We start from the raw sequence: 70,084 nt of genomic DNA, 5'->3' as shown, positions 1-70,084 counted from the left end.
AGAAATACAGTTTTCACATTGCAATACATGTTCAAAAAAAGTCATTGCCTTTTACAATGCAACGCTCATGTTACTTTTGTTATGATTCTTTTCTCATTTGTTAAAATACATTTTATTACTTAATCTGTTAGCTCTTAATTGATAATCACTAAATTGAACACAGTGGCCTCCATCATTCTTAAGTGGAAGAAGTTTGGAACCACCAAAACGCTTCCTAGAGCTGGCCATCCGGCCAAACTGAACAATCGGGAGAGAAGGTCATTGGTCAGGGAGGTGACCAAGGACCTGATGGTCACTCTGACAGAGCTCTGGGGTTATCATCTTATCTACCAACATAGACAGGGCTCTAACTCCTCTAGCTCCACAATGAAATAGGGTGCAGGCCAGGCAGCAGGCTGTTAGCCCGCCTGCCAGCATAGTGGAGTCTGCCACTAGCACAGTCAGTGTAGTCAGCTCAGCTATCACCATTGAGACAGTGTCTGTGACTCAACCTAGGTTGGGCAAAACTAAACATGGCGGTGTTCGCCTAAGCAATCTCACTAGGATAAAGACCACCTCCATTCCTGTCATTATTGAAAGAGATCATGATACCTCACATCTCACATAGAGGATACATAGAGAGGAACATATATTATATTATCTCAAAATAGGGCTACTTAATGTTAGATCCCTTACTTCAAAGGCAATTATAGTCAATGAACTAATCACTGATCATAATCTTGATGTGATCGGCCTGACTGAAAACATGGCTTAAGCCTGATGAATTTACTGTGTTAAATGAGGCCTCACCTCCTGGCTACACTAGTGACCATATCCCCCGTGCATCCCGCAAAGGCGGAGGTGTTGCTAACATTTACAATAGCAAATTTCAATTTACAAAAAACAAAATGACGTTTTCGTCCTTTGAGCTATGCAGCCTACTCAATCACATTTTATAGCTACTGTTTACAGGCCTCCTGGGCCATATAGAGCGTTCCTCACTGAGTTCCCTGAATTCCTATTGGCAGATAATATTCTAATCTTTGGTGACTTTAATATTCGCATGGAAAAGTCCACAGACCCACTCCAAAAGGCTTTCGGAGCCATCATCGACTCAGTGGGTTTTGTCCAACATGTCTCTGGACCCACTCACTGTCACAGTCATACTCTGGACCTAGTTTTGTCCCATGGAATAAATGTTGTGGATCTTAATGTTTTTCCTCATAATCCTGGACTATCGGACCACCATTTTATTACGTTTGCAATTGCAACAAATAATCTGCTCAGACCCCAACCAAGGAACATCAAAAGTCGTGTTATAAATTCACAGACAACACAAAGATTCTTTGATGTCCTTCCAGATTCTCTCTGTCTACCCAAGGACGCCAGAGGACAAAAATCAGTTAACCACCTAACTGAGGAACTCAATTTAACCTTGCGCAATACCCTAGATGCAGTTGCACCCCTAAAAACTAAAAACATTTCTCATAAGAAACTAGCTCCCTGGTACACAGAAAATACCCGAGCTCTGAAGCAAGCTTCCAGAAAATTGGAACGGAAATGGCGCCACACCAAACTGGAAGTCTTCCGACTAGCTTGGAAAGTCAGTACTGAAGAGCCCTTACTGCTGCTCGATCATCCTATTTTTCTAACTTAATTGAGGAAAATAAGAACAATCCAAAATTCCTTTTTGATACTGTCGCAAAGCTAACTAAAAAGCAGCATTCCCCAAGAGAGGATGACTTTCACTTTAGCAGTGATAAATTCATGAACTTCTTTGAGGAAAATATTATGATTATTAGAAAGCAAATTACGGACTCCTCTTTAAATCTGCGTATTCCTTCAAAGCTCAGTTGTCCTGAGTCTGCATAACTCTGCCAGGACCTAGGATCAAGAGAGACGCTCAAGTGTTTTAGTACTATATCTCTTGACACAATGATGAAAATAATCATGGCCTCTAAACTTTCAAGTTGCATACTGGACCCTATTCCAACTAAACTACTAAGAGCTGCTTCCTGTGCTTGGCCCTCCTATGTTGAATATAATAAACGGCTCTCTATCCACCGGATGTGTACCAAACTCACTAAAAGTGGCAGTAATAAAGCCTCTCTTGAAAAAGCCAAACCTTGACCCAGAATATATAAAAAACTATCGGCCTATATCGAATCTTCCATTCCTCTCAAAAATTTTAGAAAAGGCTGTTGCGCAGCAAATCACTGCCTTCCTGAAGACAAACAATGTAAATGAAATGCTTCAGTCTGGTTTTAGACCCCATCATAGCACTGAGACGGCACTTGTGAAGGTGGTAAATGATATTTTAATGGCATCGGACCGAGGATCTGCATCTGTCCTCGTGCTCCTAGACCTTAGTGCTGCTTTTGATACCATCGATCACCACATTCTTTTGGAGAGATTGGAAACCCAAATTGGTCTACACGGACAAGTTCTGGCCTGGTTTAGATCTTATCTGTCGGAAAGATATCAGTTTGTCTCTGTAAATGGTTTGTCCTCTGACAAATCAACTGTAAATTTCGGTGTTCCTCAAGGTTCCGTTTTAGGACCACTATTGTTTTCACTATATATTTTACCTCTTTGGGATGTTATTCGAAAACATAATGTTAACTTTCACTGCTATGCGGATGACACACAGCTGTACATTTCAATGAAACATGGTGAAGCCCCAAAATTGCCTTTGCTAGAAGCATGTTTCAGACGTAAGGAAGTGGATGGCTGCAAACTTTCTACTTTTAAACTCGGACAAAACAGAGATGCTTGTTCTAGGTCCCAAGAAACAAAGAGATCTTCTGTTGAATCTGACAATTAATCTTAATGGTTGTACAGTCGTCTCAAATAAAACTGTGAAGGACCTCGGCGTTACCCTGGACCCTGATCTCTCTTTTGAAAAACATATCAAGACCATTTCAAGGACAGCTTTTTTTCCATCTACGTAACATTGCAAAAATCAGAAACTTTCTGTCCAAAAATGACACAGAAAAATGAATCCATGCTTTTGTCACTTCTAGGTTAGACTACTGCAATGTTCTACTTTCCGGCTACCCGGATAAAGCACTAAATAAACTTCAGTTAGTGCTAAATACGGCTGCTAGAATCCTGACTAGAACCAAAAAATGTGATCATATTACTCCAGTGCTAGCCTCCCTACACTGGCTTCCTGTCAAAGAAAGGGCTGATTTCAAGGTTTTACTGCTAACCTACAAAGCGTTACATGGGCTTGCTCCTACTTATCTCTCTGATTTGGTCATGCCGTACATGCTAAAACGTACGCTACGGTCACAAGACGCAGGCCTCCTAATTGTCCCTAGAATTTCTAAGCAAACAGCTGGAGGCAGGGCTTTCTCCTACAGAGCTCCATTTTTATGGAACGGTCTGCCTACCCATGTCAGAGACGCAAACTCGGTCTCAACCTTTAAGTCTTTACTGAAGACTCATCTCTTCAGTGGGTCATATGATTGAGTGTAGTCTGGCCCAGGAGTGGGAGGGTGAACGGAAAGGCTCTGGAGCAACAAACCGCCCTTGCTGTCTCTGCCTGGCCGGTTCCCCTCTTTCCACTGGGATTCTCTGCCTCTAGCCCAATTACAGGGGCTGAGTCACTGGCTTACTGGGGCTCTCTCATGCTGTCCCTGGAAGGGGTGCGTCCCCTGAGTGGGTTGATTCACTGTTGTCCTTCTTTCTTTCTTTCTTTCTCTCTCTCGGAGGACCTGAGCCCTAGGACCATGCCCCAGGACTACCTGACATGATGACTCCTTGCTGTCCCCAGTCCACCTGGCCATGCTGCTGCTCCAGTTTAATCTGTTCTGCCTTACTATTATTCGACCATGCTGGTCATTTATGAACATTTGAACATCTTGGCCATGTTCTGTTATAATCTCCACCCGGCACAGCCAGAAGAGGACTGGCCACCCCACATATGCTCTCTCTAATTCTCTCTTTCTTTCTCTCTCTCGGAGGACCTGAGCCCTAGGACCGTGCCCCAGGACTACCTGACATGATGACTCCTTGCTGTCCCCGGTCCACCTGACTGTGCTGCTGCTCCAGTTTCAACTGTTCTGCCTTGTTATTATTCGACCATGCTGGTCATTTATGAACATTTGAACATCTTGGCCATGTTCTGTTATAATCTCCACCCGGCACAGCCAGAAGAGGATTGGCCACCCCACATAGCCTGGTTCCTCTCTAGGTTTCTTCCTAGGTTTTGGCCTTTCTAGGGAGTTTTTCCTAGCCACCGTGCTTCTACACCTGCATTGCTTGCTGTTTGGGGTTTTAGGCTGGGTTTCTGTACAGCACTTTGAGATATCAGCTGATGTACGAAGGGCTATATAAATACATTTGATTTGATTTGTTGTGGTCATCCTGTCTGGGTTGGCGCCCCCCCCCCTTGGGTTGTGCCATGGCGGGGATCTTTGTGGGCTATACTCAGCCTTGTCTCAGGATGGTAAGTTGGTGGTTGAAGATAACCCTCTAGTGGTGTGGGGGCTGTGCTTTGGCAAAGTGGGTGGGGTTATATCCTTCCTGTTTGGCCCTGTCCGGGGGTGTCCTCGGATGGGGCCACAGTGTCTCCTGACCCCTCCTGTCTCAGCCTCCAGTATTTATGCTGCAGTAGTTTATGTGTCGGGGGCTAGGGTCAGTTTATTGTATCTGGAGTACTTCTCCTGTCCTATTCGGTGTCCTGTGTGAATCTAAGTGTGCGTTCTCTAATTCTCTCCTTCTCTCTTCTTTCTCTCTCTCGGAGGACCTGAGCCCTAGGACCATGCCCCAGGACTACCTGACATGATAACTCCTTGCTGTCCCCAGTCCACCTGGCCGTGCTGTTGCTCCAGTTTCAACTGTTCTGCCTTATTATTATTCGACCATGCTGGTCATTTATGAACATTTGAACATCTTGGCCATGTTCTGTTATAATCTCCACCCGGCACAGCCAGAAGAGGACTGGCCACCCCACATAGCCTGGTTCCTCTCTAGGTTTCTTCCTAGGTTTTGGCCTTTCTAGGGAGTTTTTCCTAGCCACCGTGCTTCTACACCTGTATTGCTTGCTGTTTGGGGTTTTAGGCTGGGTTTCTGTACAGCACTTTGAGATATCAGCTGATGTACGAAGGGCTAGATAAATAAATTTGATTTGATTTGGTGTCCCTCTGTGGAGATGGGAGAACCTTCCAGAAGGACAACAATCTCTGCAGCACTCCATCAATCAGGCCTTTATGGTAGAGTGGCCAGACGTAAGCCACTCTGTAAAAGGCACATGACAGCCCGCTTGGAAAAGGGCCAAAAGGCACCTAAAGACTCTCAGACCATGAGAAACAAGATTCTCTGGTCTGATAAAACCAAGATTGAACTCTTTGGCCTGAATGCCAAGCTTCACGTCTGGAGGAAATCTGGTACTAGGGAGTTTTTCCTAGCCACCGTGCTTTTACACCTGCATTGTTTGCTGTTTGGGGTTTTAGGCTGGGTTTCTGTACAGCACTTTGAGATATCAGCTGATGTACGAAGGGCTATATAAATAAATTTGATTTGATTTGATTTGATTTGGTACTATCCCTACGGTGAAGCATGGTGGTGGTGGCAGCATTATGCTGTTGGGATGTTTTCCAGTTGCAGGGACTGGGAGACTAGTCAGGAAGCAAAAATTAATGGAGCAGAGAGATCCTTAATGAAAACCTGCTCCAGAGCGATCAGGACCTCAGACTGGGGAGAAGGTTCACCTTCCAACAAGACAAAGACCCCAAGCACACAGCCAAGACAACGCAAGAGTGGCTTCGGGACAAGTCTCTGAATGCCCAACCAGAGCCCGGAATTGATCCCAATCGAACATCTCTTGAGAGACCTGAAAATAGCTGTGCAGCAACGCTCCCTATCCAACCTGACAGAGCTTGAGAGGATCTGCAGTGAAGAATGGGAGAAACTCTCCAAATACAGGTGTGCCAAGCTTGTAGTGTAATACTCAAGAATACTCAAGGCTGTAATTGCTGCCAAACATGTTTCAACAAAGTACTGAGTAAAAGGTATGAATACTTATGTAAATGTGATATTTAAATTGTTTTTTTATAAATCAGCAAACATGTTTTAAAAATCTGCTTTTGCTTTATCATTCTGGGATCTTGTGTTTTAGATTGACGGGGGAGGAAACGATTTAATCCATTTAAAATGATGCTGTAACCTAACAAAATGTGGAAAAAGTCAAGGGGTCTGAATACTTTCTGAAGTCACTGTATATACAGTGCCGAAAGACAGATTAACCATCATGGCTTGATCAGCTTAACCAGCATAGCTACCACAGCATTCTACAGCGATACACCACCCCATCTGGTTTGTGCTTAGTGGGACTATCATTTGTTTTTCAACAGGACAATGACCCAACACACCTCCAGGCTGTGTAAGGGCTATATGACCAAGAAGGAGAGTGATTGAGTGCTGCATCAGCTGACCTGGTCTCCACAATCACCTGACCTCAACCCAATTGAGATAGTTTGGGATGAGTTGGACCGCAGAATGAAGGAAAGCAGCCAAGTGCTCAGCATATGTGGGAACTCCAAGACTGTTGAAAAGCATTCCAGGTGAAGCTGGTTGAGTGAATTCCAAGAGTGTGCAAAGCTGTCATCAAGGCAAAGGGTGGCTACTTTGAAGAATATAAAATATGTTTTGATTTGTTAAACCATTTTTTGGTAACAAAATTATGCTATATATAGTAATGTGCTTATTATGGTGATAACTATTATGAATTTAATTCACAGTAAGTTTTAAAAAGTCTGATATTGACAAGATCAGATATGCACTTCATGTAACAATGCACCCCTTATACAGTAAACATGTATCCTAAAGGAAGTTGCTGGGGTGGGATTCACACTAAAAGCGTCTGCTATGTAAGTGGCATATATTATGGAATTACAGGACTGTATTGGCCAATGCAATTTTATAGTAAAGCAGTGTGAATCACACCCCAGGAGCTTCATTTTGGATACATGTTTACTGTATTGGGGATGCATTGTTACATACAGTACATCTCTGACCTTGTCAATATCAGATTTATTTTAATTTACTGTGAAGTAAAATGACAATAATCCTCATAATAGAACATTACAGTATATATATCACACTTTATATGTTTCTACTTTACAGACCTACATTTTCATTATGTACTTCTCAAAATCTTTAGTAGACAAACCGGTTTAAAATAGGGTCACCAAGCGGTTAAGTAATAGTAACGTTTATTTTAACAAATGAGAAGAGAATCATCAAAAGTAAAATGAGCATTGCATTGTAAAAGGTAATCATTTTATATGAAAATATATTGCAATGTAAAACATGTATTTCTAGACGAAACACTGATTAATTGATGATTGGACTCTTTTTTTCTCCAATTTTCACCTAAATTTCATACCCAAATCGAACTGCCTATTGCTCAGAACCTGAAGCAAAGATATGCATATTCTTGATACCATTTGAAAGGAAACACTTTGAAATTTGTGGAAATATGAAATGAATTTAGGAGAATATAACACATTCGATCTGGTAAAAGATAATGCAAGAGAAAGGCCATAATATACTTTTCCAGGTTAGGTGCCATTTAGATTCTGGCCACTAGTGTATGTGCAACTTTTTAGACTTTTTAGACTGATTCAATGAACCATTGCATTTCTGTTCAAAATGTTATATCAAGACTGCCCAAATGTGCCTAATTGATTTATGACTACATGTTCAAGTTCATAACTGTGCACTCTCCTCAAACAATAGCATGGTATTATTTCACTGTAATAGCTACTGTAAATTGGACAGTGCAGTTAGATTAACAAGAATTTGAACTTTCTGCCCATATCAGATATGTATATGTCCTGGGAAATGTTCTTGTTACTTACAACCTCATGCTAGTCACATTAGCCTATGGTAGCTCAACTGGACACTGATCCCATAGAGGTTAAATTAGGTGAAAAAAGTGGTTGTATGATTTTGTGTTGTACTTAGTCAAAAGAAGAAAAAAAAATAAAAAAATAAACAATTGAAAAATAAATAGGATATTCTAGTATTAAGAGCTCCCACCTCAACTATATATTTTCCACATGCAGTACTCAGGACATCAGTTCCGCCTCAAGATGGCAGTATCCTTTCTAGAATGACCTGAATACTGAAGCTACATCCCAGTAGTAACTTGCTACTGCACACACAAACTTGCTGCCATTCATTCTGCTGAATCCACCACAGCGGAAGCCGGCCCAGCCATCAAATCAAATACATTGTTATTGGTCCAGTACACATGGTTAGCTATAGACGCTAAGCAGACCATGCTGAACATTCAAGTACAGTACTATATTTTTTACCCACTTAAGCAAATGCATAAACACACCACCATTATGCTTCTTGATGCTTTCTTACGTACTCTGAAATGTGTGCACTTTGACTCTTAACTTTAATTCCACCATTTTTGCTAAGGTCTTGTACTCTGCCGTGTCCACTTACACAGTTGTGGGTGTGTGTGTGTGTGCGCACGTCTGATTCCCTCAGGGTGTCCTGTGGGGTGAACGGAGTCACGTGACGGCTCCCTCCACTCCCCTCACTTCAGGCCCTGCTCAGCCTGCCCCCCCCCCCCCACACACACACATCTAATCCTCCACTAATGACAGTTAAGCAGACTAAGAGTCCACTGTGTGAGTTGCATATTCCCACAAATGGTGTGTGTGGGTGCTCTCTCGTGTGTTATCCATGTGGTTATAAATGTTTCCTAGCTCAGCCTGTGATGAGAAGGCATACTGTCGGGAAAGTGTCCAAATCTCCACTTATTCTTCATCTTCACTGAGATAATGTCTATTTGTGCATGTTTGAGTATAATGAATCTAGTATTTTTGGTGAATACTTGAAGCTAACAATCTATTTTCAAACAACAAAACATCATGAATGGAGAACACCTACATTATACATGACTACAGTGAAGTGCAGAATGTCTTTAAGTTTGACACAATGAATAAATGTGTTCGGTATCTCCGACACAGTAGGATGTGGTGTTATTTTCCAGGTTTAGGCCCACGGTAGACAACAGCCTGGGAGCTGTTGTCTACCGTCTCTGGTGACCACTTTGTGTGTGTGTCGTCTTCGTTATGACCTGAGGTAGTTGGGCACCCTGCTGTTTTCACAATGAACACACACAGAAGACATGTGTTCTTTCTTATGTTGATCAGGGACAGTGACCCTTGACCCCTGAACCCTGCCACCCTCTGCATCTACCCCCACTCTGCCCAACTCCCACCAGGAAGTATTTTGGGGGACGGGGGGGCTTGGAGCCTCGCCGCTGGCCATTCCCCTCCCTAGAGGAGAGGACTGAGGTGCATTTAAACCACTGCGGCAAAAACCCCACCAAAACTCTGCAGTCATTAATATGCAAAAATGCAAATGAGGAGGTAATTAAGAGCCTGAGCTCTCTGGAGGCTCTTTGATTGCTAATTAATTCTAATCTGCAAAGAAAGGGGGAGGGGATGCAAAAAAGGATGGAAGAATATAGAGATATAATGAAAGAGGGTCCAATACCTGAATTTCTTACCTTCATAACTTTAGAAATCAAAGTTATTACCTGGGTTCATACGCTTAAAAATGACCCTAGTCATTTCAGCCAATAACAAAATGGTATATATAGGTCACAAACATTTTGGGAGAATAGCAATATGTACTTGATTCTTTTCAAAATAAAGAAATATAGTCTAGGCATTATTGTTATATTTTGCTGATGTAATTTTTACCTAAAGAGAGATCATGTTTTGAACAGAAAGGGTTGTGGTAAACAATAGAGTATCAGTGTAACGAGAGAACGTTAGACATACTGAAGCAGATTAGAACACACGGATAAACACACTTATGGCCTGATGTGTGTCAGGGAGAAAACAGAAAAAGGTCAGGTATCTTGACAGAATGTGTTCTACTGCTGCAGCAGCTGTGTTGTGGAGTAGAGGAGATGTCATTTCATCACGTTTGCAAGCAATAACACCCCCCTCTTCTATGCTCTTGCTCAGACACATGCACACACGAACACACACACACGCAGGCACTCACTCACACAGACACACACACACTGCTGTTATTGTTGTTCCAGTGCTCCCAAGACACCAACAATCTCTGTCTCCCTCCCCCACTCACTCCAATCTATCTCCCTTTCTCTCCTTCTTTTCCTCCTCCTGTCCTGGATCTGCCTGACATGCCTGCTCCAATTGATTTAGAGTCAATTCAAACCTTGATCTGATTGTAATCATATGAATTTGTCCTCCCACACTTCCTACTCAGTATGTGACTATTACATTATATTTACAAAATGTCAAGCGACCAAAGATTGGGAAGTTTTGATATTGCCAGGGACCTCTCTCTCTCTCTCTCTCTCTCTCTCTCTCTCTCTCTCTCTCTCTCTCTCTCTCTCTCTCTCTCTCTGTGTGTCTCTCTCTCTGTGTCTCTGTGTCTCTGTCTCTTTCTCTGTCTTTTGTTGCACTACCACATTTTTGCTCTCCTTCTCACTCATGGGACCGCAAGTCTGTTCCGTGGTGGGGGTTCTAATGTGCCTGCCTGACAGTGTTCTGTTCACCGTACCTGAAGTGTGGGTTGCAGAACAGGGGCTACCCATGGAATTACTGCGCAATAATGGGATTTCAAGATGGCAGGAGGGGTGTCAAAAAACACAAGAGAAAGGTAGTGGTCAGGAATCCACCTCATGTTAAAATGGGACAATAGGGTTTGTTGGGCTTTGTTAATACACAGTTGATTTGTTTTTGTCTGTGACATTCAGCATTATGTTCATTTTAGCTTTGGGATGGTTGTGAGATTCATTTTAAAGTCAATCCAAAAAGCTCTTTGGGAATTATAGTTTCAGTCAAATGCAATATACTATATTGGAAGTATAATACAGAACACATTTGTGTTCACATTTAACTTATTCTTTGTGTACCATGGGGGTGTACCATGGGGGTAATTTGTGTACCATGATTATCTATGAATTATTTGAATTTGAGGTGTCTTCACATCACATACAGTCTTAAACTTGTCTTTCCTCATAGCTAGCTGGCCTTGTAGCTTGTTAAACACTCTTCACTGTGCACCTTGCTGATATTACACAGGTGGGCATCTGAGCTTGGATAGTTTCTGCTCTGTGGGGGTCAGTTTACCATGAGTACAGAGAGCACAACAGATAGGTCCTCCTCCCCTCCCCCTTTACTTCTGCAGAGATAGACTCAAAATACAGGCATCCAGCCAACGCTATCAATCTATCCCCTGCTACCTTCAGCCCCTTTCATTGGAGCAATGCTTTCAAGGGGTACGGAAATATGAATCATTGCCCAAATACATAAGGTTTATGCTCTAAATACACATGTTGTGGACAAAATGCTTTTTTATGTCTGGTTAATGACATTCTCTCAAGGGATTGTCTTGATCCTGTAACAAGTTGCAGTGATGGGAGGGGCTAGCGTTTGAAGTGTTGTCGGTCTTGGCCTAGTTTCTTGTGTGATCAGAACCCTATGCACCTCTGCCCTTCCCCCACAACCAATCCAAAGCCTCTACCATTACTCAGTCATTGACTGTTAGGGGCTCAGTGTAGTGAGCAGCTTGTCTCACTGCTGTGTGATATAACCTGGTGATGTGGTTTGCATGAGTGGCTTTCTATAGACTGAACAGAGAGGATGCTGGGGAGGAGGGCTGGATTTGAAAAAAGATGTAAGAGACTGTTGAGACAGGTAGCACCAAACCACAAAACATAAAGAGGAAAGGTACATGCTGCCATTTGTTTAGTGTAAAATGGAACAAAGAGAACATTGGCCCACAAGGCTTTTTTTCCTTGTTCTCCCAGGAGTGGTGAATCCCCCTTTGTTTATTTGTTTCTGTTCTTTACATAATTAATTTGATAAATACATCTAATATTGCATTATTTGTACACTTAGTACACAATTATTACTTACATGAATTGGTCTATATTCAAAGATTTGTATACATTTGAATATTTTATACATGCCCAAATATATGACCGATTAGCACCAATGTGCAAAATATATGCTAATTTTTCTACGTGCATCTGGGGTTAATTACAGAGAGGAGGCAGGGAATGGCTTGAAGGAAGTAATGAGGGCAAATATGTCTGTTTCTCGCTCCAAATACATTCTGTCTTGTCTATTGTACTATTAATGCATTTGAAGATTGTATATTAAATATACAGTATTTTGGTATCCATTTGTTCTTCCAGTGACAATGATATATGATTATCATGATCTGGGGCTGCCAGGCTACCATTCTGCGACCTGTTAATCATAAACAACCATTGCAATATGACGGATGGTTAAATGATGTGATTTTAAATCACACTTGTCTATTTCCCTGGCACACACATTATTGATACAACATTTACAGGTACACTTAACTCAAATCAATACTCCATTTTATGTCCATTTTTTCATCTTCCACTCCACCTTTATTTCTTGGAGTTCACTATCCACTCCAATTTTCTATGAATTCATGTCTTTGATCCTTTAGTTAAAGGTTTTCAGACAATTTTTTTAACCCCCCCCCCCCCTTCACTCTGGCTGCCCTTGTACATGCTCTCCATGTCAGGCCCAGCTGTTAATACAAACTACTTGGAGAGCTTACAAGCCTCATTGCTAACACTGACAACAGCACTATTCTTACCCAGGGCCCAATAGTGGAAAAATATATTTTTTCTTCTGCCAATTCCTTTTCAAACAGATGTTTCCATCTGTTCAAATTTTTATTTTTGATGAATAGATACCTTAATTCCGGATTTTTCAAGTGGCTGTCAGATAAGTGAATCAGATGTCCTTTTTTGACAGCAGGGATAATTTTCTGTGTTTTTTCTCCCTGCCTTCCATCAATGTGTTCAGTGTGTTAGTAAAGGTATTTATGGCCCATATGTGAATTTGTAGGCAATAACCCCATTACATTCCACAGATGGTCCCTGGGACTAATTAATGCACTGTGCTGCCGAGACTCTCCTACCCAGGGGACACCGTGATTATTTACCTATATATTCTATTGGCAGCCAATCCCTCTCTCTCTCCTGGCTATCCTAAGTGAATGGACAGTTAGATATTTAGTTGATGCTTTTAATAATTTCCATACAAAATCTTTGCTTTCCAACTGTAAACTTTGGCCACAACTTGGACCACAAACACAAATGGTTGTCATCATCCTCATCATCAACATCATCATCACATGTTTATCTACCCATTAGCCAGTCTGAACTTGATGTTGGTCATTGCATTCCTTATCGCATCCTTGCCTCATGGTTGATCTAAAGGGTTTGTAGTTTCTACACGCAATGCTCTCCAACCCTGTTCCTGGAAAGCTACCCTACTGTTTCGCTCCAACCCCAGTTGTAACTGACCTGACTCAGCTTATCAACTGGCTAAATATTAGAATCAGGTGTGCTAGATTAGGGTTGGAGCAAAAACCTACAGAATGGTAGCTTTCCAGGAGCAGGGTTGGAGAACCCTGTATGACAAGATTTAAGGCGGAGCCTCTGACATTAGTTATAAAGCAGCCATTAGAATAACATAAGACCAGCTGGAGTTGGTCAGCTGGTCTCAACACATAAGACATGCTATAAGAAACATATAAGCTGATTAAAACATATATTTCCAATAGTGTGTGATGCGCTTAGAGTTTACATATATATTGCCCTTCAGTGTAAAAACATTTGGTTTTGTTTTATTAGGGGAAGTGAGGTTGATTTAAAGTCATTGACATTCCAAAGCTGTGTATCTTTTGTGGTAATTTATAGAAAGATATAATCTAACTAACTAGCTATTTTAGTCATATCTTTTTTTCTTAACGTCTTAATCACCAAAACGTAGACTTCAATATATGCCTCTTCGTCTCTCAACACATGCTCTCTCTCTGTCTCTCTCGCGCTCTCTCTGCAGCCAGACCTCCTCCCCTCCCCCCACATTCATGCTCTGTTAAAATCCTGTACTCTGTGATCCCATACTCTTTTCTTTCCGTCCTCTCTCAGTGGAGAAGACCAAGGAAGTTTAGTTTTATGGTTAAGGTTCAGCTTTTGTCAATAAATATTGTGTCCACAGTGAAAATAGCACGTAATCAATCAACATTATTTAGTGTCTAGAGAGTTTTCTCTGTTCATATCACCAGGTCAAGAAAAACTCAGGCCCAATAATAACATAGTTATCTATTATCTTTAAAAAATATATTATTCATTGATTGGCAAACATTTAGTAAAAACGGGATAGATAGGCTTATCAATGGTGTGAGCAGTTTTAAGGTGAGAATTGAGAGGGAAACAATTGATTAGGTAAGAAAATTGTCAAAAGAAAAATGGTTAAAGTCTAACGTTGTCATACTGTTAGACATGTGGTGTCTATCTGACCTTAAAAAAGAAAGACAAAATTATAATAATGTAGAACAGCCTATTACTCTGAGAAAGCATTGCAATACACCCACAATAATATCTGGTAAATATGTGTGTGACCAATACAATTTAATTTGATTAAAGGCTAGATCATAAGGTCTGACAACAATTTGGTGATGTCCACTCTGTTGATACTACGGTGCACATAGCCTATAAACCAATACAACTAGTATAGTGTGTGGTTGACATAGGCAATGAATGTTATTTATTTGACCATTTCACCCATCCGCTTAGAGTAGGCTGGGGCTACGCTTTCAAAATGTAGAGCGAGAAAAAAACGATAACCACAGCATTAAAATGATGTCAGAGTTTACACTGTAGCCCCCCTCACAGCCTTCATTATCACACAGCAAAAGCAAGCGTCAAGAAGAGGGAGGTTCCAAAATGTATTTCCGATCGGCTATTGGCTTCTGTGTCTGCTTGTCACTCATACCTGCTTTTCTATTGGCTATGCTCTTACGGATTTATCAATCCATCTCGGGAAACTGCTGTGTAATCACAGTGAACTTTCCTACAATAACCTTCCGCTGAAAGGCGTAGTCCTTTAGATCTCTTTTATTTTGAAGAGAACACCATGAACTGTTGACCAACGAACTAACATATGCGGTTGTTACATCAATGCAGATCGTTATATCTAATATTTTTTATTGTCCTATGAGCAAATAGGTTGTCTTTCTATAGGCGTTTGAAATCGGACACCGCTGGCGTTGGGGCCCTCATTTCATGCGTAGGGATACGTTGTTGCTTTTGACAATGTGGACGGAGGTGGTTAAGATGTCTACTAGAAGAATGAAATCATCTTAATTGTAACAACAAAAAGGAAGACGTGAGGTTAATAACTAGATATTGTTTGGATTCGGACTGGTTACATTGTACTAATGATATGATGTTGGTAGTGTAACAGAGCAAGGTTCAAGAGGAATAAGGAAGACATCTACAGCGATCCAATGTGTTTCACGCGCTGAGGTTGAAATTCTCTTGAAGTTTTATGTTTTTTCCCCCTGCGATACTCAGCCTTTCTTTTTACTGTTGGATGCCAGACATTTGAAGATTAAAGGTAAAAATGTTTCTGTTTCACACTCGCATGTAGTCGTTAAAATGCACGAATTCATTGTACCTAATGTAGGCCAATTGTAGAACGTATGACTCTACAATTATCAAAAGTTTTGGGAATGTGTGGTTGGAGCAGGGGGGGGGTGTAAGTTTTTGTCTGGTTTCTAGTAAGGTGGCGAGTTCAGCCATCAAGTGTGTGATGGTCTCCGCACCAACCGTGTAGTGAGGGAAATTAGTCCTTTGTTCACCATAAATATATTGTAAGGTTATTCTGAATATGACTAATTATGATGTGTTTGCCAGTCTCAATTTTCCAATAAAGAAGCCTGTTATGTGGTTATGACGAAAAACGAATTGACTGTAGCCTAAATAATGTTGAGGGGCATTATAAACTTGTGCTTTCATTTGTTCACCCTGCCATTTTAAAGGTGCATAACAAATGTAAAGCAAGTAACAAACCTTTCTATAACCAATAATACACAAAACCACCACCCCTTAATTTAATGAAAGTGGTTAAGCAGGCTAGACTTTATTTTATTTTATTGTACATTTGGCAGAAAATTCCACCATCTCTCTGAACGAACTCAAATGCAAACTAACCTTGAGTTATATTTTGTAATATTTCAAAAGAAGCAACATATTTATTGCATTATTTCAAGGTCTTTCGCAGTTATTCAGAGGCCACTTTTTTCAGTATCTTTCAGAATCCCTTTTCTTAAAGGTAATTCATTATTTTAAACTTTGTGTAGCTAGATATTCCACTACATTGAGCATTTTGGACCTGAATATCCTCCGGCTGAAAAGCATCCCTTTTCAGTATAGCTATATAGGACCTAGATGTGGCCTGTTATCATTGGAAACGGATAGCTGGCTGTTTAGAAGAGTTTATAATCTGGAATAAATATTTACGTTGTTTCAGTCTTGGAAACTACGCGGAACAATGTGGGGTCAAATGTATTGTAACGAACTATCGTTGGACTGAGCAGATTTGTTTTTATACATTTGATCATGATGTCCACACTGCTTGCTTCTATTTCTGTCGATGTTACATTCTGGTTGGCAACATTGACATTATATTCTGTTTCTAAGAAGCAACAGTTGAATATAATTTATTTAAACTCAAACATAAGCAATTTGTTATGATATTAACACAACTATCCAAAGCTCACATTCTACTTACTAGTTGGTGATTTGGCTTCAATTTGCTCGAATATTTTCCGAAGTACATTATCCCAATGGATTTTATTTTGCTGTTAGATCTCAAATATTTGAGGACTATTAGGTCCGTTTTATCGAACGTGTATATATTTATATTTAATCATTTTTAGAAAAACGTGTTCCCTTTAGAAATACATTCTATAGGCCTAGTTTTGCACTTGGAGGACTTCTTTCCTTGTCTCTCGCATGTGTACAAGGCAACCATAGACGTAATCTGTTGCAACCGAATATTGTTTGTATGGTCAGTAGCAAAATATGCAATTCTGCATTGTAAAATGTGTGTATCCACAAATTCCTTTTAACTATCAAGACATGCCCACAACATTTTGGAACAGTAAATGTTTTTATGGTTTATGTTTGGCAAGGTTTGTGTATCCTTGGCCTACCACCTTATCCGAAAGTCTGGCAAAGCAACATTAGGCTTATTTACGCTTGGGCCTAGTGTTATATTAGGGTATTAAATTTGTTTTATTCAAGGTTAGGTTATGTAGGCCTAACCTGACTTCACTTTCAATACAAAGGCCTATTCCTGATGGATCCTTTGCATGGTATATAGCCATTTGTATGGTCAAATTTGATCTCCTTTTGAATTTTTTTTTTACACAGGTATTCTCAGCCTTCAAAGAATATATTCACGTTTCAATATGCTGAAGCATCATTGGCTGAAACTCCAAACACATAAATTCCTTGATCCCACAGTGTGGTTTTGGCTCTAAGGAACTAGGCCCTATGTGTGACAAATAAGAAAGTAAGAATAGCTTTCATTTTGAAATGGATGTATTGTTACAAATCTGGTCTTTTACCTTTTACTTCAGAGAAGTTGCGTTTATTTTCTGGTTTAAGCCCCTATATTGTTGATTAAAGCAAATTGCACTATTAATGGATTACAAAGAATGTGGTAAAAGTACACCACCTGTTGGTGCCCTAGTGCTTCTTTCCAGTTGCACTGGCAGTGTTTTTGTGTGGCATGTACTGCTGCTGCTGAGCATCCAAGCTCTACCCTTTGTGCCTCAGGCGCACGTTGGAATGCAAAACACAGGGTAAATCCAGTATTCATGCTTATTTTTTATATATATTTTTTTCATTTGACAAGGTTCCTCTGCGCTGACATATGGTAATTTGGTAATGACATGTTTGCATACATCCATTAGCTCTGCCTTTCACCCCTATTACCCAGTGCAAACAATGGTCCCAATTATGTCTAATTGTAAACCTAATATACTTTACTTTCATATAGAATTGGATGATTGACGTGCGTGTGATTTGTTGTGGAAGCATCAGAAAGGAAGACATGTTCTCAGAAGTGTGATTACTCTTGCTAAAGGTTGGATAAGGGATACAAAAACTAAACAGGCTTACATGTTTCACATAGAACGTCTGATTCTCTTCTTTGCAGCCTGTGTAGTGAGCCTCACTATTAGTAGCTTATTTGGTCATGCCCAAAGGAGTTGATGACATTCTCTGGTTGTTCTTTAGGTTGTAGTTGTTCATATGTTATTATTACCAATTAATGAATGCACTGGCCAAACTTGTAACTCTGTTACAACAAAATAGTGTTTCCCATTTTTCCGGCCTATTGTTTGAGCAACCGTGTCCATATGCCAAAATAGCCTTGACTCCTCACCCACGTCTGACGACAACTATTACCATGAAAAAGTCAGAGGCGATCAGGCGGCAGTGTTAAGGTTCTAGGGCTTCTGGGAAATCATTTAGTAAGAGGGGAAGGATCTTTAACTATTAGTCTGGGTACTCAACTCTTTACTCATCTGTGTCCATAGATAGTGGTAGGTAAGGGTCAATGACGAGGCCGAAAAAGCAGTATGTTACCGTCTGTATGTTCACTCATTTTCACAAGTGATAGAACTCATGAATTCTTTAGTAATATCAGCCAGTAATATCTAGTGTGATATTTTTTTTCTCAGTCACATTCAATGTGTTTGTACTCTCTAGTCTGGTTCCATTAAAAGTCAGTCTATCCTATTTGCGAATCTCTCTCGTAGGGTTGTTAGAGACTGAGGGGCATGAACGAGCAGCCGCAGCAGAGAATGGCTGCAGTGGGAACACAAGACAAGGAACTCAACGACCTCCTGGATTTCAGTGCGGTAAGAGAGAGTGGTCTAGGGGTCTGGGGCCAGGTCATAAGGGCTGCTGGGCCTGGTGGACGGTAGGGTGGACGAGAGAGATGAATGGGGAGGGACGGGCCCGTTACATCGCTCACCTCATGCTTTTTTTTTATCCTTTAACTCCTGCATGGCAGAAGTAGCTTAATTTCCCCCCAGATGTCGTTTGGGGGGGCGGTCTGTTTTACCCCATCCCACATCAAAGTAAGGTCACCTGAATAAAACACAAGTCCAATGTGTTTATTCATTGGGTTTTAAATCAGTCTTTGAACATGAGAGAACATAATCTGCAGTAAGGTTGATTTATGGTTTGGGTTGACCTGAATGCTGAAGATTTATTTAGACTAGATGCATTTGATTCCTATGTTTGCAGTTATGTTTATATTTTGCTCCGAGTTTGGTTTATCTTATTTTGTGCTCAACCTTGCAATAGTTTGATTGCTGATAAGTTCCAGGACTTTTAAAGGGATGCTCCATACTCTTGAGTGGTTCTGGCACTCTCAAAGTATACACAGCTGAAAAACCTTACATCATATTCACCTCAATACATGCTGTGTGAAATGGGGTAGCCCTGTCATTTGTGTCTCTTGAATAGCAGGTCTTTATAAATGGTCAGATCAATGGGATTTTGGTTAGGATTTTTATCCACTTGCTGGCATCGGCCTGTTATTTTTTTCCCATTTCTCCCATATGATTTCTGTCTTGGGCTTTTGAGTTGACATTCATGGCAGTGTTTCTCTCTGAATAAATGTAATATCCTTAGTATTGTTATGGAAAATTACCTTATACGGGGGACATCCATGGATTCAAGACCAGGAATTCTAATTAAGGTAAACGCTTGTCATCAGACTTGATGTCCCACACTAATTGATATCTCTCCACTAACCACAGCTTACTAATGTGATCTGCCCATGTATTTGATTTCCTCCATTATTTTAGCCTTATGATGTGTAACATTGGGAAATTCCATTGGTTCTGTTTCCTCTGTCAGTTAATGGGCCACTAGTGTGTGGAGTATCAACTATCATGCCCTCAATCAAGACCTTGGTTTGCTATGCACATCATTTGTGTAGCCACCACTCAAATCATAAACGCGTCCATGGTTCCATAAGTAGTAGCTAGAGAAGGATTCTAAACCCACTAGAGACAAAGGTGTGTGTGTGTGTGCCGTGCTATGCCAGGATTGGCTGAAAATGCTGCAGTATGGCTGTCGCTGGCCCAGATGCCAAAGAGGCAGAAACATACAGTGGCTCATGAGATGGCATGTTAAACAAGCCACTGTAACCAGGGATCACTCTTATCTGTGTCCAGCCCACATTTCATATCACAGATGATCTAGTTTTACTGTATGTTCAATGAAGGTGTATTTATGAATTTATTTCCCACCTCTTCTAGATGTTTGCACCACCTGTGGCTAATGGGAAGAACAGACCGACGACACTCGCTAGCAGTCAGTTTGGTGGATCAGGTAAGATTCTATTCTGAATGCAAGATCCTGTCATCCTGAGCCTTGAATATCCTGCAGGGCCATACTTAAACTTTATTGTATGAAGCTTTAGTTTTTTTGATAGGGTCATTAAGTAATGGAGAATGGTTATGTAATGACAAAATATTTTGGTTGGAAGTACTAGGGCAGTGGTTAGTGCTTTGGTTCTATTGCACTATGCCTTCACCCATTCACTTGGTTATATAATTAAAGATGCTGTATATGGGGCGGCAGGTAGCCTATTGGTTAGAGCGTTGAACTAGTAACTGAAATGTTGCAAAATCAAATCCCCAAGCTGACAAGGTAAAAATCTGTAATTCTGACCCTGAACAAGGCAGTTCTTAACTGACTTGCCTAGTAAAATTAAAATAGAGATTTTTTTTGGATTGACCTCTTACATCCTCTGTGTGCGGACACTATTTCATCACCTTTTAGTGCTGGTAGTAAGTTGGCCAGATCTAGTTACTTTGATCCGAGTTCTCCTCTGGAAACGTGAGAGCCTGCTCTGTCCCTCCATGTGTTCACATTTCCCCTCTTTGATCTAACCAAGATTATTCATCTGTGCTGAAGCTTCAGGACACTGTTCGTGCCTTTGAGCGCTGTGTTGTTGGATGACACTTAAGAGAAAAGCTTTCTGGAGTTCAGCAGAATGTCTTCATTTATGGTTGTTGAATGAGACCCATCTTTTTTTTGATAGGGTGATGAACATGCTATCTTGGTAACCCTTTTAATTGATGGCAATATCTCAATTTAGGAAATGCGATCTATATATCTATCTATTTTTTCATTGCATCTTTTTCTAGCACCAATATACAAAAACTTGCTTGTATTTTCCCACCTTAAACACCTGAAACCCCTGTGGAAGCTAGTAGCTTTTGCTGAATGTTATTAGTAAGTCATGTTCCTTCCCACTGTCACCCTGCCAACCTGCAGTGTGAAATGGAGTCACACTGCGCGGCCCCCAGAGTGAAAACTCCGCCACAGAGGAACAAAGACGGAAAAGGGCTTATGGACTTGAAACGACTCCCCCACCCCGAAGTGTAAAACACTCCTCCCCCAACTCCGCACAGGACTTTTCCCCCCACTGGTTCACAGGAAATGGCTTGAGCCTGAGACAATGCCCCTCACCCCCAGCTCTGGGGCACTTAACTGGCCCAGCATGGAGCGCTGGCTAGAGTAGGAGCCCTCTGAATGGGGATCAGTGGCAGGACTCAGTGTTTGTTTCTATTACAGCAGGCAATTACTTAGCAGTGAGGAGTTAATTCCTGCCCCCGTCCTAAGTGTGCCCCTTGGTCATTGACACCATTCGAATGTGATACTTCATGCTGTCACATTTAACTTTCAGAGAACTCCAGGTATCTCGTAATAGCATTTGAGTGCCACAGCACAAACCTCCATAGATGCCAACCTCTAGAGAATCTATATGAGATTGAGACAAGCCTATCAATCCGTGGAGCAAAATCAGGGTGTCCATAAACAACAATTCAGGCTTGTGTGTAAGCTACAAAGTATTGCACTTTGATGTTTTCATCAGTCATGGAAATAAAAGTGCTGAAAACATGTTGGCTCACTATTTAAGAAGATGAAACAAAGTTGTAGGATGAAAAAGTAGTTGTGTTGCAGTTACAGCTGATTAGCGCTAGTTAATGCTACCTAGTCCAAAAAATTACTAATTGGAGTCAAGTATCGCAATAATATTGCGATGTGTTACTGTCGTTTCTTTTTTTCATTTTTTTCATCCCTCAATCCCCTTGTTATAAAATCAAATATAAAGTGCCTTCAGAAAGTATTCGTACACCTTGACTTATTCCATATTTGTTACAGCCTGACTTTCTCACCCATTTACACTCAATACCCCACATTTATTGAAAATAAAATACAGAAATATGTCATTTACATACAGTACCAGTCAAAAGTTTGGACACATACCCATTCAAGGGTTTTTCTTTTTACTATTTTCTACATTGTAGAATAATAGTGAAGACATAAGCTATGAAATATCACATGGAATCATTTAGTAACAAAGTGTTAAACAAATCAAATTATATTTCATATTCTTCAAAGAATCCACCCTTTGCCTTGACAGCTTTGAACTCTTGGCATTCTCTCAACCAGCTTCACCTGGAATGCTTTTCCTTCTCTCTGCGCTCCAATTTATCCTAAACCAACTCAATTGGGTAGAGGTCGGGGGATTGTGGAGGCCAGGTCACCTGATGCATCACTCTCCTTCTTGGTCAAATAGCCCTTACGCAGCATGGAGGTGTGTTGAGTCATTGTCCAGTTGAAAACAAATGATAGTCCCACTAAGCACAAACCAGATGGGATGGCGTATCGCTGCAGAATGCTGTGGTATCCATGCTTTTGAAGTGTGCCTTGATTTCTAAATAAATCGGTGTCCCCAGTAAAGCACCATCATACCACCACCTCCTCCATGCTTGACGGTGGATCATCCGTTCACCTTCTCTGTGTCTCAAAGACAGAGATCATCCTTTCATCTACTCTGCGTCTCACAATCACATGGCGGTTGGAACCAAGAATCTCAAATTTGGACTCATTAGACCAAAGGACAGATTTCCACCGGTCTAATGTCTATTGCTCGGGTTTCTTGGCTCAAGCAAGTCTCTTCTTATTAGTGTCCTTTAGTAGTGGTTTCTTTGCAGCAATTTGAACGTGAAGGCCTGATTCAAGCAGTGCAGTTGATGTTGAGATGTGTCTGTTACTTGAACTCTGAAGCATTTATTTGGGCTGCATTTTCTGAGGCTGTTAACTCCCATTGAACTCATCCTCTGCAGTAGAGTTAACTCTGGGTCTTCCTTTCCTGTGGCGGTCCTCATGAGAGCCAGTTTCATCATAGCGCTTGATGGTTTTTGAGACTGCACTTGTAAAAAACGTTCAAAGTTCTTAATTTTCCACATTGACTGACCTTCATGTCTTAAAGGTTAAAGTAATGATGGACTGTCGTTTCTCTTTGCTTATTTGAGCTGTTCTTGCCATCATATGGACTTGGTCTTTTCCCAAATATGGCTATCGTCTTTATACCACCCCTACCTTGTCACAACACAACTGATTTGCTCAAATGCATTAAAAAGGAAAGAAATTCCACAATTGAACTTTTAACAAGGCACACCTGTTAATTGAAATGCGTTCCAGGTGGCTACCTCATGAAGCTGGTTGAGAGAATTCCAAGAGTGTGCAAAGCTGTCATCAAGGTAAAGGCTGGCTACTTTGAAGAATCTCAAATATATTTTGATTTGTTTAATACTTGTTTGTTTACTACATTATTCTCTGTGTTTCATAGTTTTGATGTATTCACTATTATTCTACAATGTAGTAAAAATAAACAAACCCTTGAATGAGAGTAGGTGTGCCCAAACTTTGGCTGATACTGTATATATATATATATATATATATATATCCCCCCCCTGAGTCAATACTTTGTAGAAGCCCCATGGGCAGCGATTACAGCTGTGAGTCTTTCTGGGTAAATCAAAGTGCTTTCCACGCCTGGATTGTGCAACATTTGCCCATTCTTTTCAAAATTCTTCAAGCTTTGTCAAATTGTTTGTTGATCATTGCTAGACATCATTTTCAGATTTTTGCCATAGATTATTAAGTAGATTGAAGTCCAAACTAACTCGAACATTCACTGTCTTGGTAAGCAACTCCTGTGTAGATTTGGCCTTGTGTTTTAGGTTATTGTCCTTCTGAAAGGTGAATTAATCTCCCATAATCTGGTGGAATGCAGACTGATCCAGGTTTTGCCTGTGCTTAGTGACTCTCCAGTCCTTAACAATTACAAGCATACCCATAACATGATGCAGCCACCACTATGCTTGAAAATATGGAGAGTGGTGCTCAGTGATATGTTTTGGGCAAATCCAACACAACACAACTCTTTGTATTCAGGACATAAAATTAATTTCATTTGTTACAGGATCACTTTGTGCCTTGGTGTAAACAGGATGCATGTTTTGGAATTTTTATTCGGTACAGGCTCCTTTTCTGTCTGTCTGTCAGTTAGGTTGGTAATTATACAGTAACTACAATGTCTCCTATCACATCCATTAAACTCTGGAACATGTTTTAAAGTCACCTTTGGCCTCATGGTGAAATCCTTGAGCGGTTTCCTTCCTCTCCGGCAACTGAGTAAGGAAGGATGCCTCTGTCTTTGCGGTGACTGGGTGCATTGATACACCATTCAAAATGTAATTAATAACTTCACCATGTTCAGTGGGATATTCATGGTCAGCGTTTTTTAACGAATATACCAATATGTGCCCTTTGCGAGGCATTGAAAAACCTTGCTGGTATTTGTTGTTTGACTCTGTTTGAAATTCACTGCTTGACTGAGGGAACTGTGGGTTAGAGATGTCATTAAAAAAATCATGTTACAAACACTATTGCACATGAGTGAGTCCATGAAACTTATTATGCGACTTAAGCACATTTTTATTCCTTAACATATTTAAGCTTGCCATAATTAAGGGGTTGAATACTTATTGACTCAAGACATTTGTAATAAAAATTTAAAAAATTCTAAAAACATTATTTCACTTTGACATTATGGGGTATTGTGTATAGGCCAGTGTCAAAACATTTACATGTAATGCATTTTTAAATTCAGACTCTAACACAACAAAATGTGAAAGTCAAGGGGTGGGATACTTTCTGAAGGCACTATACAATCAAAAGGGAGTAGCCTCAATACAGGGATAAAATTACAAACTTTAGCAGTTTTACATCAGTTTTTCCTCCTGACAGTGGACTTCTATTGAAGTAGGCAATGTTTGTGATTCATGTTACTTTTTCCCCATGATATTTCCCCACCTCTTCCACTTTGTCCTGAAATGACAACTTGATTTGATTTATTAGGATATGTAGAGGCAGGCCTATACACAATAACTTAATGTCAAAGTGGGATGTTTTTAGAAATGTTAACAAATGTAATATTTTTTTTAACCTGAATTGTCTTGAGGTATTCAACCTTTGTTTTGGCAAGCCTAAATAAGTTCAGGAGTGAAAATTTGCTTAACAAGTCTCATAAGTTGCATGGAGTCACTTGTGTGCACTGTTGAGAAAAAAATATTTAGCTTTTTTTTCATTTCTTCCCTTCTCCATTATGATAGGATCACAGGGCCATAACAAAGAGCTGCCTGTTTAGTTCTTTATTGTTCTCCTGGTAACTTGCGTCAACTTCCTGTTTGCCTGGGCCAACTGTATCCCGTGACATCATGGCTTCAGTGTGCCTCTACTAGTAGATGATCCAGCGCGGGAAAGGCAAAAGCAGAGCTATTCACCAACACAAAAGTACTCAGAGGGGTACTAATTGCAAAGGGAGCTCTATCAGGCGTCCCCTCACTCACCTCTGCAGCTGCTGGCCCCCGTCACCCACCCAGGACAGCCCCCCCCCCCCCCCCCCAACCACAACAAACAACCCCCGTTCACACGCACAGACAAATGCTCGTGCACACACCCCCACACAAATATTTTTTCAGATGATTGTCATGGGGTGTTCTGATATGCCCTATACTGCTGAAACTAGAAAATGGCTGCTCTATTAGGTCTATATCTTGTTGTTAAGACATACGCAAGAAACGATCCAGGCTGCCTTTTGGTGGCATATTAGATTTTGCCATGTGAGAAGGTTTTGTGCCTCAAAATATGATTATTTCTTCAGTGGCTGGCTGCTCCTGTGCAGTGTTAGAATTGCCCTCATGGCCTTCACTAGATTCTCATTACTGAATCAGGTTATAAAGTTGAGGCACAACGTTTCAACAGGTAGAAAGTGAGAATAAAATGCAATCACACTTATTACAGCATTACACAAACAATTAAATTAATATTTTCAAAAGAATGACGAGTGAACTTGGACCAATGAAGTCTGTCCTCTCATCTCACACCCCTGTCCTTCTCTCCTCCCTGTGCCTTTTACTCCCTCTGTTCCTCCAGTCGTACACCCATGTCCCTCTCTCCTCCACTTGTCTTGTGTCTCCTCCCCCTTCCTGTCCCCCTCTCCTCCTTTCCTTCAGTCCTTTACCCCTGTCCTCCCTTCCTCCATTGTGGCAGTAGGCTCAGTGTTTGGCTCCCACTTCTTAACATGGCTGGCTGTGTCATTGTCATCTCAGCAGCTCCCCACCTTGTTTAATTGCCTTTGAGTTAATTACTCCACAAAGTGTGAACAATGTTGTCAGAGTTGTCCTCAGTAAGGCGATTCTATCTCAGACACTACCCACTCGTCAAATGGAGGCCTCTTAAAAAATTGTAATTGTTACATTTTCTCCCCAATTTTGTGGTATCCAATTGTTAGTAATTACTATCTTGTCTCATCGCTACAACTCCCGTACTGGGTCGGGAGAGACGGAAGGTCGAAAGCCATGCGTCCTCCGAAACACAACCCAACCAAGTCGCAGTGCTTCTTAATACATCGCGCATCCAACCCGGAAGCCAGCCGCACCAATGTGTCGGAGGAAACACAGTGCACCTGGCTACCTTGGTTAGCGAGCACTGCGCCCGGCCCGCCACGGGAGTCGCTGGTGCGCGACGAGACCAGGATATCCCTACCGGCCAAACCCTCCCTATCCTGGACGACACTAGGCCAATTGTGCGTCACCCCATGGACCTCCCGGTCGCGGTCGGCTGTGACAGAGCCTGGGCGCGAACCCAGAGTCTCTGGTGGCACAGCTGGCGCTGCGATGCAGTGCCGTAGACCACTGCGTCACGCCTCAAATGGAGGCCTTTTTAAGTGGCGTAGGTCTAGGTGGGCACCAAATACTATTATTGAGTTGCTGCTGGACAAAGCCATTGTAGACACTGGATAATGGAAAAGCTTGTTTTATAGACCTGGGGTTCCTCTTATTTGATCGTGTCTGTGTTGAGTAAACTAACTCTGCCAGCAAGGCTGTTTTTAGATGAAGTGGTGTCCATGCAAAGCCTGTCTTACATATTTCGTTGTCCATCACTCCTGTGTGCTGTTGTGACTATGTAGCTGTGTTAGGAGTGTGGCCTTTCAGCCCACTGACAGTGACTGAGTAAGGCTGATCTTTGGAGGTCCTGCTCCCCTGCTTCTCCATACCAGTGGCATCAGCTCCATAGATCATGGCTGTCATAGTGTGTGTAGGTGCTTGCACCACTCTGTTAGCCTAATCAGTCATTTTCACCCGTCAGTCGCTCATCTCACCCAGACCCTCTCTCCCTCCCTCCCTCTCCTCACACTCTCCCTCTCAAGCACACATTTTTTTAATTAGGCAAAAATCAAAGGAGCAATATGAATATTCATAAGGCAACTACATTAATATGCACAATTATGCAAATTAGTATGCAATTAAGCCCTGTGTCTCCAGAGAGGCTTGGTAGCATTAACGGATAAGACTATGGGAGAAGGGGGTATTTGGAATTTCTGCTCCGCCAATCTTTAGAATCCTTGTTTTTCCTATGCCACAGCCACCACTTGTGAAATAATTTAACATATTCCTATACGTTTTGTGTACTGAATATGTATGTTATTGGTTGTTTTATGGCTTAGCGTATGATGGCATCTGCAAAACTGCTGTGGAATGAATTTCAATGAGAAGCTGGACAATGACACATTCTGTTTTATAGTTTGCTTTCTCAGCCAATCAGTGAAATGACCCCTCCGTTAGACTGGTGATTTTCACTGATGTTTTCAAATGGATATGTATGGAATCACCCAAATGTACAAATACATATTGATTTCCTTACCCTACCTTAAATAGTCTCTGCCTAGATCTTTGGGATTGTTTACAGTGTTTATGGAAAACTGTCTATGGACAAGGTATGATAGCAATCCATGCTTTTATTTAGTTTCCCTGGCACTATTTCCACATGCTAACATTTTAGCATTTGTGGCACAAATCCCTTTCAAGTCATGGGACCAATATTAACATTTTTTTTGTGCATCATGTTCAAAACCTCAAGTGACTTTGAGCTTCACAGTCAATTTTGAATACTTTCGGATTATTTGGAAATGAGGTGCTAAAAATGCTAATATCGGTCCCCTGACCTGAATGGGATTTGTGCCACAAATGTGAAAACGTTTGTATGTAGAACCTGTGCCAGGGGACCGATATTGCATGGATTTCCATCATACCTTGTCTCTGGACTGCTTACAAGTTGAAGAAACCAATGCCATGTTGTAAATTGGGTTAACTATCCCTTTAATGCAACAATGGCAGATTCTCTTAAAGATGACCTGATGTCCCAGTGGCTTTGCCTTTAAACCAGTTAACTCTTGTGAATGACATACATTGGCTCAGGGCCCTGCACTGCTGACAAGTTCACCTGAGTGATGGCTTGTATTATGGCTACATGCCTACAGATAGGTTTGCGGTATAGGACCCTACCCCTAACTTCACTGTTGGTTGACGGTATTGCCCTGCTGCCACTCGATCCCATTGCTGACACCAAATGAACACTTGCGCTAGTACTAGGAAGGAGGAACATGCCCACAGTCATTGTAACTTGCTGGTCTTAGTATAATTTGTCCGGATCTAATAGTTTAATGGAAGTTGTCTCTTCCATGGTCCACCCAACCTTATGTGTGTTTTTAAAGCTGTCTATCTATACCAGTCAGTGAGTAACCCCGCCGTTTCTCTCATCCAGCTTTGGACGAGCGCAGTAGCTCTGGATCCTGGGGCCCTGGAGAACAGAACAGCCCCTCCTTCAACCAAGGACGGGTAAGCATTACCAGGGACACCTCATAGGCCCTCAAACTCTCTCACTCATACACGATAACAGCCAGAGTGTGTTGGCAAACTTTAGATTCAGACTGGTTGTTTTTACTTTGTACCTAATGTCTTGGATCAGTGTCGGGTGTTGGCAGGCTCTGCGCTAAACTTTACATCTGTGAAAGCCCAACGGTAATTGCAGCTTCACAGCCACGGTAACTGTCTTGGCTCATTTCGGTGTACATTTCAGGAACGGGGTATAGGGGGTGAAGATTGGCTGCAGCAAACTGTGATTACTGATTACAACAACTTCTGATTAAGAAATTTCTAGAGCCTGGATTCTGCACATTTCCTGAGCTCGCATGACAGTTTACAGACTGGGATGAACCAGTGCACTGGCCATACATGGAAGGACTTCAGTGAACTCTGCTGATTTGGACTCCAGTCCTCATCATGTGTTCTTCCTGTTTTCCCACAGGGCTACGGAGATGGCTCCCACTACAATGAGCATGAGGGCCTGTCATCTCCCTTCCTCAGTTCAGGAATCGGAGGTAGGCTACACTCAGTCTGCTGGCTTGTCCCTTTGTGTCTATCACTGTTGTAATGAAGTGGTTCCCAACCTTTTTCAGTTACTGTACCACCAACTGAATTTTGCTCTGCCCGGATACCCCTGAAGTTACCCCCTCGTGCATTTTTACCAGTAGGGCTGTGGTCTCATAAGTCTTTTCAAGTACCCCCTGTGGATAGGCAAAGTACCACCAGGGGTCCTAATACCCCTGGTTGGGATAATATATAATAATAATAATATATGCCATTTAGCAGACGCTTTTATCCAAAGCGACTTACAGTCATGTGTGCATACATTCTACGTATGGGTGGTCCCGGGGATCGAACCCACTACCCTGGCGTTACAAGCGCCATGCTCTACCAACTGAGCTACAGAAGGACCACATCCACTGTTGTAATGGGGATAGGTTGTAAATAAGTAGCGGGGGTTACTGTTGGTGTGAACAATTTCATGGTCATAACAAAATATGGAATCTGAGTGACAAAGTGCCAGAAACTGTGTGTGTAATGTGTATTTAGTGGGTGCTGGGGACGTTAAGAGCACTTAAGCAGAAACGCTTCCTTGGGGTTTGTCTGGCTAGCAGCTGAGCGCTCTGAAAGGGGGAGCCCGCTTTATCACTACTTTTGTATTTTAAATGGCTACTAAGAATTTTTTTACTTTGTCATTTTGAAAAATTAAAATTAACTTCCATTCCATAAGGAACCCGCTAATTGTACATTTCGTCTTGCAGGTAAAAATGAGAGGGTACCATACTCTTCGTTTGGAGGCCAGGTAAGAGTACTGCTGACCCCTTTGCTTAGAAAATGTTATGATCATAGTTTAGGTTGCACACATCACCAATTCTAACTTGATTTGAGCAAAATTCATAGTCAGGTTCCAGTATAAGGAAGACCCTGTTTTCTCACTTCTCCTTTCATCCGAAACACATTGAATTAGAGCGTTCTGGATTTCCCAGAACTGTGCATTCATGTGTTTTTGTATGCATTCCTGCATGTGTTGTTTGTTAACCCCTTGCTCTTTGTGTTGTTCTGCCAGCCTGGCTTCCTACCCAGTGACATCGCCATGCCCAGTCCAGATTCCATGTCCCCCTCTGGGCTAAAGTCTGCCTCTCAGTTCTACCCCGGATCGTACCCCAACAACCCCAGGAGGAGGCCTCCCGATGGCCAGCTAGGTAAGAGAGATGGATTCGGGAAAAGCTTTTCTTTGTAGAAATGTTTTTCAGGCTCTTGCCTTTTTATGTCAGATTATAGAACAAGTTGTCTCAGCCAAATATATGTGTAGCTTTAACCTTTTTAACTGGGTGAAAAACGCTAACAATACACAATAATACCGTTAATATGGTCAAATAATATTTGATTTTTAAACAAGACACTAACGGCTCTAATTTAATAAACCTAACACGATGGCAAATATTAGTGCTGGCGGTAGCGCTATAGGTCTGGGGTGTGCCAGAAATATTTGTGCTATTTTGACAGCAGGAATTATGAGCGCAATAACTGGCGGTGCTGCGAAAGGACTGGGTTTTGATGAATAAATTAATTGTAGGTGTGAAAAGGGCTTGGCCACTCACTGGCCAATCAACGTGTTTCATGGCTTAATAGTGCATGCCATTGTCTCAAATTCTGTAGGTTATTGATGGTCTTTGCGTTGTCGTTCAATTTAGCTGGGGGCAGGAATATTCTCGTCCTAGCTATTCTATTCTCGTCGATGCTACACTTTATTAAATAACATAGGCTACAGAAACTGGTAATACTTGTAAAAAAAAAAAAATTCAGTGTTTGGAGTGTTGACAGAACATTGTTGTAATTGACTTCAACGAGTATAGGCCTACATATCTTTATGCATCGCTCAAACAAATAATACTAGGCTACTGTGAATTGTATTGTGTGAGGCACGTTCTCAATAAGCAAGATACATCCTTGGCCGTTGATATGGTGTTATAGGACTGAATGTATTTTTTTATTTGACCTTTTATTTAACTAGTGGGTTAACTGCCTGTTAAGGGGCAGGACAACAGCTCGGGGGTTTGAACTTGCAACCTTCCGGTTACTAGTCCAACGCCCTACCACTAGGCTACCCTGCTGCCCCAAAATAATTTGAATACGTTTGGAAATGGGTTTCTTTGGTAATTAGACAAGAGGTGCTCTTTGGAAATGAGGATGGATACAACCTGAATTGAGTATGCACTATGTGAATAATGCAAAAGCATCACGAGTAAACGTTACTACTTGGCTAATGCATGGCCAGGAAAAACACCTGGTGAATTGCTTTTGAAACAGCTGATTCTAATTCTAGTAGGGTAAGGGTTTCCTACTTGTGCTTGTTTTGTTATAAAATGGAAGAGAAAACAAGCAATTGTTACAGGAAAATAACTTGAAAGTTTCTAAATACAATGGTCACCGGCATCATCTCAGCTCTCATTCCATTATGGGCATATGGACATGTAGCCTACATTGAGTGTTTTTTTTTACACACATCCAAAATAATAACATGCGCTGGCTAAAATAACGTACATAGATACAAAGGGGATGTCCGCTCACTGTTTTTCTGCTTCAGAACGTGTCCTTTTTAATAAAGCTTTGGTGATTGAAATTTATTTCAAAGTGGTGTCACGAGCTTAACCCTTTATCGAGGGTCTTGACTACTTGGCGAATGCATTGGGACAGACAAAAAAACCTGCCTTAGTCGAGTGGGAAAATATTGTTTTGATGTCTCTCAATACAAGGTTTACGGGAACAAAAAACATATTTTCCTTGTACCATGTGCATAGGGCACTGTGTGGCACGCCTGGACAGGCTGTGCTTCCGCTGTCAAAATCTGTGCCATAACCAGCAGCGTTACCATTAAGGCCAGATTTAGGTTGGTCTTAAATATTCCCACCAGCGCTGTCTGAAATTGGCACTTTGGCGCATGTTTTTAAGAACATGCCTCAGATATTGCCACCCCTCCCACCTTGGCGCAAGCGAGCTCATGTAAGACAGTTCAATTACCAATCCTGGCGCAAGGGCTGGAAAATAGCAGAGCGCCGACTTTAACGGGTCAAAATTTCCAGCGAGCGTGCGTTTGACAATTGTGCTGTCTTAACAACAGCTGAAAATAGAGCCCTAAACAGTCAACCTTTATGAAGCGTGCTATCTGATTTACCTTCTGTATCCCTGTAGACACCCAACCGAAGAAGATCCGGAAACCCCCTGGCCTGCCTTCCTCGGTGAGTGTTCATTCTGCTCCCCTTCACTTCTCCCCACACTAACACTTACCACTCTGTCTGCTCCAGAAGCTCTCTGACAGACAAACAGGCAGGGCCAAAGGGCCTCTGCTCACTCAGACAAACAACTGGCAGGCGTGTGAGAGAGCTTCCAAACAAACATTTAGTCTCTACAACACTGGGCTCAGACTACTGACAGAGTACCAAATGAATAACTTTAGTCTACATTGTGCTCCACTGACAAATGCTACAGATGCTGAGAAAGCCTCCAAATAACCAACAGTAGTAAATAACACTGTAGAGTTTTTTTGTTGAACTAATGCCCTGTAAGATGGTCCAGTGTGTTCAGGGTGCCTGATGCCTTTTTAACTAATAGTGGAAGGCCCCCTGCCAGGGATCATTAAAATGATATATTGTCATTACGCAAACATTTTCTGTAACCCAAACCATGGGCACATTCACTCTCCTGTGCTCTCATATATGCATATATGACACCGCAGCGAAGGCGGTCATAGTGAAACCTCTGTGGCCAGGGTTCGTGACTGCACCACATAGGCAATATTAAACACAGCCTGGGTTTGAGGCCCGTCTCTCAGCCGCTCCCACAGTTTGAGCGATGGCCATGTGGTTTTAGTGTAAATGAATGTAAAACCCCTGGTTGCCCCCCTCAACCCGTCCGCTTATGCTTCGCCACACACGATGGTCTGGTAGGCCTCCCCCTATGAGTGACCCAGTTGTGAGGCGTGCTGCTCGCAAGTCCTCTTAGCCTGTGTCTGAGCCGAGATTAATGACTGCTGATGGTCCTGCTCTCCCTCACCGTGCTCTCCCTCACCGTGCTCTCCCTCACCGTGCTCTCCCTCACCGTGCTCTCCCTCACCGTGCTCTCCCTCACCGTGCTCTCCCTCACCGTGCTCTCCCTCACCGTGCTCTCCCTCACCGTGCTCTCCCTCACCGTGCTCTCCCTCACCGTGCTCTCCCTCACCGTGCTCTCCTCACCGTGCACTCTCCCTCACCGTGCTCTCCCTCACCGTGCTCTCCTCACCGTGCTCTCCCTCACCGTGCTCTCCCTCACCGTGCTCTCCCTCACCGTGCTCTCCCACCGTCACCGTGCTCTCCCTCACCGTGCTCTCCTCACCGTCACCGTGCTCTCCCTCACCGTGCTCTCCCTCACCGTGTTCTCCCTCACCGTGCTCTCCCACCGTGCACCGTGCTCTCCTCACCGTGCACCGTGCTCTCCCACCGTGCTCTCCCTCACCGTGCTCTCCCTCACCGTGCTCTCCCACCGTCACCGTGCTCTCCCTCACCGTGCTCTCCCCCTCACCGTGCTCTCCCTCACCGTGCTCTCCCTCACCGTGCTCTCCCTCACCGTGCTCACCGTGCTCTCCCTCACCGTGCTCTCCCTCACCGTCACCGTGCTCTCTCCCTCACCGTGCTCTCTCCCTCACCGTGCTCTCTCCCTCACCGTGCTCTCTCCGTCCCCCCCTCACCGTGCTCTCTCCCTCACCGTGCTCTCTCCCTCACCGTGCTCTCTCCCTCACCGTGCTCTCTCCCTCTCCCTTTGCACCCTCAGCTCTGTGGTAGCCTAGTTCTAGCTCTCTAACCCAACTGCCAGACCCCTCAACTAAAGTTCTAATACCTGTACATCAGGGCCTGCCCTAACCCCTAACCTCCATGTCACACACAACACAGGCCATTCCTCAGGCGTATTGTTACCCCTTAATATGGTGCCATCTACACTACATGAAAAGTATGTGGACACCTGCTTGTTGAACATTTCATTCCAAAATCATCAACATTAATATGGAGTTGGTCCCCACCCTTTACTGCTATAACAGCCTCCACTCTCCTGGGAAGGCTTTCTACTAGATGCTGGAACATTTCTGTAGGGACTTACTTCAATTCAGCCACAAGCATTAGTGAGGTCGGGCACTGATGTTGGGCGATTAGGCCAATTCCCAAAGGTGTGAATTATATGGACCTCGCTTTGTGCACTGGGGCCTAACCCAAACTGTTGCCAGAAAGTAGGAAGCTCAGAATCATAAAATGTTGTCATATGCTGTCGTGGTAAGAATACCCTTCACTGGAACTAAGGGCCCTGAACCATGAAAAACGGCCCCAGACTGTTATTCCTCCTCCACCAAACTTTACAGTTGGCACTATGCATTGGGGCAGGTAGCGTTCTCCTGGCATCCGCCTGACCTAGATTTGTCTGTCGGACTACCAGATGGTGAAGCGCGTTTCCACTGCTCCAGAGTGCGATGGTGGCGAGCTTTACACCATTCCAGTCGATGCTTGGCATTGCGCATGGTGATCTTAGGCTTGTGAGCGACTGCTCGGCCATGGAAATCCATTTCATGAAGCTCCGGAACGAACAGTTATTGTGCTGACGTTGCTTCCAGAGGCAGTTAGGAAGTCGGTAGTGAGTGTTGCAACCGAGGACAGATGATTTTTACGCACTAAGCTCTTCAGCACTCGGCGGTCCCGTTCTGTGAGCTTGTGTGGCCTACCACTTCGCGGCTGAGCCGTTGTTGCTCCTAGACGTTTCCACTTTACAATAACAACACTTCCAGTTGACCGGGGCAGCTAGCAGGGCAGAAATTTGACAAACTGAAAGGCGGCATCCTATGACTGTGCACGTTGAAAGTCACAGCTCTTCAGTAAGGCCATTCTACTGCCAATGTTTATCTATTGAGATTGATGGCTGTGCTCGATTTTATACACCTGTCAGCAACGGGTGTGGCTGAAATAACCTAATCTACTAATTTCAAGGGTTGTCCACATACGTTTTTTAATACATGCATACAGTACCAGTCAAAAGTAGGTTTCTTTATTTTTTACTGTTTTCTACATCATAGAATAATAGTGAAGACATCAACTATTAAATAAATCAGAGACTGTGTCACCAGCAAAGCACCATTACACCAACACCTCCATGCTTCACGGTGGGAACCACACGTGCAGAGATCATCCGTTAACCTCTTTGTGTCTCACAAAGACAAGGTGGTTGGAACCAAGAATCTCAAATTTGGACTCATCAGACCTGAGGAAATATTTCCGCCGGTCTAATGTCAATTGCTTGTGTTTCTTGGCCCAAGCAAGTATCTTCTTATTATTGGTGTCCTTTAGTAGTGGTTTCTTTGCACCAATTCGACCATGAAGGCCTGATTTCACGTAGTCTCCTCTGAACAGTTGATGTTGAGATGTGTCTGTTACTTGAACTCTGAAGCATTTATTTGGGCTGCAATATCTGAGACTGGTAACTCTATTGAACTCATCCTCTGCAGCAGAGGTAACTCTGGGTCTTCCTTTCCTGTAGTGGTCCGGATTGACTGACCTTCACATCTTAAATTAAAGATGAACTATTGTTTCTCTTTGCGGCAGGTAGCCTAGTGGTTAGTGTTGGGCTAGTAACCGAAAGGTTGCTAGATCGAATCCCCGAGCTGACGAGGTAAAAATCTGTCATTCTGCCCCTGAATAAGGCAGTTAACCCACTGTTCCTAGGCTGTCATTGTCAATAAAACTGTGTTCTTAACTGACTTGCCTAGTTAAATAAAGGTTAAATAAAGCTGTTCTTGCCATAATATGGATTTGGTCTTTTACCAAATAGCCCTATCTTCTGTATACCACCCCTACCTTGTCACAACACAACTGAATGGCTCCAACGCATTAAGAAGGAAATAAATTCCACAAATTAACTTTTAACAAGGCACACCTGTTAATTGAAATGCATTCCAGGTGACTACCTCATGAAGCTGGTTGAGAGAATGCCAAGGGTGTCCAAAGCTGTCGCCATGGCAAATGGTGGCTACTTTGAAGAATCTCAAATATATTTTGATATAAGAATTCCTTTTATTACTACATGATTCCCTATGTGTTATTTCATTGTTTTGATATCTTTATTATTCTACAATGTAGAATAGTACAAATTAAGAGAAACGCTAGAATGAGTAGGTGTCTCAATCTTTGACTGTTACTATGTGTATATGTAGTTCCTTAGACCAGCGTTTCCCAAAGTCTGTCCTTCGGACCCCAAGGGGTGCATATTTTGGTTTTGTTGATTATTTGAATCGGCTATGGCGTGCTAGGGCAAAAACCAAAACTTGTATCCCTTAGGGTCCCGAGGACCGAGTTGGGAAACCGTAATTTAACCTTTTATTTAACTTGGCAAGTCGGTTAAGAACAAATTCTTATTTTACAATGACGGCCTACCCCGGCCAAACCCTTCCTGAACCCGGACAGAGCTGGGCCAATTTTGTGCCGCGCTATGGGACTCCCGATCACTGTGATACAGCCAGGGATCAAACCATGGTCTGTAGTGATGCCTCTAGCACTGAGATGCAGTGCTTTAGACCGCTGCGCCACACAGTGGTAATAATACAGAACTACAGTGGTTGTATTATTAATGTAGAGGATATTTTCTCTAAGTTGATATTGCTTTCTACTAGGCCCATTCTATTGTCATATTATATCACTTGATTTACAAATGCTCACACAGTCACAACCTGAATTGCATTAAACCGCCATTAGTGAGAATTTTCCACAGAAATCCAAATTCTTTCTTCCTAAGAACACAATTATCCACCCGCAATCATTGTTTCATTCCCCCACACATCTATCTAGAGCAGAGGATTCGCTCAACATTGTTTCCCCTGAAAGACAAGCCTATTGTTAAATGAAGCCATCTCCGCCTTGTTCTCTCAAATGAACCGTGATGGTAGTAAAAGCCCCTATTCACACACACACTGACTCCCCTGGCCATATCATGCTTTGTTTAAGTCATTTAGATGACCTTATTCTGTCCCCCACCCCAGCCTTATCTCTGCCTATTTCATAAATCATCAGCGCCTTAATTCCCCCCCCACACACACACTCTCCACTCTTTGCCCCCGCCCCCTCCATTGCAACCTCGCTCTCTCTCGCTGACTGGCACCCAGCCCCCGCTTCTCTCAGCCCTCTCCCTCTCCTCGGCTCTCCTCAGCCCAGCTGCCTGTGGAGTTGGACCAGGTCCAGGAACAGGCAGATGGCTCTGTAATTAGAAGTGCATCTCTCCATTCCCTTTCCACTTCTCTCTGTTAAATCAAATTACAGAAAAAAAATCTGTTTTCTGGTTTAGCATTCTTTGCAGCATAGCCTCTCTCTCTTCCCTCTTTCACCTCGTACATGCCAGAAAGCGTGAGTGATGGGTTATAGTGTCAGGAAGCTGGGATCTTTGTGTCCATTTGAATTTTAGGGGAGTGATTTGACATTTCCGACACATGCAGGGGAAAAAAGGTTTGGAATGGCTTGCCATTTTCAATGTAGCATTCATTGTGGTTCGGAATAACTTGATAGGACCCTTGAAGGGCCATTTAACCAAATGGCTATTAGAGTATTGGGTCACGGACCCATATCACCCCTAATTCAATACATGCGTATTATCTATACCCCTTTAGTTCAAACCCACGGTCTTGGTACAATAGAAATCGGAGAAATGATTTTAAATGTGATTCCCTTGCTTATTTGAAGTCATGGGCTGGACAATGTTGTGCGTTTGTGCATATCTCAGTGTGTGAGCTGCTGGTGAAAGGATAGCTTGAGGGCAGGTGCTGCAGGCACTAACCCTGCTATGTCACTGGGCTCCTGGGAGAGAGGAAGTGCTGGCTGTGCTGTGGGATTGTAACCGTCACTGTGCCCAGCATGGCCACACTGTGCCGCTCTCGAATACGGCATAAGTAAGGGAGGCATGCCAGCCTCACCCTCACCACCTCCTGGCTGCTTAGTGCTACAACCCTTAGCTAAACGTTAAAACCATTGATTAGTGGCAGTTGTGCATTTGTTATCTTGGCAATTGTAGATGTAAGGCGCAGACCCCTTTTATTTTAGGGGAGGCTGACTGTAGGTATATATCATGGCACAGGTGTGTTTTGTTGAAATGACGGCTAATGTGAAATTTGTTTGACCCATTAGGTGTATGCCTCTTCCTCCGGGGATGAGTATGCCCGTGACAACGGAGGATATCCTGGCACCAAACCTGGCTCTGTCTACCCAGGCTCTTTTTACATGCAAGGTAACTATGTTAAGCCCTGGAGTGATGACAGTCTAACCTCTTTTTTTTCTATTTTTTATGTTAACTTAATTATTTTAAGGTATATGAAAATGTGTTTTGAGTTCAAATGCACTGGAGTGAGTCATGTTTGAGTAAGTCCATTGCCTAACCCTGTTGTTGTTAACAGAGGGACTCCACCCCTCCTCTGACCCTTGGGCCTCCTCAGGACCTTTGGGTCAGTCTGGCTACTCTGCCATGCTGGGGAACTCTCCCCACATCGGCCAGCCCGGATCCTTCTCTGCCATCAACCCACAGGACAGGATGGTGAGGACAACCCCACACTATGTAATATTTCATAAAATTTACATTCAAGTAACTGTTGTATTGAGTTCTTTTTTAAATGCTATTTCTACTCTCTGATGAATCCAACTTCCATACAAGTTGCTCTAACCCAAGCTGTTCTGTCTTCCCTCTAGAAGCGTCAACCCCTGCCTCTGTCCCCACAGAACTACCCTCTCCACGGCAGTGAGGTGAACGGCAGTCTCGCGCCCGGCTTCCACTCTGGGTCTGGGAGCTACAACCACACATCCTCCATCAACGGCGCAGACAGCATCATGGGTACAATAAAGGCTCACATGACAACTGTGCATTTTGTTAACCAATTACCTTGTCCTTCTCCTGATAAATATGTTGTGTTGCTCCTCGGTTTAACATTGTCTTTAAAGTGGTCTCACTAGCTTATTGGAGACCTTTTATATAGTAGTTGCTGCCTTTTAAATAATGGGTGAGGTCAATAAGCTGTCGTTTCTCCACAGCCAATAGAGGCACCACTGCAGGGAGCTCAGGGGATGAGATTGGGAAGGCTCTCGCTTCGGTGAGTAATCCTCTCAACAACAAAAAATCCTACAGACCTTTTGATTGAACTGCATTGTGTTCTTTCAGTGTTCTGCTGTTCACTGTCTAAAGACACTTTGTCCTGTGTGGGTTAGATCTACCCCTCGGACCACAACAGTAACAACTTCTCCTCCACACCCTCCACCCCAGTGGGCTCACCCCAGGGAATTGCAGGTATTCATACTGGATTATATCTGCATTTGGTAGCTTGTATTAGTGAAGGGTTTGACTGGATCTCTGGAGCCCTTAAAAAATGGTTCTGGAGCTCCATCTACTGTTGGAAATCAGAGCTGTCATTTTGTTGGACAGGATGTTCTGTGTAAATATGGCACTTCTATTCTCTCTCTGCAGGAGCTGCATCTCAATGGCCAAGACCTTCAGGGCAGTCTGCCCTGTCACCCAACTATGAAGGGCAACTGCATGCCCTGGTGTGCCCTCTTCACTCCAAATAATTCCAAAATCTATTATTTGACGTGATCGTATAGTAGTCAACATAGTGACTGAGATTTTCCCTGTACATCTGTCTCCTTGCAGCAGAACAAAATGGAGGACCGCCTGGAGGAGGCCATCCACGTGCTGCGTAGCCACGCTGTCCAAGGCCCTCCCGGCCTGGGAGGAGGAGCCCACTCTGACATGCACAGCCTGCTGAGCGCTGTGTCCTCTGTACACAACGGTGGCCTGGGAGGTCTCTCTCAGGCCTTCTCCAATGCTGGCCTTGCCCTCAGCAACAGACACCCTACCATGGTGAACACACCCTCGGACTCCAAGACTTAGCCCCCTGTTGTCTTACATTAGAGATTATGATGATGATTTGTATTGAACTTTCCAAGCAACAGATTTAATAAAGCTTTTGCCATCGCGTTGCATGTTGTGTTTGTCTCATGTTTTGTTACTGTTCTCCAGGGAGGGAACCACCAGGAGGAGCCCACAGGCCTTCCTCCCAGCAGTACCCTGCTGCACGGTCACCACGCCTCCGGACCCCCACAGTCCACTGGACAACCAGAGGGCTTCACCAGTGAGTCACACACTCTGATTCACTGCTCATCCCCCACATGACCTGTGACCTTTACTCCTGTTCCCTGATTTAATGTATAAAACAAGCCGTTAAGATAATGGGGCTACTTAATTGTTCTCTAAATCGGACATACTGAAGGTGCATTTCTGTGCTGCAACACAGGTCTGCCAGGAAGTGTGGCCCGCTCCACACACTCGTCCAGTGGCTCGGACATCAAGCGGGAGGACAAGGAGGACGACGAGAACTCCATCGCTGACAAGTCTGAGGACGAGAAGAAAGAAACCAAACGCATCAGAGCAAGGTAGGTGATCACCAACCGTCTCCCACCCCGACTACTGACAATGGCAACGGTCAGATAATGCATTCCTGTGTATTACCATTGGTTGATGAACATACTGTAGAAGATTTTATCCCACATAGGTGGAAATGTTGTAAAATTATGTTAGTGAAAGAAATACGAGGAGGAATGCATGACATTAGCCCTGATGTAGATGCACAATTTCAACTGCTAGTTAGCTGTGTTAGTTGAGTTGGTCACTAATTGAATTGGTAGCTAGTTGTGTAATGCCCTCCCCTCATGTCCCATTGTTTTCAGAAAGGAGGCGTTGACCCTCCAGATCCTCTCTGGCCTCTCAGGCCTGTCAGACCCGGGAGATGAGTAAGTCTCTCCATCCATAGGCCATAGTGCTTTGTGTGCTGAAAGCACACAATTGGGGAGCCAATACTGTATATCAAAAAATACCGTTCTGCAAAGCCTAGCACATACATTTTCATTTGGTTTGATGGTAATAGACAAACAAAGCAACATTGAATAGCATAATGGTAAAAGATAACAACATTTCCAACCCATGTGGGATAAATCATTATTATTTAGTATTTTTACCAAATAGTCTTATAATGCGTTTCACTGCAATTGGTAACTTATTTTTCCTAGTCTTGACTAAATTAAATGTTTCTATTCGGATCAATTGTATGACTTAACAATGTATCTGGAGCTTCCTTTTAATACATTTACTTTCAGAACTACATAACTTCCTGGTGCTACCCAGGATTCTTTTAGAATGACAGCTAAATGCGTAGGTGTCTATGCTGCTTCGCATGTTTTGCTGAGGTGCAGCTGGCACATGCGGCCCAACTCTTTGAAAGTCTAGTTGCTTGGTTTGTGAGTGCCGTCCTCCCGTGGCTTCATTCCTCTCCGTGTCTTCCGCCTTCTAGTCAAGAGGATGAGGATGACGAGGACCTTCCTCCTGAGGTAAAGGTAGAGCGTGAGAAAGAGCGGCGAGTGGCCAACAACGCCCGCGAGCGGCTGCGAGTGCGAGACATCAACGAGGCTTTCAAGGAGCTGGGCCGCATGTGCCAGCTGCACCTCAGCAACGACAAACCTCAGACCAAACTGCTCATCCTGCATCAAGCCGTCAACGTCATTCTCAACCTGGAGCAGCAAGTCAGAGGTAACGCAGGGCTACTGTGGCCAGATCTCTTGTATTGTCACTTTTTACATGTTGACCTCTGTATTACTTTGTCCCCTGTGTATATTATTTTCTCAGTGGACCATCGAGAACCATCCCGAATATTTCATCCAGCTATTTTTCACACCAGAAAAATCTGTTTTATGTGTCTCTTTAATAAAGGATAGTTTTTATAGCACAGTGGACGGTTGGATAAATGACTTGTATGCAATGTAAACTCATATTCCCTGCCCTCCTGTCAGAACGCAACCTGAACCCTAAAGCAGCGTGTCTGAAGCGACGGGAGGAGGAGAAAGTCTCTGGGGTGGTGGGGGAGTCCCCCATGCAGCTCTCAGGAGGCCACCCTGGCATGGGGGGAGATGGCCATAACCCAGTCAGCCATATGTAATACCAGGTAGGTATCTCTTCATCCATATTTCATCTTTGTCAGTAATTGTAGTGCTTTCAATTTTAGAAGACGTGACACTATTGTATTTTCCTTTGCAGATCTGGTGGAATTCCTTTGGCTCTCGGAAGATGTGGCCTTGATCTCTTCTTCCACCCATTCTTCTCAGTGTGTACATATACTGATGTGTCTGTGTATTGTCATAATTCAGTTTCAAGACACACATTCACACACCCTTATCCACACATGCATACTGCCAAAACTGACACAGCCAATTTGCCGCACTCCTGACCATGACTACCAGCGCAAATGTGAAGAACCTTGTACTTTTTTCTTTTTTATACATGTTTTTTTTGCTTCCGTAACATGATGGATCACCGGAGTACTAGTGTCCGGCCACAAATGGGACTTAAAACACTGCCGAGAGGTGCTCTGTGAAAGACAGAAGCCTAACAAACTACAAATTTACAAAAGGATTTGTGCCTAATTGTTACATGTTTTATGAGACATTTAAGCAAATGTGTGGAACTTTTTGTTTTGGGTTGCTTGTATGTATGAGCAAGTGTAGATTTGTCATTCCCAACTTAATGGTACAGTCTTACATATGTTATGTAACCAAATCCATGTGATCGAGAGGGCAGTTGACCTGCATCGTGGGACAGAGTTGCAGTCCCACCCCAGCTCTGTGGGCCCTGGGCCCAACATGAGATGAGGCAGAAGGGGGAGGAACCTCACCTGCCTAGTTGTCATGTTCAGGGTTGTAAAAGGCTTTTTTGTAGAAGACTCCCAAGGCTTTTCTTCCCTGCCATAAACAAAATAATAGTATTTCAGAGTCCAGTATTGTTTCTGCATCCCCTCGGTGTAGGTTAATTGGGAGACACCTGACCAGGGGTAGAAAAGCAGTTTAACAGCACAAAATAAATAAATTAAAGTAATTTTTCATCCTGCATCTCACCCATTGGTTACTATTGATGCCATCAGAAACTAGAGAAGCTTTCTGGAAAGCTTGTGGCGTTAACCAGCCACTCTGTTCCGTCTAGTCATGAGACTGGAGGCTTGGTTTGGAATACTCTGATGGGCATCTTATGGCCATATTGTGTAGTGCCACCCTTTTGAGTTTCAAATCAATTCACCCTGAACTCATGCCCCATGCATTGTCATTCTTAAAAAACGAATACTATGCGCCAATGTGCATTTGCAGGATCAACCATTGATACCCCTAATGGAATGAAATATCCTCTTAATACCAGACAAGTAATTTATTAGAAGTTCAGTTGTCTATTCTTAAAATTGAAGCGTTGATCATTCCAAATGAACTACACTACATGGCCAAAAGTGTGTGGATTTGGTTATTTCAGCCACACCCATTACTGACGTATATAAATCGAGCACACAGTCATGCAATCTCCATAGACAAACATTGGCAGTAGAATGGCCTTACTGAAATGCTCAGGGACTTTCAATGTGGCACTGTCATAGGATGCCACATTTCCAACTTCCCCGGTCAACTGTAAGGGCTGTTATGGTGAAGGGGAAACGTCTAAGAGCAACAACGGCTCAGCTGTGAAGTAGGCCGTATGTGCTTACGAAACAGGATGATGTAGTGCATAAAAATAATCTGTCCTCGGTTGTAACACTGACTACCGAGTTCCAAACTCCGGAAGCAACGTCAGCACAGAAACTGTTCATCGGGAGCTTCATTAAATAGGTTTCCATGGCCAAGCAGCCACACACAAGCCTAAGATCATATGCAATGCCAAGTGTCAGCTGGAGTGGTGTAAAGCTCGCTGCCATTGGACTGGAGCAATGGAAAAGCATTCTCTGGAGTGATGAATCAAGCTGCACCAATCTGGGTTTGGTGGATGCCAGGAGAAAGCTACCAGCTTGAATGCATAGTGCATTGGTGATGGAGGAATACTGGTCTGGGGGCTGTTTTTCAAGGTTCGGGCTAGGCCCCTTAGTTCCAGTGAAGGGAAATCTTAATGCTTCAGCATTTATCTTATTTCACCTTTTTTATTTAACTAGGCAAGTCAGTTGAGAACAAATTCTTATTTACAATGACTGCTTACCCCAGGCGACGCTGGGAAATTGTGTGCAGCCCTATGGGACTCCCAATAATGTTTGGTTGTGATAAAGCCTGGAATCAAACCAGGGTCTGTAGTAACTCCTCTAGTTTTGAGATGCAGTGCCTTAGACCGCTGCACTACTTGGGAGCCCCAGCATATAATGACATTCTAGACAATACCGTGCTTCTAACTTTGTGGCAACAGTATGGGGAAGGCCCTTTCCTGTTTCAGCATGACAATGCCTCCATGCACAAAGCCAGGTCCATACAGAAATTATTTGTTGAGATCGGTGTGGAAGAACTTCATTGGCCTGCACAGAACCCTGACCATAACCCCATCGAACACCAGACCTGACCGCACAACATCAGTGCCCGACCTCACTAATGCTCTTCTAGCTGACTGGAAGCAAGTCCCTTCAGCAATGTTCCAACATCTAGTGGAAAGCCTTCCCAGAAGAGTGGAGGCAGATATAGTAGCAAAGGGCGGACCAACTCCATATTAATGCCCATGATTTTGGAATTAAAAGTTTGTTGAGCAGGTGTCCATATACTTTTGGTGATGTAGTGTAGTAAGAGCTCATGCTGTGTCTTGACTATATTGTTAAAATGTCTGCATAATGAGACAATCTGATTTGTAAATCCACCTCAAGCATACATTCAACTAAGGATATTGTTTCAAATGGAGCAAAATTAAATGCATATAAATATATATTTGTCTATACATTGTAGATTTTAAATCCATGACAATGTAAGTTTGAAGTTTAGAGTGTATTGTAGTTGAGCAGAATGAAGAGCTGATATTAAATCTTAATGTATTTTCAAAATGAACTCAAATTGGACTGTCAGATTTGCCATTAGAGAGGAAAGCTTAACTTAAACAAGAACACAGGCTCAGAAAGAGAAAGAAAGACCGATGGGGTCAGTTGTAGGCTTAATTATCATTACGTATTTAGTGGACATTAAGCTGTCAGTCTTTGTTGCATCCCATTTTGATGAAATTGAAACATTTGACAAAGGGGTACAGTGGCCTAAAATATTGATATTGTTCCTGTTTTTTTATATATATATATGCGGAAGGAAGTGTCTTTGTTCATTACCCAGATTCATTATTTCTTTTCAAATGGGAACGTGTGGATGGAATTTATGCCACTGACTGTCCTATTGAAGTGTTCTTACTGAATGGTCATGTGGCTTCACAAAGCAAAGTCTATGAAGACGGGCACTGTCTCAAACAGTAATTATGCAACTGGTTTTGAATGTAACATTCAAATGTGGATTGCCTTCATTTTCAAGTACATATCCAGGTTTTGTCCGTCGGTTCAATGTTATTATTTTCTCTTCATTTCAAACGTTCCATTCTATTCTCTGCATTCGTCCATGTGGTCGTCAATGTGCAGCTACATTGTCCTGACATGTTATTTCGGAGTTTGTGTTTGAATGGTCTGAAAAAACAAGTGTTAATTCCTGTTGTAAGTTAATATCATGGCTTCAGACATGGTATAGCACCGACCTCTAACCACAGAGGCAGAAATGTACATTGTTACTTGTTGGTCATAGTATTGAGAAGGATTTTAAGTTTACTTTGTAGAAAGTGAGGAAAAGAAAAGAAAAAGACAGTTTCAAATCAATAGTGTGGCCTTTTCATTCTCAAGACTAAAGATGTCATTACTGGAGAGTGATGCCTTATCAGTGCCTGAACTTGTATTTTCATTAACTATAAAGACAGTTCTTTTTTTAAACCATAACATTTCATGTATCGCCAAGATTAGAGGTACATTGGATGAACCACCCCACCCCTCCCTTTTCACTTTTCAGGAAGAAGTTGAACATTTAAAAAAATAAAACATTCTATGTATCTAGATAAATAAACATTTTAACTTTATGTAGATCTCTTGTTATTTTTTATTTTTTTATTCAACTGGATTTGACCATACTACTGTTATGTTGTGGCTGTAGGTTCAAGTCCTGGTTGTGTTTGTCTGTTTGCTCCCCTATTGATAAACCACTCAACACTACTGGGTTCTAAGATATGATGGATTCTGCCCTTGTGATCTGCTTTTCGAAGCACCTCAAACTGTCAATATATATATGGCTTCAGCTTTGAAGTGGGGGGCTGTGTTGTTTTGAGCCATGACAACTGGAGCTTTTTGTCACTAGAACTATCATTTCTGTGTAAAAGAATAAGTCTCCTCCATTTACTTTGAGATCTTTTTTTTCTGATATCAATCTCCTTATTGACTTTGACAGTGACTTATTGTAAGGGGTATTGATGTACCTCTTCAGAGTTGATTTTGAATATTTGTTTCTCTACTATTACAAGGTGAAATCTGTGTAGGCCTACTAAATATTGCGGATTTGTTCTGAGAGAGAAAATTTACTGATCTGATGTCATTACGTATTCTGTGAACATCCCACAATGACAAAATGTACAACCTGTATTCTGAAGTTGTTGGATAGGGGGAAAGATGGAGGGGAGGGTCTTTTCTGTGTGTCGACCTGAAAATTGAAACCGGCCCTGTTTGAATACTTAGAAGTGCGTCCATCCCGCCTCGCTTAATGACATGACTGGATAGTGTGAGTTGTATTGTCAACCTGTTTCAAATCTGACATGAATATAACTTTATTTGATTTAATTTCTTATATGAAATAACCTTGCTTTCACCTACAAAATTATTTCAGACAATAGATCAATTCAAGGAGGAGGGCACTACTTTTTTAAAATTCAAGTATTCAAATGGGGCCACTCACTCACTGCTACAAAGCCTGGCATCTTACACTTGCAGCGAGGACACAATCAAGACTGAGCAGTGTTTTCAGAGTGCCTCCAGTCCCGGTCTTTATTATAAATTTTTTTATATATAAAGTAGTTATTGAGAACTGTCCTGTATATAACAGTAATGTAGCAATAAATGTGCCATTTTTAATAACAGAATTATACCTTTTTCAATGTCTGGCTTTTGAATCTTGTAAACATGAAAGGAAATAAAGGAAAACATTGTAATAAAGGGTTTATCATAGCTTGGCAAATGAATGTCTCCTCTCAATGATCTCCCATTGGTGAGAAAGTATAGACCACAAGCCCTAACTACAGTTTTCCAAATGGTTGAACTTGGTCTTCAATGTGATGTCTCTTAAGCCCAGACAAAGATCATGTTATATACTAATCAGCCTCTTCCTCTCCAGCTCAGATTTAAAAATAAAAAAAATCACATTGAAGATTTAGCCAAATGAGGCAGTCATAAAACTAGAATCTAATGGCATTGATTGATAGGGAAATATTGACCATCTCGTACCCCACTGTAAAATGAGCACTAAAACAACAATCATACAAGCCATTCGCTATCTATAAATCAAGGCCTACTCACAATTCCAGTATGACTATCTGTACACAAGATTATGTATCTAATATATATGATTTTTTTTTATAGCTATATGTTGATTTAAAGGAAATTGTGGCTTAAATAGTAGCCAATGCCGTAGTATTGGTATAGTCTTTGTAGCGTATGTATTTGACAACAATGGGTCAACTCAGGTTAGCTATCAAATCTCATTGTTATTCAAATGATAAACTAAACTGTACAAACAATTGTCACTACCTAATATTTTAAGAAACATTATTTTACGATGTTTATACTATTTGGAAATACTGTATTCCTTATGATGTATTTTGGAAGCGTTTTAACACATGAATTTAAACAGACATTCCCGAGGTCCTACAAAGCAGCAGCCATCTGCGACGGAGGTGAGAATGGTGCAAGTGATAAACGAGTTAATTGGGGCAAAATACATTGCCATCGCCAGGACGTGGTAAGTTTAAGTCTGTATCATAACTTTGAAGATTTATTTGACTTTAATAAATAGATTCAGAAAACCGTCCAATGTGTCTCCATGAGCCATCACTCCGTTGGCTAGGTGTACTGATCTAGCTAGCTAACGTTACTATCAGGCCTCTGATTTAATTATGGCCTCAGTATTTACAAATTCCACCGTTTTGGAGTTTGTTTACTGTTACGAGTAGGGTCACTGTTAGCTAGCTACTGTAAATACCTAGTTAACGTTAGTTCCATAACTGAACAATGAGGCAGATGTTTCACCGGATGTACACATCTGAAGCATCCGGTTGGCGATTTTTTTCCGCTTGCCGCCAAATATAGTGATGCGAGGAAGCCCAGGGGCCGGCATTGAGAGAAGATCGACCTAGATGGATATTGGATGATATTCTGCAAATGTTCTTATCGATTAAACATGTAATCTCAATACAGTTTTCTATTACGAACATAGTGGAGTACGTTTTGCAGACTTTACTCTTTGCCAGAGTAAAAAAAAAAAAGCTTTGTTTTGGAGTGCAATTAAACATTGTTGTTATTGCACGTGCATTTCACAGAGTAGGCGTTCCCTAACGGAAATATGCAAATTCATGCTAGAACGTGCCAATAGGATCTCGCTAGCTCCTGCTTGGCTCTCCCACTCTGCTTGTTCTGCCCACTGATTAATTTGCTCCAATTGGAAACAACAGGTTCCATCTTGTTAACATATTTTGGTCTCTCTTGGAACAATTACCAACCAAGTGATTTATGGCCCTCATTAGCAACCTATTTTGAGTAACTTCCATCTTTATATCTAAGAAATCATTTCTCCCCCATCCAAGTCTTCGGTTCTAGTCAGGAATGCCAGTAGTTTACAACATGAGCCTTATATTCTTATCTGTCTAAATAACTTTGGCTTTGATTGTCAATAAAAGTGTGACTATGACCGTGTGAGAATGACCACTGTTTTTGATTTGGCAGGCATTTCAATACAACTTACACCACTTAGTGATCTCTAGGTTTAGGGGTCAAGGGGTTAAATACTGGGAGGAAAAGATGATGTTGGGACTTGACAGCAGTAGTGAAAACTCCTGTAGTAGGATACTTGACTTCAAATATCTCCTCATGTTATCATTTGTCCAGGGTTCCCACAATGGTTGGTTGGGGATCAGTGGGAGGAGTTGCCCTTGTCCACTTCATGGATTGGAGGCTGATCTTGGATTGTGTCCCCTAAATCAACGGAAAGTTCAAGGACAACTAGTCACCTCTGGCTCAGAATTGTGAACATAAAGCAACTGAACAACCCTTTCCGGGCCGGTAGTTGGATTGGAGGCTGATAGCTATTGAGTGGCCAACAGATGGCACTGTCGTTAAATAACTTTTCAGTTGTCCCCTAAGAATATAGGCTAGCAAATGAATGAATAAATTACTGGACCGCTAATGACTGGACTGTGTGTCTGTCTGCAGGACTACAACTTTGGGAAGGGAATGGTGGAATGCTTGCTCTTTCTGCGTTGCGAAAGTGTGATGCCCTGACACACCTATCATTCAGGGCTTGTAGAAGTTTTCCCAAAGGGATGTCTAGTTAGATTGAATGCTGTTTTGTTCCAATGTCATTTTATGTGAAAAAATATTTAATTTACTTACTGTCTGTCAAATTATTCTATACATTTCCAATCATTCCAAATATGTTAATGCAATGTTACCTGTGTGTGAAATTGTTATTTTGAGAAAAGGCTCTCAAAAAGTTGGTTCTTAATGCATAAAGTACTTGAAATCAAATGTTATTGGTCACATACACATGGTTAGCAGATTTTAATGCGAGTGTAGCGAAATGCTTGTGCTTCTAGTTCCGATCTAACAAGTAATCTAACAATTCCCCAATGACCAAGACATTTGATGGGGGGGGAGGGGCTTTAAATATAGTATGTTTTTCTTTTGTTGTTAACATACATACAGCACCAAATAAGTTAATAGTGTTTTTTGAATAGCATTTCATGCAAATAAATTGGTTTAAGTCATTAGTTAGGTTACCATCCAATTGGTGACAGATTTCCATGTGAATATGCTGAAATCGGAATAAAAACTATACGCACATTTTCCCACCAAAGATGTTGTGCGTGATGAGGAACTGTACGTAAAACAAGTACTTTGTGGTTAAATTCCAATTGACCGGATAAAAAAAACTAGTTTAATGGGTTTCTATTGCATTTTCAACTCAACTGATTGTTTTCTCACCAAAACATGTGGGTTATATAGTGAGTGTTAAAAAAAAAAAAAAATTAACCAGGTAGGCTAGTTGAGAACAAGTTCTCATTTTACAACTGAGACCTGGCCAAGATAAAGCAAAGCAGTGCGACACAAACAACAACACAGAGTTACTCATGGAATAAACAAGTGTAAAGTCAATAACACAATACGGTGTGTGCATATATATACGGTGTGTGCATACAGTGTCTATATACGGTGTGTGCATATATATACGGTGTGTGCATACAGTGTCTATATACGGTGTGTGCATATATATACGGTGTGTGCATACAGTGTCTATATACGTTGTGTGCATATATATACGGTGTGTGCATACAGTGTCTATATATGGTGTGTGCAAATGGCATGAGGAGGTAAGGCAATAAATAGGCCATAGTAGCGAAGTAATTACAGTTTAGCAAATGAACACTGGAGGGATAGATGAGCAGATGATGATGTGCAAGTAGAAATACTGGTGTGCAAAAGAGCAGAAACGTAAATAAAAACAATATGGGGATGAGGTAGGTAGATTGGGTGGGCTATTTACAGATGGGCTATCTACAGCTGCGGCAATCGGTTAGCTGCTCAGATAGCTGATGTTTAAAGTTAGTGAGGGAAATATAAGTCTCCAGCTTCAGCGATTTTTGCAATTCGCTCCAGAGTGTGCCCACTCTAGTATTAGCACCTGTGCTCTGGCCAACAGCTCGCAGATACAGTGCGGGTTTAGCCTACATGATGAGATTATAGACAAAAGAGTGATATTTTGTATTTGTCAAACGGCAGTCAAGCATCGTTCATGTCACCAGAATAGGACCTTCAACATTTATTGGAAAGGAGCATCAAGCTCATACTGTGCGTTTTCACCACCCTGTGAAGTTATTATATCTGTAGCCTACTAAACTGCATGGTTTCCTGAATCGTAGTGGGAGGACCATACATCATGTCATCGTGTGACTCTTAAGTTTACTTATATTATGGTTATATCAATATTTGTGCATAAAGACATTTCTACTGCAATGATTTGCATAATTATACTGAAGAAAAATATAAACGCAACATATAAAGTGTTGGTCCCATGTTTCATGAGCTGAAATAAAAGATCCCAGAAATGTTTATTTCTCTAAAATGTTCTGGGATCTTGTGTTTAGTGAGCATTTATCCTTTGCCAAGATAATCCATCCACTTGACAGGTGGCATATCAAGAAGCGGATTAAACAGCATGATCATTACACAGGTGCACCTTGTACTGGGGGCAATAAAAGGCCACTCTAACATGTGCAGCTTTGTCACAAAACATAATGCCACAGATTTCTCAAGTTTTGACAGAGAGTGCAATTTGCATGCGGACTGCAGGAATGTCCACCAGAGCTGTTGCCAGAGCATTTAATGTTAATATCTCTATCATAAGACTCCTCTGACATAGTTTTAGAGAATATGGCAGTACGTCCAACCGGCCTCACAACCGCAGACCACATGTAACCATGCCAGCCCTGGACCTCCACATCCGGCTTCTTCACCTGCGGAACCGTCAGAAACCAGCCACCCGGACGGCTGATGAAAATGTTTACGGAAGAATTTCTGTACAAACTGTCAGAAACAGTCTGTAACGGCTGTTGGAAGGGGAGGACCAAGGTGCAGCGTGGTATGTGTCCATATTTATTTAATGAACACAGCAATCACAAAGAGAACGACCAAAACAGTTCTGACTGGTGCAGACACAACAGAAAACAACTACCTACACCCATAGTGGGAAAACAGGCTGCCTAAGTATGGTTCTCAATCAGAGACAACGATAACCAGCTGCCTCGGATTGGGAACCATACCAGGCCTAAACATAGAAATACAACACCTAGACATACAACCTAGAATACCCACCCACATCACATCCTGTCCTCACCAGGGTCTTGACCTGACTGCAGTTTGGCATTGTAACCGACTTCAGTGGGCAAAAGCTTACCTTTGATGGCCACTGGCACGCTGGAGAAGTTTGCTCTTCGTGGATTAATCCCGGTTTCAACTGTACTGGGTACATGGCAGACATTGTATATGCTGCTGTGTGGGCGAGTGGTTTGCTGATGTCAATGTTATGAACAGAGTGCCCCCATTGTGGCAGTGGGGTTATGGTATGGGCAGGCATAAGCTACCGACAACAAACACAATTGAATTTTATCGATGACAATTTGAATGCAGAGATACTGTGATGAGATCTTGAGGTACATTGTCGTGCCATTCATCCGCCCCACGTCTCAAGGATCTGTACACAAATCCTGGAAGCTGAAAATGTCGCAGTTCTTCCATGGCCTGCATACTCATCAGACATGCCACCCATTGAGCATGTTGGGGATGCAATGGTTCAACGTGTACGACAGCATGTACCAGTTCGCGCCAACATCCAACAACTTCGCACAGCCATTGAAGAGGAGTGGGACAACATTCCACAGGCCAAAATCAATAGCCTGATCGACTTTATGCAAAGTAGTTGTGTTGTGCTGCATGAGGCAAATGCTGGTCACACCATATGCTGACTGGTTTTCTGATACACACCCCTACCTTTTTTTAAGGTAACTGTAATCAACAAATGCATTTCTGTATACCCAGTCATGTAAAATCCATAGATTAGGGCCTAATGAATTTATTTCAATTGACTGATTTCCTTATATGAACTGTCACTCAGTAAAATCTTAGAAATTGTAGCATTTTGTGTTTATATTTTACTTCAGTATAATTTTACAGATGCAAAAAGATCCCACCATGTCGAACGAACAAATGATGTCACCATTTATAAAATTGTACCAAAACATTTCCATCACAGCTTTTAATTCAGGATGACTTTATTCGCATAAACTGTGAATGGAAATGTGGTTAGTGAGAGCAAAATTATTATTTGTAAAATAGTCTTTAAAATATAATTAACACAATAGTTTATCCAACTGAAATACAAATTGATATTTGCAACAATTGAAGGATCCGCCCTTTTTTTTTTCAGCCAAAAATGACACACCCAAATCTAACTGCCTGTAGCTCAGGCCCTGAAGCAAGGATATGCACATTCTTGGTACCATTTGAAAGGAAACACTTTGAAGTTTGTGGATATGTGAAAGGGATGTAGGAGAATATAACACTATAGATCCGGTAAAAGATCATACAAAGAAAAAAACAACCATTCTTTTGTATTTTTTTTGTACCATCATCTTTGAAATGCAAGAGAAAGGCCATAATGTATTATTCCAGCCCAGGTGCAATTGAGATTTTGGCTACCAGATGGCAGCAGTGTATGTGCAATGTTTTAGACTGATCCGATGAACCATTGCATTTCTGTTCAAAATGTTGTATCAAGACTGCCCAAATGTGCCTAATTTGTTTATTAATAACTTTTCATGTTCAAAGTTGTGCACTCTCCTCAAACAATAACATTGCATTATTTCACTGTAATAGCTACTCTAAATTGGACAGTGCAGTTATATTAACAAGAATTTATGCTTTCTGCCAATATCAGATGTCCTGGGAAATGTTCTTGTTACTTACAACCTCATACTAATCGCATTAGCCTACGTTAGCTCAACTGTCCCGTGGATGGGATACCGATCCCGAAGAATTAACACCATAGGGACCTCCAAGCTCATCACTAAACTCAGGACCTTGGGTCTAAACTTCTCCCTGTGCAACTGGATTTCCTGTTGGGGCGACCCCAGGTGGTGAGGGTAGGCAACAACACCGCCGCCTTGCAGATCCTCAACACGGAGGACCCTTAGGGGTATGTGCTCAGCCCCCTCCTGTACTCCCTGTTCAACCTTGACTGAGTGGCCACGCACGACTGCTACTTAATGATCAAGTTCGCTGACGATTCAAAACAGTGCTAGGCCTAATTACCAACAAATACAGCCTACAGGGCAGGGCGGAGGTTAGAGCCCTGGCGAAGTGATGCCAGGAAAATAACCTTGGGCTCAACGTCAACAAATCGATGGATCTTATCGTTGACTCCAGGAGACAAAAGAGGGCGCATGCCCCCATCCACATTGACAGGGCCGCAGTGGATGGGTTCAAAAGGTTCAAGTTCCTTCGACGTTCACATCATTGTGGTGTGAACAGCGCCTCTACAAGCTCAGACGGCTGAAGAAATTTGGCATGGCCCCTAAGACCCTCACAAACTTCTACAGACGAACCATTGAGAGCATTCTGTCGGGTTGCATCACCACCTTGTATGGCAACTGCTCCGCCTTCAACTGCATGGCTCTCCAGAGGGTGGTGTGGACAGCTCAACACATCACTGGGCCACGCTGCCTGATGCACACTATATCACACAAAACGCACACACAAGCTATCTCACACGCACACACCTTATGCTCAGGAAAACATTTAGTTACACACTCACACACTTTTACAACCAACACTACTGTTCCATGTTGTTCCATGTTATAGAAACATTAAACCACTCACTTCCCCTTTCACACAAATGCTGCATCACCTTCATAGCTTATTCTAACTCTAGATATAGTTTACCTTGTAAATTCCCCGGTGTACATATGTATAGATTGCATTTTGACTGCTGGAGTGCTATTTGAGTTGTTAATTGGATTCGTACCGCCATTCTTGATGTCTTGCCTTTTTTATTTTGTAGTATTGTTTGACATTTGACTGCATTGTTATGAGCTAGTAACAAGCATTTCGCTGCACCGCAATAACACCTGCTAAACAGTGTACGCGACCAGTAAACTTTGATTTAATTAGATTTTTTATTACCAGTCAGGTTTAAACTGGGAACGATTCTGTCTTTGAGCGGATAATGTCTTTCATTTCTATCATCGAAGGGGGAGGGGAATGAAAGAGGAGAAGGTAGAAGGGATTTAACACAGACTGAAAAGAGAGAAACCGAGATAGTATGCGAGATGGACAAAAACGAGTAAGTAACCAAAAAAGAAGACGAATACCAAGCTATATTTCTGCGTTTCCTGTCTGTGACATAAAATATGTTATGTTAGCAAAGAATTGTTGCACAATATATTTTTTTCATCGAGGGGTTTAGGTTCTCGTGTGGGAGGCGTTTCGGTGGTCTCGAGTGTCTGCAAACCATAACTGTAGGCAGTGTTATGGGATTCCAAATGTAGTTACACACTGTTCTTTCTTATTGGTGTTGCAGTGTTTTAACTTTTCTGAAAAGCAATGCATTTATTCAAAATAGGACGAGTAATTCGGTATTATTAGTTAGTACCAGTTATTCTCCTTCAAATGCAGTCATAGGTAGGCCTATGTAATTCGTGAGATATCTTAATAGTTTTATGCCTAATATTTGCAGACAACTCCTATAATTAACTTCGGCCTAGCTAGCTAATCAAAACTCCATTAAATGATTGTATTGCCTAGGCCTACTTTGTCCAATGACTGAATAAAAAGTGAGCATTGTCGTGATGAAAACGACTCCCACTGCATTCTCGAATTTCACCTATAGTCAGTGACATGAATCTTTGCCTAAATGATCTCCATTGTTGACGTTGTGAAATCATATTATGGTCATCTGTAGATATTTTTGGGATATATAATGCACAACGTTTGGAGCTAAGTTGTGTGACATGCGGTAGTCTACCGCACGCGACAAATCAATGATTTATGTCTTCGGATCAGGATGCAATAATGTGTAGTCTACATGTATTGCGGATGTAGCTCTCATTGGCAGACAGGTGGTGATGTGGCTGAGGTTACGGCGGAGGGATATTATTTCTGTACGACAAAGAGATACGGTAAATCGGGAGAGAGAGAACCTTGATAAGTGTGTGAGCCTAGATGTATGTCACATAGTAGGCCTAATGGACTTATTTGTATAAAACACGAATTTTAACCCCAAATATAATAACGTTAGGAGCAATCACTGAACACTTCAACGGAATTAAACTCTGGGAGAACATGGAGAAGAAACGGTGGGATTGCTCGGCTCTCCCCAAGGGCTGGCAAATTGAAGAAGTGACCAGAAAGTCGGGTTTGTCTGCGGGGAAAAGCGATGTCTATTATTATAGGTACTGAGCGGGCAGTATTTCAAGACGGCTAGGGCTGAATGGGTTTACTTGAGGGAGAGGGGGGTGACCAGGAGAAAGAAAGTTGGGGAGGGGTGTAGCCGATATTAGGCTACTCTTAGAAATTGTTGGATATGGAGCTTGTAAACCTATGTTTAGCCTATGTAGGCCTAACAGCCTGTCAATCAGCTGGGGAGCAGGCCTAAATGCAACAATTTTAGGCTATTGAATGATCGCATTCCAAATAGCCTAGCCTGAATCTAGGTCCATGCTATAACCTATATATAGCCAAGTCTTACCCTTTTATATGACCGGAGCAACAACCAAGAAACCATAAGCTATTCTTTTTTTAGCCGAGGTAAGGAAGAAGAAGAAGAGGAGGAGGAGCAGAGGCGAGAAAGGGGGGAGGCGGGTCGGTTGTATAGTTTGTGGTAGGCTACCATATACCGAATTTTCATTCTGTGGTGTGATGCACGCACGAAACTCGCAATTGTTGTCTACATTTTTTACATGAATTATCAGCAAGCACGAACGTTTCCATACTTTGGTAATCATTCAAAGTTTTCCATTTTTAGAAAATCATCGTGCATCAAAATAAACTGCATTAATATGCCTACTTATTTGAAATAGATATGCTGCAAAGTATCTGTTCGTTAAGGCGTCAGCTTACTTCAGTTCAACTGGCGCTAGCTGAACCGAACGAGTGTGCTTCGCATACTCACTTAAAAGACAATTGGCTTGAGAAAAGTGTCAATAGTACTGTTTGTCCTTTTTGAGACGCTGTAGCCACTATACGTTTCGAAATATTTATAACTAATCAAAGGTAACTCAATATATCTGTCATTAATTTGGACATTTTGACGAGCTTAGTTGTTAAATGTTAGGCTTACATTTAACTAAAATATATTTGCTGCAGTACTTTTCAATGAAAAACTGCGTGAAATCGAGTGGTCTCTTTTTCAATGACAACAAATACTTCATTGAAGAATCCCTACTGTTGACCAATCACTGACGAAGGGGCGTAGACCTCAGCAAAGTAAAAAACGTAACAAAATGTCGTCATAATATGTGCGCGAACTGTTTCGGCGGAGAATCATGCAGACACCTTTAGAGATGTTGATGGCCGGGTGCCAATATAATATCAGCACCGGCTTTTGTGGCATTATCACTTGTGTACAAGAGGATTACCAATGTAACCGATGTGAAATGGCTAGCTGGTTAGCGGTGGTGCGGACGGAAGCTATACTGTTACACCAACATATTAAAATAATAGACATATTTTCATTAAAACCTTTTTATTTTTATGAATTTATTCATACTATTTCATAATTCCACGATATCTAGTCCCAAAACAAATCTAGGGTTGCTACCCAAGCCAGCTGGTCATTAGTTCTACCTGTTCAGTTGCCAGAGACTCATTAAGTCTTCCTGTTCTAAATCTATGGACATGACCCAGTTGTTTGTTCAAAAAATGCCATTGCAATGATGGCTGGCTACGTTCTTATCCCTCGCTTGCTTGCTAGCTAGCCAATTTAAGTTTGTTACTCACCAAACATGGAGTTTCACTGAGAAACTCTCTGTTTACTCCCGTTATGGCTGCCATGTACTTTCAAAAAGGTCTGCCCCATAGAAATGGATACTCTTTGCTATAATAACCATTTATATTACTAATTTACCAAGGCCTTTGTCCACTTATTAAAGATGCAGATTAAATTGGGCCTGCCGTTCTGCCCACTTTGTCTAGGACCAGTGAACATTCACTCTGAAACAATGTTTTCAATTGAACTTTAGGAAATGTTGCAAAATGTATTGCACTTGATCACCCTGTTACACTGTATCCCAATAGTTGATTGATCACCCTGTCACATTGTATCCCAATAGTTGATCCCTACTACTCCTTATTGAACATATAAGTTATTTCAGTTAAGCCATCTTAAACTCTAAGGTCTATCATTTAAATGGCGAATTGGTTATACATTTGGGAATATGCTGCAATACATGAAAACTTATTCTACTGCTTAAATAGTTTATTACAATTAGCTACACACATTAAATTGGTCATAAAAATATGGATTGTTAAATACATGAATGAAATGCTAATGCAAAGACTCATTGTTCACACTCTGATTCCATACCATTACACATTAATAATCTGATGTCTGTGAATAGTTCATCCGTCTGTAGTCTCCTTTGCGGTTTTGGCTCTTGCATGATTGTTTTACATTTTCTCATGTCTACAGTTTGTTTGCAGCATAAAATGTGTTTGTTGCAGATTGTTTGTTGCTTTCCTGATCTATCTTGCTACTTTTCTCCTTTTGCTATCCCCTGGTCAGTTGTCCATATCCTCACACTGTGGTTTGTTGTCCTTTACCTCTCCTAGTCCAACCGGGAAGAAGTTTCGGAGCAAGCCTCAGCTGGCTCGTTACCTTGGCAACCAGATGGACCTCAGCTCCTTCGACTTCCGCACGGGGAAGATGCTCATGAGTAAACTGAACAAGAACAGACAGAGACTCCGCTATGACAACAACAATCAGACCAAGGTGAGAGGGCTGTCTCCTGAAATTAATATTTCCATACATGTTGGACACACTCTTCTAAATGACTTCACACTTATTTGCTGTCAAACCAGCAGTTAGAAATTAGAATGCTGAAAACCGTGTTTTAAGGCTTTCCCCAGGTGCAAAGGATAACTGACATATATCTAGCATTATCTAGTATTTGAGGAACATCTCTGTGGCTACGTAGTGTTGGTTGTCACTGTCAGCTGTTTATTTGTGCGTGTCTTCCAGGGCAAGCCAGACCTGAACACATCACTTCCCGTCAGACAGACTGCTTCCATCTTTAAGCAGCCTGTCACCAAGGTTACCAACCACCCTAGCAACAAAGTCAAGACGGATCCACAGAAAGCTGTGGACCAGCCAAAACAGGTAAACACAGCCATTAGCCTGTATGGTGAAACTGCAGTTACATTTGGGTTATATGCTTTTCTTCCTGAAGGTTATTTTGACTAAGGAGATACCAAAACTAAATTAATGTGCATTTGTTTTGTCCACAGCTTTTCTGGGAGAAGAAGCTTGGTGGTCTCAATGCATTTGACATCGCAGAGGAGCTAGTGAAGACAATGGACCTGCCTAAAGGTCTGCAAGGTAAGAGAAAGGGCCATGTACACTGAGAGTACAAAACATTAGGAACTGACCATGTGAATCTACATGAAGGATATAATCCCTTATTGATGTCACAGTACCCCACCGCACATTGACCCGGTACCCCAATAGCCTGTTGTATTTGGCTCATGTGACAAAAACAATTTGATTCGATTTAAATACACTTCAAACAGTGTAACTGAAGGGGAGGAGACAGGATAAAGAAGGGATTTTAATCCTTGAGGCCATTGAGACATGGATTGTGTATGTGTGCCATTCAGAGTGTATTCAGAGTGTGAATGGGCAAGACAAAATATTTAAGTGTGTTTCAATGGGGTATGGTAGTATGTGCCAAGCTCACCGGTTTAAGCTTGTCAAGAACTGCAACCCTGCTGGGTTTTTCACACTCAGCCGTTTCCAGTGTGTGTCAAGAATGTTCCACCACCCAACGGACACCCAGCCAATTTGTCACAACTGTGGGAAGCATTGTAGTAAACGTGGGCCAGTATCATGTGTGGAACACTTTCGACACTTGCTCTGACCAATTGAGACTGTTCTGAGGGCAAACGGAAAGAGGTGTTCCTAATCTTTTGTACACAGTGTATAATCCCCATTTCCCATTACATTTTTGAATGTCTTCTCACTTCTGTGATTGTGAACACCTGTCTGTCCTACAGGAGTTGGACCTGGATGTACAGACAAGACTCTACTGTCAGCGATAGCCAGCGCCCTGCACACTAGTGCAGCCCCCATCACCGGTCAGCTGTCTGCAGCCGTGGAGAAGAACCCAGGGGTGTGGCTCAACACGACTCAGCCCCTCTGCAAGGCTTTCATAGTCACTGACGAGGACATCAGGTACATACAGGAGAGGACATGAGCTCCAGAGTCATATTAGTGCTATGAATAATTGAATCTGTGTAATTAAGAGCTGATTTTGTTTCCCCATGCTATTTAGCTAAATTGCAGTCCATATTTCTAACAGTTGTTTTTGTATGTTATCTCATCATGGTGAGTGTAGGAAGCAGGAAGAGCTGGTGTACAGTGTGAGGAAGAAGCTGGAGGAGGCTCTAATGGCGGACATGTTGGCTCATGTGCAGGAAGCAGCCAGTGAGGGCGACTCACTCAATGAAGACAATGATGACATGGAGACTGTATAGCAGAGGTAGGCTACTGTTCAGAGAGACTGTATAGCAGAGGTAGGCTACTGTTCAGAGACACCTTTAATTTACGCAACTTTTAGGCATCATGATGCAGAAAATAAAACATCTACATTTATGCATTTTTTTGGATGTATTCCTTTTTCTTATTTTTTACCTTTTTATTTTGACAGGGAGTCGATGCTGAGACCAATGTCTCTTTCCAGATGATCTATGTTTAGCACAACAATACACATGAAAATACAATCAAAATCCTATTTTTCGAGTGTCGGGGGTCTCCATCTCTTCCAGTGTTTTGAGAACGGACACTAGTTGGTTTAAAAGGACGTTTAAAGTGCGTAGACGGCCAGCCTCCTGTTGTTGAAAGTACATATGCTGCTGCTCCTACTGTTTACTATCTATGCTGTTGCCTAGTCATTTTACCTATACCTATATGTACATATCTACTGCCATTACCTCGTACCCTTGCACATGGACTCGGTACTGGAACCTCATGTATTTAGCCAAGTTACCGTAACTCATTGTGTATTTATTCCTCATGTTTTATCTCTACATCGTTGGGAAGTAAACATTCCACTGTAGGTCTACACCTGTACACAATTGTATTTTATCTGTAAAATGAGAGGGTTTTTTAGGCTTCCACAGCATTTATGGGCTCCCACCAGTTTCTCAACAGATGTCAGTATTTTAATTTCAGAGCTGCAAATCATGCCACCCAAGGGATATGATATGACACATCTATAATTTGATTTACAATCTGTATTATTTGTTTAGCTATTTCAACCAACGTCTGTCTTCATCCTCTCTTCCAGGGAGATGGGGTGTTATAGAGTAGTCTGGATGGGTTTTTCAACTCCTTGTCAAATGACAATGAAGCCAGGAACCCTGTACCAATCCAACCAAAAGAACTGCCCACTTTCTACCCATCCCCTTCCACGTGCTACCCCTCTGAAGCTCTGCCTACCTACTGTCCACCTCGCCCACTGTTTAGCCTCTTCTGGCACCAGCCCCATGAAAGTACTTGGACTCAGGAATTCTGAATCAAATTGATTATTAGCTAAATTATCTTTCTTTTGAAAAAGATAGCATGAAATAAAATGTTGGCAGGGTAGGGTGAAAGAGATTGGTTTCATACAGTATGATGAATTGAGTGTTCAATGATGTAGTCTTTTTGTTTTGTAAGGCATTTTATGGATGTACTGAATGTGAGTTATATATTGTGACGATCATGTCAACCCATCCCAAAACATGTTTTAAATTCATTGGGATATTTTGAATTAGAAGTGAATTCATTTTTTTTCCCATGGGTTTTTCTTTCTGGGTGTCTAAAGCACTCCATGGGGATAGATGGACGATATTTTAAAAGGTACTTTGGCTTATTTTACAGGGCTATGTGAGAGGCTTTGGTGTGAGGGAACAAGATACTTGCCTAAATGATGATAATGTGGCAGGTAGCCTAGGGGTTAAGGGCGTCGGGCCAGTAACCGAAAGGTCACTGATTCAAATCCCTGAGCCGATGAAAAATCTTCCCATGTGCCCTTGAGCAAGGCACTTAACCCTAGTTGCTCTGGATAAGAGTGTCTGGTAAATGACTAACATGTAAATTATGCACTCTAAATTCTAACGCTTGTGTTAATCACAGGAGAGAGTATTAGTGAAAAATCATTGGATCATGTTCTCAAGAAAATATCATTATTGTTGTAATGTAGTCCATATAAACCCCTTACCCAGTACTTATGAGTCAGGCCATACTGTTCTGAGTTATAATGGGTATAACAGTTATGAGTCAGGCCATACTGTACTGAGTTATAATGGGTACAACAGTTATGAGTCAGGCCATACTGTGCTGAGTTATAATGGGTACAACAGTTATGAGTCAGGCCAAACTGTACTGAGTTATAATGGGTATAACAGTTATGAGTCAGGCCATACTGTACTGAGTTATAATGGGTACAACAGTTATGAGTCAGGCCATACTGTACTGAGTTATAATGGGTACAACAGTTATGAGTCAGGCCATACTGTACTGAGTTATAATGGGTACAACAGTTATGAGTCAGGCCATACTGTGCTGAGTTATAATGGGTACAACAGTTATGAGTCAGGCCATACTGTACTGAGTTATAATGGGTATAACAGTTATGAGTCAGGCCATACTGTTCTGAGTTATAATGGGTACAACAGTTATGAGTCAGGCCATACTGTACTGAGTTATAATGGGTACAACAGTTATGAGTCAGGCCATACTGTACTGAGTTATAATGGGTACAACAGTTATGAGTCAGGCCATACTGTACTGAGTTATAATGGGTACAACAGTTATGAGTCAGGCCATACTGTACTGAGTTATAATGGGTATAACAGTTATGAGTCAGGCCATACTGTACTGAGTTATAATGGGTACAACAGTTATGAGTCAGGCCATACTGTACTGAGTTATAATGGGTACAACAGTTATGTAGAATGGACCCTCTGTCACATGGATCCTCTGCTACATGTTGTAGATTGTATTACTTTTAACACTCCCTGTATAGGTGCTCACTGAAGTTGTTGGTTTAATGTTGGTGTTTCTAGCCAATGCACATTTCTCCCATGGCCATGACTTCAGTCAACATATTTTAAAAATGTTTCCAATAATGTGTCAATGCCACCACAACACATGCTGCCTCCTTGTTGTCTTGTTCACTGGGTGCCAGACAGTAAGCTAATATTTTTTTTGTTTGAATAAAGGTGAAGATTCTCAGTGTTGAGGAAATGAAATGAGCTTTAAACATTTACCTACATTTCTCACAAAGTTTGATGTATGTATGAAATGTCAAGCTCAATGTGATCCCTAACCCACATCAGCAGGCTGACTGCTCAACTGAATTGTATTGTGTTACTGAATAAATGCATCTATTTCAACAGTAGTACAGTTTCTTTGTCGGTGATTGGTTCAATGTCTATATATATATTGATGACATACTTGATACTCCAATGTCTTGTGTATCATTTGAATACTACAGGTGTTCCTGCAGTGCTGACAGGCCTCCACAGCTCAGGGTTAACTGCTGCTATGAATGAGACCATAGAAGAGAAAGTGCTTGTATATCCTTCCATCTCAATCACCTCCTCCTCGAGATGAACAGTTAACCTGGCTGCTCTGAGGTTTTCATTTCAGCCTGTCAGACCAGTGCTTGGACACATGATAAAAGGGGAAGAGGACACAAACTGTTTTAGACCTCTGCTTGTTGGAGTAACTTAGGAGTCTATCTACTCTGGACTTGGTCAGGGCCTTTGCAGACAGAGGCTTCGTGTCTGAGAAAGCAAAAAAAAAAAGATTCTGATTGGAACTATTGAGTTGTACACCAAGGTAAGCGTTTGATCCGGCATATCTGACTAGCTGACTAGACTTCATTTATTGACAGTTTGTTTTCACTGACGTGTTCTTGGTAGAAATGGATTTGATACCATGTTGTCATTGTGAAACCCAACCCTGTTAGTTCATTGTTATTGATTTGATACCATGTTGTCATTGTGAAACCCAACCCTGTTAGTTCATTGTTATTGATTTGATACCATGTTGTCATTGTGAAACCCAACCCTGTTAGTTCATTGTTATTGATTTGATACCATGTTGTCATTGTGAAACCCAACCCTGTTAGTTCATTGTTATTGATTTGATACCATGTTGTCATTGTGAAACCCAACCCTGTTAGTTCATTGTTATTGATTTGATACCATGTTGTCATTGTGAAACCCAACCCTGTTAGTTCATTGTTATGGATTTGATACCATGTTGTCATTGTGAAACCCAACCCTGTTAGTTCATTGTTATGGATTTGATACCATGTTGTCATTGTGAAACCCAACCCTGTTAGTTCATTGTTATTGATTTGATACCATGTTGTCATTGTGAAACCCAACCCTGTTAGTTCATTGTTATGGATTTGATACCATGTTGTCATTGTGAAACCCAACCCTGTTAGTTCATTGTTATTGATTTGATACCATGTTGTCATTGTGAAACCCAACCCTGTTAGTTCATTGTTATTGATTTGATACCATGTTGTCATTGTGAAACCCAACCCTGTTAGTTCATTGTTATTGATTTCTGTGCGCATATGTGAAGTTGCAAAGACATGTTGGACATTTCTGTCCATTACTCTGAGTGAGTTTGGATCAGCTAATGTATGTTGGCCTACATGTCATAACATGCCAATATTGTGATAGAAAGGCACATAACTGCTGTATAAGCTCATGCTCAACGGGTTGGCAATGATCCACATTGTATGTGGTGCACAGGATCTTGTGCCAGGAGGTTGTCATTACGAGGATATCTGGGATGATTGAAAAGATGAGTAATCCGAGCTGAGAGAAAAGGATGACAGACGTTTATTTTTAACGGCAGTTAAGAGTGTTTTATGCTAATGGGAGACTGTAGAGACTGTATAGCAGAGGCAGGCTACTGTTCAGAGAGACTGTATAGCAGAAGTAGGCAACTGTTCAGAGAGACTATATAGCAGAGGCAGGCTACTGTTCAGAGAGACTGTATAGCAGAGGCAGGCTACTGTTCAGAGAGACTGTATAGCAGAGGTAGGCTACTGTTCAGAGAGACTGTATAGCAGAGGTAGGCTACTGTTCAGAGAGACTGTATAGCAGAGGCAGGCTACTGTTCAGAGAGACTTTATAGCAGAGGCAGGCTACTGTTCAGAGAGACTGTATAGCAGAGGTAGGCTACTGTTCAGAGAGACTGTATAGCAGAGGTAGGCTACTGTTCAGAGAGACTGTATAGCAGAGGTAGGCTACTGTTGAGAGAGACTGTATAGCAGAGGTAGGCTACTGTTGAGAGAGACTGTATAGCAGAGGTAGGCTACTGTACAGAGAGACTGTATAGCAGAGGTAGGCTACTGTTCAGAGAGACTGTATAGCAGAGGTAGGCTACTGTTCAGAGAGACTGTATAGCAGAGGTAGGCTACTGTTCAGAGAGACTGTATAGCAGAGGTAGGCTACTGTTCAGAGAGACTGTATAGCAGAGGTAGGCTACTGTTCAGAGAGACTGTATAGCAGAGGTAGGCTACTGTTCAGAAGACTGTATAGCAGAGGTAGGCTACTGTTCAGAGAGACTGTATAGCAGAGGTAGGCTACTGTTCAGAGAGACTGTATAGCAGAGGTAGGCTACTGTTCAGAGAGACTGGATAGCAGAGGTAAGCTACTGTTCAGAGAGACTGTATAGCAGAGGTAGGCTACTGTTCAGAGAGACTGTATATCAGAGGTAGGCTACTGTTCAGAGAGACTGTATAGCAGAGGTAGGCTACTGTTCAGAGAGACTGTATAGCAGAGGTAGGCTACTGTTCAGAGAGACTGTATAGCAGAGGTAGGCTACTGTTCAGAGAGACTGTATAGCAGAGGTAGGCTACTGTTCAGAGAGACTGTATAGCAGAGGTAGGCTACTGTTCAGAGAGACTGTATAGCAGAGGTAGGCTACTGTTGAGAGAGACTGTATAGCAGAGGTAGGCTACTGTTGAGAGAGACTGTATAGCAGAGGTAGGCTACTGTACAGAGAGACTGTATAGCAGAGGTAGGCTACTGTTCAGAGAGACTGTATAGCAGAGGTAGGCTACTGTTCAGAGAGACTGTATAGCAGAGGTAGGCTACTGTTCAGAGAGACTGTATAGCAGAGGTAGGCTACTGTTCAGAGAGACTGTATAGCAGAGGTAGGCTACTGTTCAGAGAGACTGTATAGCAGAGGTAGGCTACTGTTCAGAGAGACTGTATAGCAGAGGTAGGCTACTGTTCAGAGAGACTGTATAGCAGAGGTAGGCTACTGTTCAGAGAGACTGGATAGCAGAGGTAAGCTACTGTTCAGAGAGACTGTATAGCAGAGGTAGGCTACTGTTCAGAGAGACTGTATATCAGAGGTAGGCTACTGTTCAGAGAGACTGTATAGTAGCGAGGTAGGCTACTGTTCAGAGAGACTGTATAGCAGAGGTAGGCTACTGTTCAGAGAGACTGTATAGCAGAGGTAGGCTACTGTTCAGAGAGACTGTATAGCAGAGGTAGGCTACTGTTCAGAGAGACTGTATAGTAGCGAGGTAGGCTACTGTTCAGAGAGACTGTATAGTAGCGAGGTAGGCTACTGTTCAGAGAGACTGTATAGTAGCGAGGTAGGCTACTGTTCAGAGAAACTGTATAGTAGCGAGGTAGGCTACTGTTCAGAGAGACTGTATAGTAGCGAGGTAGGCTACTGTTCAGAGAGACTGTATAGTAGCGAGGTAGGCTACTGTTCAGAGAGACTATATAGCAGAGGTAGGCTACTGTTCAGAGAGACTGTATAGTAGCGAGGTAGGCTACTGTTCAGAGAGACTGTATAGTAGCGAGGTAGGTTACTGTTCAGAGAGACTGTATAGTAGCGAGGTAGGCTACTGTTCAGAGAGACTGTATAGTACCGAGGTAGGCTACTGTTCAGAGAGACTGTATAGTAGCGAGGTAGGCTACTGTTCAGAGAGACTGTATAGCAGAGGTAGGCTACTGTTCAGAGAAACTGTATAGTAGCGAGGTAGGCTACTGTTCAGAGAGACTGTATAGTAGCGAGGTAGGCTACTGTTCAGAGAGACTGTATAGTAGCGAGGTAGGCTACTGTTCAGAGAGACTATATAGCAGAGGTAGGCTACTGTTCAGAGAGACTGTATAGTAGCGAGGTAGGCTACTGTTCAGAGAGACTGTATAGTAGCGAGGTAGGTTACTGTTCAGAGAGACTGTATAGTAGTGAGGTAGGCTACTGTTCAGAGAGACTGTATAGTACCGAGGTAGGCTACTGTTCAGAGAGACTGTATAGTAGCGAGGTAGGCTACTGTTCAGAGAGACTGTATAGTAGCGAGGTAGGCTACTGTTCAGAGAGACTGTATAGTAGCGAGATAGGGTACTGTTCAGAGAGACTGTATAGTAGCGAGGTAGGCTACTGTTCAGAGAGACTATATAGCAGAGGTAGGCTACTGTTCAGAGAGACTGTATAGTACCGAGGTAGGCTACTGTTCAGAGAGACTGTATAGTAGCGAGGTAGGCTACTGTTCAGAGAGACTGTATAGTACCGAGGTAGGCTACTGTTCAGAGAGACTGTATAGTAGCGAGGTAGGCTACTGTTCAGAGAGACTGTATAGTACCGAGGTAGGCTACTGTTCAGAGAGACTGTATAGTAGCGAGGTAGGCTACTGTTCAGAGAGACTGTATAGTACCGAGGTAGGCTACTGTTCAGAGAGACTGTATAGTAGCGAGGTAGGCTACTGTTCAGAGAGACTGTATAGTAGCGAGGTAGGCCACAGTGTCAGTGTTGTTCATAGATGAGAGAGACCTTGCAGACTGTCAAAAAATAGGAATAAATCCAATACTGATGATGGCTTGATGCCTAAACATTTGTGCTCTGTTTTTCACCTTTAATTTACGCAACTTTTAGGCATCATGATGCAGAAAATAAAACATCTATATTTATGCATTTTTTTGGATGTATTCCTTTTTCTTATTTTTTACCTTTTTATTTTGACAGGGAGTCGATGCTGAGACCAAGGTCTCTTTCCAGATGATCTATATTTAGCACAACAATACACATGAAAATACAATCAAAATCCTATTTTTCGAGAGTGTCGGGATCTCCACCTCTTCCAGTATTCTCATTTTGAGAACGGACAATGGCCGACAAATGTCTTGCTTGGGTGGCACCTGGCAGTGTAACAGGGAAAGGCACATAGAGTAATAGCAGACTGTAGAGTTGATAGTGTCCTGTGGGATGTCAAATTATCCACTCCAATTTCTACTCTGCAGCTGTGTGTTGGACCACTGGCTGTTGGGTCTGTCCACCTATGGTAAACATTAGTATAGGAAATCCCCCTCAATGCACGCTCACTTCTTCACTAGGTGTCCTCTTATTCAATAAGCTCAACGTTTGTGATAATGTGTATTTCTGTAACAGGGTGCTTGTGTGTGGTTGCCTGACCCAGAGGCAGTGTGGGTATCAGCCAAGCTCCTCAAGGACTACAACCCTGGAGGCGAGAATGTACTTCTGCAGATCAGCGCACACGCACAGTTAACAGCTAGATGTGTTGTTAGTCGCTCTTGATAAGCGTCGCAGGTGGCTGGTGGCACCTTAATTGTGGAGGACGGGCTCATAGTAATGGCTGGAATGGAATGAATGGTATCACACGTGTTTGATCCCACTCAATCCCGCACATTATTGTGAGCGTCCTCCCCTCACCAGCCTCCTGTGATAACCATCTGCTAATGTCAAATATTTCATGTGCCACCCTCATCCACCCCTCTCTCAAGGATGTGCAGTACCCAGTGGTGCCTCCCTCTGGCCTCCCCCCTCTGGGGAACCCTCATATTCTGGAGGGGGAGAATGACCTCACTGCTCTCAGCTTCCTACAAGAGCCTGCTGTTCTTCACAACCTGAGTGTCCTTCCCAACCGGAGTGTGATGAAAGGACATAGTTTCAGAGGAATGGTAGGTTGAAGGAGAAAGTGAAAGAGAGAGGGTGTGGGTCATTCTTCAGATTATGTTTGCCCATAGGACAGATGAAGCTCCTGGTGCTCCTGGCTTTATGGTCATGACCTCATAAAGACATCTTTACTGAGTGTTAAGTTAATTGGAGCAATTTCAATGTACACTGACTGTACAAAACATTAGGAACACCTGCTCTTTCCATGACATAGAATGACGTCACTTGTTAAATCCACTTTGATCTGTGTAGATGAAGGGGAGGGGACGGGTTAAAGAAGGATTTTTAAACCTTGAGACAAAGCCTTAAATCAAATTTTATTTGTCACATACACATGGTTAGCAGATGTTATTGCGAGTGTAGTGAAATGCTTGTGCTTCTAGTTCACACAGTGCAGCAATATCAACAACATTTACATTTAAGTCATTTAGCAGACGCTCTTATCCAGAGCGACTTACAAATTGGAAGTAATCTAACAATTCCACAACATATACCTAAAACACACACATCTAAGTAAAGGAATGTCATTGCTCATCCATATATTTATAAAAATTATTATCCTATTAAATGATATTTTTGGCCTCATATTTTGGGCATTATTAAACTGTAAGTCGCTTTGGATAAAAGCGTCTGCTAAATGGCATATATTATTATTTATTATTACCACTGATTTCAAG

General features: G+C 42.1%; 2 protein-coding genes across 11 annotated transcripts; both read left to right on the top strand.

The window, feature by feature from the left end:
• The first annotated feature begins 14,944 nt into the window (after positions 1 to 14,944).
• Positions 14,945 to 43,453, top strand: LOC124037662 (transcription factor E2-alpha-like). Of its 6 annotated transcripts, none has more exons than XM_046352602.1 (21): positions 14,945 to 15,446; positions 18,661 to 18,762; positions 20,176 to 20,248; positions 28,886 to 28,959; positions 29,429 to 29,501; positions 30,249 to 30,289; positions 30,554 to 30,689; positions 32,680 to 32,726; positions 38,670 to 38,769; positions 38,936 to 39,072; positions 39,225 to 39,366; positions 39,564 to 39,622; positions 39,738 to 39,816; positions 39,994 to 40,070; positions 40,180 to 40,386; positions 40,546 to 40,657; positions 40,820 to 40,958; positions 41,253 to 41,315; positions 41,873 to 42,108; positions 42,369 to 42,520; positions 42,613 to 43,453. In XM_046352602.1, exons 2-20 carry the CDS (start codon positions 18,682 to 18,684, stop codon positions 42,512 to 42,514), a joined length of 2,022 nt encoding a protein of 673 aa, XP_046208558.1. In that variant the 5' UTR covers positions 14,945 to 15,446; positions 18,661 to 18,681; the 3' UTR covers positions 42,515 to 42,520; positions 42,613 to 43,453. The 6 variants fall into 6 exon arrangements, with proteins under 6 accessions (XP_046208558.1, XP_046208559.1, XP_046208560.1 ...); XM_046352603.1 differs by having other exon boundaries at positions 38,936 to 39,093; positions 39,255 to 39,366; positions 40,177 to 40,386; XM_046352604.1 differs by having other exon boundaries at positions 14,946 to 15,446; positions 39,255 to 39,366; positions 40,177 to 40,386.
• A 4,609-nt stretch (positions 43,454 to 48,062) lies between these two features.
• LOC124037661 (methyl-CpG-binding domain protein 3-like) lies at positions 48,063 to 63,841 on the top strand. 5 transcript variants are annotated; one of them, XM_046352595.1, is made up of 8 exons: positions 48,063 to 48,108; positions 48,276 to 48,383; positions 59,018 to 59,177; positions 59,427 to 59,564; positions 59,693 to 59,783; positions 60,458 to 60,635; positions 60,799 to 60,942; positions 61,750 to 63,841. In XM_046352595.1, the coding sequence occupies exons 1-7, from the start codon at positions 48,080 to 48,082 to the stop codon at positions 60,935 to 60,937; spliced, it is 843 nt and encodes a 280-aa protein (XP_046208551.1). In that variant the 5' UTR covers positions 48,063 to 48,079; the 3' UTR covers positions 60,938 to 60,942; positions 61,750 to 63,841. The 5 variants fall into 5 exon arrangements, with proteins under 5 accessions (XP_046208551.1, XP_046208552.1, XP_046208554.1 ...); XM_046352596.1 differs by lacking the exon at positions 61,750 to 63,841 and adding an exon at positions 61,111 to 61,743; XM_046352598.1 differs by lacking the exons at positions 48,063 to 48,108; positions 48,276 to 48,383 and adding an exon at positions 55,362 to 55,532.
• Positions 63,842 to 70,084: the final 6,243 nt, after the last annotated feature.

The sequence above is a fragment of the Oncorhynchus gorbuscha genome, linkage group LG06, assembly GCF_021184085.1.
Source record: "Oncorhynchus gorbuscha isolate QuinsamMale2020 ecotype Even-year linkage group LG06, OgorEven_v1.0, whole genome shotgun sequence".
Taxonomy (NCBI): domain Eukaryota; kingdom Metazoa; phylum Chordata; class Actinopteri; order Salmoniformes; family Salmonidae; genus Oncorhynchus; species Oncorhynchus gorbuscha.
Note: the sequence above shows the minus strand (reverse complement) of the source record. Positions and strands in the feature narration are given on the sequence as shown.

What these genes read in the sequence shown, in the direction of transcription:
- LOC124037661 (XM_046352595.1), top strand. Translation starts at nt 48,080, where the DNA reads ATGTATTTGACAACAATGGGTCAACTCAG. An exon ending in ATTGCCATCGCCAGGACGTG is followed by an intron (nt 48,384 to 59,017) that starts GTAAGTTTAAGT and finishes TACCTCTCCTAG; the next exon opens with TCCAACCGGGAAGAAGTTTC. An exon ending in CTGTGGACCAGCCAAAACAG is followed by an intron (nt 59,565 to 59,692) that starts GTAAACACAGCC and finishes TTTTGTCCACAG; the next exon opens with CTTTTCTGGGAGAAGAAGCT.
- LOC124037662 (XM_046352601.1), top strand. Translation starts at nt 18,682, where the DNA reads ATGAACGAGCAGCCGCAGCAGAGAATGGCTGCAGTGGGAACACAAGAC. An exon ending in CCTCAGTTCAGGAATCGGAG is followed by an intron (nt 29,502 to 30,248) that starts GTAGGCTACACT and finishes TTCGTCTTGCAG; the next exon opens with GTAAAAATGAGAGGGTACCA. An exon ending in CTCACCCCAGGGAATTGCAG is followed by an intron (nt 39,817 to 39,993) that starts GTATTCATACTG and finishes CTCTCTCTGCAG; the next exon opens with GAGCTGCATCTCAATGGCCA.